Below are 60,948 nucleotides of genomic sequence, written 5' to 3'. Positions count from 1 at the left end.
TGCATGCAAGATGAATTTGAACAAGGACGAGGAAGAAAAATGTAAATGAATATAAATGTGAATTTTGTTCGAGTAGTATCAGTTCTTATAATTTTTTATTCAACTTCAAAAAAATTCAAAAGTTAACAAGTAAAGTGACATCATTATTACATTGAACTAATAAGCACAAATCATCCAACATGTTGCCCATTAATCAAATCACCAAACATCCATCATCGACCAGAAAATCAATACTTAAAGGGTCATGTTCATAACCCGCTAAAAAAATCTTGGGAGATAAGAATGTCACGGTCCATAAAAACTTTATAAGCCGAAATGAAAAACTGGTAAATTACCATTGATATGCTTTATTCCTACACCAAGCTTTTACCAACAGAATCCCCCTACTTCAGTGATGAGCCTTTGCTTCAGCTTTCCTTTGAGATCTTGCCTTAGCCTGCAGGTAAAAGTAAAATCGATAGGTAAGCACATCTCTAAAACAAAGGCACCATGGTATTGTCAAAACATCTCAGAAAAACAGGAAGCCAAAGATCATGAAACATGTGATCAAGCCTTTACACATTGAGATGATCTCATGCCCTTTACTGATCGATGGGCTTGGTCCGCTTGGTCATGTAAAACCACAAATCAATACCTATCAATATATTTCCAAAATCGACAGGTCTAAACTGAGATAGGGCGTCTAATAATCTTGATCAAAAAATGAAATACAAAATTGTCGTTCTAATAATCTTGAAACATCAAACAAATGAAAACAAAGACCGTCATAACAATGATTCTTAGCAGCAGCTACCAACACCCTTTCTTACCACATGAAAAAAAAAACAGATCAAAATTAAAAATTCCCATCAAAATATAAATCCAATTGGTAGCAGCGTGATAGTCATTCCCATATAAAAAAATTACAATCATACAAACAGAAAAACGAAATTGAAGAAAAATAAAATAAATCGAAAATAACGCAGTAAATTAAAATACCTTGAGGTACTTGAGCTTAATGCTGCCATAAACGAGTCCAAAAGAGAAAGCAGATGCACGAGCCACCTATTACAGTAATAATTGCAATATGAATCAATTTAAAAAAAAGGAGATTAAAGTTTTTTTTTTGGAAAGAAGGCAACTGGGATCCATTATATAAGCATGTATGAATATATTTATTTGTTTTTCATTTTTTCTGCATTTGATCTGACCAAAAAACAAAGAAAAAATAAAGAAAATAAATTACAAGAGCGAGAGTGCTGGTGCCGGAGTAAGGTCCAGGAGGAGGCGCCATCGATTCGCTTTGTTTGAGAAATTTGGGCGACGGAGTTTCAGATCAGCACAAACAGTCTTGAGCTTGCCCTAGAAATTTTATCAATCTCTCGTGAGTTGGGAGGGGTTTTAAGCGCGTGTAAGAACTTATCCAAAACTACAGCGTTCCGTGTTTCTAAAGGGTAAACTACGAAAAAGTCACTAATTTATTGGCTTGGTTCTAGTTTGATCACTGAATTAAACATTTTGTCAATTCAGTTACTGAACTTTCAATTTGATTTCAACCAAGTCGTATAATTTTAACTATTAACTGATGTTTCTCTCTACATCGCTTTAATCTTTGTTTTGCTGCCGACTATTTATACAAATTGAATCAACGTTTACACGTGTATATACTTCTCATATATAAATATTTCATCTACATGAACTATAGGTATGTAAAATGAAAATCCTTCGACTTGGCATTCCAATTAGAAGGTTGAATTCGGAGTCAAGAAAGCGAATTGAGTACCCTTTTATGGAGTTGGAAGTTTGGCAAGCAATCAAATCCGCGAATGGTAATCGTGCCCCGAGTCCTGACGGGTTTAACCTCGAGTTTTAAAAACTTCTGGGAATACTTGAAATCGGAGGTAATGGATTTTTATGAGAAGTTCCACAACGGAAATATAAACGATATCACTTTCACAAGTCCTTCATAGCTCTCATTCCGAAGAAATGAGGGGCAGAGTGCTTTGAGGATTTTGGCTAAAGTGCTTTCGAGAAGATTAGCAGCTGTAATTAATGATGTAATGAGGGAATGTTAGTTCATTTTTATAGTTGGTAAGCACAGATTGCAGACTGCTCATTAATAGCGAATGAAGTGATAGATGGCCTGAAGAAAAGCAAGAAGGAAGTCAAAGCGGATTTCAGCAAGGCTTATGATACTATGGATTGGTTTTTCTTGACATTCGTAATGAAAAAGATGGGGTTCGGTAAAAGATAGAGAAAATGGATCAATGTTTGCATTTCTTCTCCCTCAATTACGGTCTTAGTTAATGGTGCGCAGACCGAATGTTTTAAAATCAAGAAGGGATTACGACAAGGTTGCCCACTATCCCCGCTTGTCTTTAATCTGGTGGGCGAAGCTCTAAGTGGCCTGATAAACAAAGTTGCTGCTGTAGGAATAATAAATGGTGTGCAAGTGTGGTCCATTGGTTTTCCTATTTCACACATTCAATTTTCCGATGACTTGGTAGTTTTCTCGGACGCCAATCTTGAGGTGGTGAGGAATGTGAAAAGAATACTCAATTTATTTGAGATTACGACAGGTTTAAAACTAAATATAAAAAAGACCAAGATTTTTTGCATCAATATTGAGTCTACTCGAGTTAAAGAATGGACAGGGGTATAGGTACAGTTGGGACATATTTCCTTCAACATACTTGGGGCTTCCACTGGGTCATACCAGAAATTCCAAGGAGCTATGGAGGACTATAGTGGATAAAGTCTAATCTCGTTTAGATGGTTGAAAAGGAAATTGTTTGTCGTCGAGAGGGCGCATAACTCTTGCTCGTTTAGTTCTTTCAAACCTCTCGGTTTTCTATTTACCTTTATTCTCAATGCCTGTTGAAGTAGAAGAAAAGATCAACAACCTTATAGCAAAATTTAGATGGGATGCAAAGGGAGGAAGATCAATCCATTGGGTAAGTTGGAGTAACATGTGCAAGCTAAGAATGTGCGGGGGCTTGGACTTTTTTGACATTAAAACAAAGAACCATTTGCTGCTCAATAAGTGGATTTAGAGATACACTAGAGAAGAGGGGAGTCTATAGAAGAAAGTGATAGTTGCAAAGTACGAGCTGGAAGGAAATTTGATTATCCCAAAATCGGTAAACAAGGAAAAACCATCCTGGTTATGAAGAGGTATTGTGTACCCATTGTTAGACGGAATATATTCACCAGAATCGTTTTGTTTGTCAGTTCAAGGTGCAGGTTTGAATTAGAAGTTTTTGGAAATCGGTTTGGGCTAATTTTGTTCCTCTTAAAGTAGTTGCTTTTGCGTGGAAGGTTGTTTTGCACAAAATCCCAACTCGTGTAGAATTGTCGAAACAATGAATAGTAGAGGTGGATACTTTACTATGCATAGTTTGTAATAATATGCCTGAATCGTCTATTAGTCTTTTATGTCATTGTGAGCATGTTTGGAGAGAGTGACAATGTTGGTGTAATACGTGGAAAGTAGTGTGTTGAACCATTCTTTGAGATTTTGATCTACCAAACGTAAAAAAGTTTAAATTTTTTTTAAGGTTATTCTTAATTCGGTTTTTAAACTTATATTCAATTCAACCATTCGAATATAGAAACTTTTTCAAAGTTAAAACCTTTATAATTACTTCTTACTCTTTTAAAAAATTCAATTCATATACTGGAAATATTTTTCAAACATTTTTACAAATGGTTTCGGATCTTAATCGAGTCAAAAATCAATTTTTAACATTGTAGTATCGATACTGTAAAAACGATAATGGTACTGTTCAAGTGGTACCGATACAGGTATTGATACCAATGTGTAAAAATACACTGCAATACTGATACTAGTGTGTAAAAATACACTGAAGTACCGATACTCCTATTAAGTTTTTGGCAAACACGATTCCAATAGGTTACTTCCATACTGATACTCTGTTAGTATTGATACGGGTATTGATACTCTATATGGAGTATTGATAATCCCCTATTCTCAACGGTTAGTTTTTTGTAATTAATATAGAAAGTATCGATACTCCAAGCCCAAGTACTGGTAGTCAAGGCGTCTGGGCAGCATTTATAGCGAGAAAAATTTATCCTAACGGCTAGAATTGAATGAAGGGTTATGAAAACAAGATTTCAAGTCATATGTGAAGACAAAAAATCATAAAGAAAACCAAAAGCAATCAAATTGAGCCAAAAATCAAGTCAACATTCTTCAATATTATTTTTGCTTTTAAAGAACACTTTTGTACTCATTTGTTTCCCTTACCCCATTGCATATGGGAATAGGGTTTTGTTGTTGTTGTTGTTTTGTACTCATTTGTTTCATTTTTGTTGAGTGTTCTTATTTGTTCTTGAATTGTGCAAACACATCCTAGTGAGGTTTTCTAAGTTTGCTATTTGTAATTTCTTCTTAGGAAGACGTGTACACTTGAGACTTTGGGGTATAAGTCTAAGTGGGTTGTAAGGTTACACTTGTCCTAAAAGATTTGAACAAATTAGTGAATTTTTTGAAATCCTTAGTATGGAAGATAAGGTAGTGGATGTAAACTTCATTGAGGAAGTTGAACCACTCTAAAATTGCTTGTGTCCAATTTTTCATTTTCTTACAAAAAGCTTCCATAAATTTTTATTTGCCAATTCACCCCCTCTTGGCTATTTCATTGGTTCGATTGAGTTAACAATTGGAATCAGAGCTAATTGGAAGGTTTAACATCCACTTGAGAAGATCCTTGGAAGAAATCAATCAATTCATCTACAATGGTCACCCCATCTACTTTCAACATTTTTTGTGAGTCTCAATCTATTTCGAAGCCTCCATATTTTAATGGTGCAAATTACTCTTATTGGAATAATAGAATGATGATATTCATTCAAGCTATGGATTATTCAGTTTGGGATGTTATCACCGACGGAGCTTCAATTCCTTCCAAGAAGTAAAGAGAGCTTATTGTTTTGAAGGTCAAGTCATAATGGACCGATGAAGATCGAAGACTCGTCCAACTCAATGCAAAGGCCATGCAAATCATATTTAAGGAACTTGGCCCCAAGTCATATAGTAGGGTGTCTTCTTGCTCAAATGCAAAAGAGATTTGAGATAAGCTTGAAGTCATGCATGAGGGTACAACTCAAGTGAAAAAGTCCAAAATATGAATTCTTACTCTCAATTATTTCAAAATGAAGGTCGATAATGACATCAAAATAATGTTGAATTATTTTACCATCATCAGCAATGATTTAAAGAACTTTGGGCAGGTCTATCCAAATAAAATTAGTAAGAAAGATGATTGTATCATTACCTTCATCTTGGGAAGGCAAAGCAACCACTATTAAAGAAGCCAAAGATTTGGAGTTGTAAACCCTTGATGAACCTATTGGATCTTTACTCACTCACGAAGTAAAACTTCAAAAGAATAATGAAGTAGAAGAGAAGAAGAAGAAAGTTGGGATTGCTCTCAAGTCAACCAAGGAAGAGAGTTATTCTAGTGAAGATAAAGATGAAGAAATTACAATATTTTCCAAAAGATTTAGAAGATTCATGAGGTCCAACAAAGGAAGACGATTTTAAAGAAATGAGGGCTTCAAGAATGAATATAAGGAGAAAGGCCCAGTCATTTTCTATGAGTGTAAGAAATTGGGACATATCAAGTTTGAGTGTCCTCAATTTAAGAAGAAGGGGTCAACCAAGAAGGCACAAAAGGCACATGTAGCTATATGGAGCGATGAAGAATGCTCTAATGAAGAAGAAGAAGAATGCTCTGATGAAGAAGAAGAAGTAGCCAACTTGTGTCTTATGGACATCGAGGGAGAAACTAAGGTAACCTCTAGTTCATTAAATTTTAATGAATATTCTTTTGATAAAATACAAGAGACCTATGATGAATTGGCCTTAGAATTTGATATCATGATTTCAAAGAATAAGAAAAACATTTCAAAAATGAAAAATACAAATGATATATTATCTAAGGCCAATGATGAACTTGAAAGTAAGATATACAAGTCAAACTTGATGAGTTTGAAAAGAAAAACCAAGATTTGCATAACTTACTTTCTAAAGTTTATGATGATCATCAAAAGGAGCTTGATGATCTTAAAGATTCTTTTAACAAAGTTAGATCGACACGATTTCATAAAGGTTAAACTTCAAAATCCAACTATATTAAAAATAGCTTTGGACAATACAAACACAGAGGTCCCCAAAGAACCTCAAATGGAAAAATTGTTAAGAGCATACCAAATGTCTCATTGCTACCAAGGACAAGGATATCCTAGAGAAATGGATTCTTAAGTGTATTATATTATTAGGAACTATACTTATGGACCCAAAAGAATTAGGGTGCCAAAAATAAAAAAATTAATCTATGTTTGTAGGTGGAGGAACATTGCTACAACGCCCAAAACGTAAGTGCAAATTCATGATACCTTGATAATGGATGCTCAAGACAAATGACCTATGATAAGAGACGGTTCTTGGAGCTTAAAGTTAAAAGTAGATAAGGTAGTAACCTTTGGTGACAACTTAAAAGGTCATATTGAAAGAATTGGTTCTATTGGTAACAACTCTTCCATTCTTATTCAAAATGTTTTGTATGTTAATGGGTTGAAACATAATATACTTAGTATTAGTCAGTTATGTGATAAGTGATATAATGTTTGAGTCTAATGTTTGTAAATTTTTTTGACATTGCATCTAATAGGATTATGATTGTTGGTCATAGAATAGGAAACATTTATATGGTGCATTTAGATGATATTGTTTCCTTAAATGTATGCTTAGTAGCTAAAGATTGAAATGATTCATGGTTATGGCATAGAAAACTTGGACATGCTAACATGAACATATTGGATAAATGTGTTAAAGGTGGTCTAATAAGAGGCTTACCAAAGCTAAAATTTAATTTAGACAAAATTTGTGATGCATGTGTAAAGGGTAAACATAAAAGAGTTTCATTTAAATCCATTAATGATGTTTCCTTTAGTAAAGTATTGCAAATGATTCACGTGGATTTATTTGGGCCTATTAGGACTACTAGCTTGGGTGAAAAATAATATGCTTTTGTGTTTGTTGATGATTACTCTAAATTCACATGGGTTCTATTTTTAAGTTCTAAGGATGAAGTTTTAGATAAATTCATCACATTTTCTAAAATAAATCAAAATGAAAAAGGTTACTCAATTTCTAGTGTTAGGAGTGACCATGGAACCAAATTTTAAAATCTTGATTTTGATGAATATTGCAACTCTTGTGGTATTAGCCATTGTGATGTATGTGTAAAGGGTAAGCATAAAATAGTTTCATTTAAATTCATTAATTATGTTTCCTTTAGTAAAGTATTGCAAATGATTCACATGGATTTATTTGGGCTTATTAGGACTATTAGCTTGGGTGGAAAATAATATGGTTTTTTTTTTGTTGATGATTACTCTAGATTCATGTGGGTTCTCCTTTTAAGTTCTAAGGATGAAGCTTTAGATAAATTCATCACAGTTTCTAAAATAAACCAAAATGAAAAAGGTTATTCAATTTCTAGTGTTAGGAGTGACCATGGAACCGAATTTCAAAATCTTGATGAATATTGCAACTCTTGTAGTATTAGCCATAATTTTTCAACTCCTAGAACCCCTCAACAAAATGAAGTTGCTGAGAGGAAAAATTGAACTTTAATTGAAATGGCTAGAACCATGCTTTGTGAAAATAATTTGCCAAAATATTTTTGGGCAGAGCCACTAACACCGCTTTCTATATTATAAAGAGAGTAATTATTAGGCCTATTTTAAAGAAAACTCCATACGAACTATTTAAAAATAAAAAGTCTAACATTAGTTATTTTCATCATTTTTGGATGTAAGTGTTTTGTTTTAAATAATAGAAAAGACAATATTGGAAAATTTTGTAACATCCTCAATACCGGGTTAGTGACTAAATTGTAAAACTTCAGAATTTGGTGATTTAAGTAGGATAATTGAATGGTTCAATTACTTATTTGAAAATATTTTATGAAGGATTTTAGTAATTGTTAAAGGAATTAAAGGGTAAAATGGTCAATATACAAGGAAGATTTTTATCTCCTTTTTATAAGATAAGGAAAATCACGTGGGAAGAGGGAAAGAGAGTTCCAGATTTTTCTTCTTCTCCTTTTTTCTTCACGCGTTGAAGCCAAGAGTCAAAGGTGTGTTTCTGGTTAATGGATTTCTTGTTAAATTTAAGGTTGAGTTTTGATTATTATGTAATAATTAAGCTTCAGGAGAGCTTAAATTGTCTTGAAACAATAAGATGAAGAGAATAGAGGGAATTAAAGAAAAGTGGGGAATAAGTGAAATCTTGAAAGATGATTCTTTAATGAAGTTTGAGATTAAATTTCACTTGTCATCAGTCTAATTAACATGTATGAAGTGTTAGAATTGGATTTGAAACATGTTAAATTTGGGTATGATTCTTGGATTTCATATGGATGATAAGATTTTGAGGTTTAAGAGATAATAAATGAGTAGTAATGGATTTAAGTATATCAATTAGAATATTGATATATATCAATGTATAATTATGTAGATATTGAACGTGACTGTGTTCTAGAGCAATCGAGGAATTAGAATCGATTCAATTCAAACAAGGTTAAGGTGAGTGCATCTTATTTTATAGGATTATAAGGAAATTAGACTTGTGATAAGTCTATTTTCGATAGTTAAGTGCATGAAGTATTGAATATAAGTATGTGAATGACATGAAATATATGTATGCTTGATTATATGAGCTGATATGTTCTTGTATGTGCTATGTGATTTATGTGAGTATAAAAGATAAGTCATATGATAAGATCTATGTGATATATGGAAATGAAAATATATGTTTATGAAGAGTCATAAAAGAATAAATATAAGTCATATGATAATGAAATATAAAACTATGGGAATATATGATTATGAGATAAAATATGTAATAATAGGAGAATATGATGAAAGTGAATTCATTAGAAACGATAGAAACTAGGTAAACATGTGGAAAAATTATATGAATAATAGAAACATGAGTTGGACAAGTACATAGTGGTATGATTAATTATGAGAATTAGTATAATAGAGTTATTTGATTTAATGTGAATTGAAGAAAACTAAATAAGATTGAGTTATAGAATGAAATGAGAATAGTATATCAATTAGGAAACTTGAATATAAAGTGATGAAACGAACATATAAGATAAGTTATATGATGGAGATCTATAGAGCTATATGAGAATACATGCTTATATGATACATGTTAAGTGTCAAATGATATTGAAGTATGTGAATATAGTATATGTGATATGCAATATGTGACAATAAGATATGAACTATAGGAAATGATTATATGAGTTATATGAAAATACGATTCAAAGTTATGTGATTTCATGATCACAAAAGATAAGCTATGCGATGTCAATGATATGATAAAAGCTATGAGCATATGAGATATGACTATATGAAACGATATAAAAGAAAATGCCCATGTAAGTGTCAGGAGAGCTAGAGGTATAGTTGGCATGCCAAGAATTGAGGGTTACTTATGTCTTTCGAGACATATGAATAGTTTACCTATGTCCTTCGGGACAAATGGACAGTTACCTATGTTCTTCGGAACATATGGATAGTGGTCTTTCGGGACATATGCATAGGTCCTTAGGGACATATTTCACATGCCACTTAGTAGGACTTATACGAGCTGTGGTGACAACATATGTTCACAACCTCAATGTACTCGCATATCTTTAGTTCTCACATGTGTACATGGGCTAACAAAGAGATAACAATAAGTATATTACATGTGATGTACATGCTTTTGTGATATGAATTGTATTATATGATTTATATGATGATGTGTGTATGGCTTGGGTTAATTGAGTCATATGTTGATTAAAAAGGTTAGGTATAAGAGGATATGATTATAAGATATAAGTAATAATAATATTGATAGTGGAATAAGGTTAATGATGGAAATAATGTGTGATATGCATATGTGTACATTATATTATATATCATTTTATAGTGTTTTATGTGGCATCATGAGATGATATGTTCATACAAGTTTAAACAGTAAAAGTTTCTTTTATAAGTTTAATGCCTTACTAAGTCATAGACTTAGCGTGTGAGTGTTTCACACGTAGATTTTGGAAAACTAAAAGAGAAGCGAAGAGGAGCAAGACATGTCAGATTCTTCTTTCCACATATCAGATCAGAATTGTAATTAAGTACATGTACTTTGTTATATAGAGTGTAGTTGGCATGTAATTTAAAGATATAAATTGTATAAGCTCTGATATATTTTGTAAAAACAAAATTGATTTTAAATTAATGAAAATGAATCATTTTCTTGAAATATGAAATTAATTTTAGTCATTTTGTAAAGAAAAATGTTTGAAAAAGTCAATGTGACACCTCAGACTCGGATCCGGGTCAGATATGGGTTGGGGTGTTATATTTAATGGTATTAGAGCTAAGGTTTAGTCGATTCTAGGCTTAAACCGAAGGTAAAAGAGTTTTAAAATGTGTACATGCCAATATAGAGTAAAATTTTTTGATCTGATAGTGTAAGGAGTATGTTGTCTTGCTAATAGAATTAGATTGTTAAGTTATAATAGAAGTATGATTATGATGATTTCGAAATGAAGTGAGAAGCAATATTCCTGATTGTAATAGCAATTCACCTACCCTGGCCAGGCAGGATGAAGAGCGGACACCTCAGGAAGTGTCTCGTAAGATCAAAGGTTGATTTCAGAAAGTTGAAATCATATCAGAATAGTGATAGAAGATCTTCACTGTTTTGAATCAGAAAAGTGATGTAGAGTATTTTTGTTATTTCATGAAGAAGATAGAATATGGTGAACAAGTGTCACCATTAGAAAGTTAAAAGATTAAAAGATGTGGTTAGAATTTGTAGAAGAGTTCAAGATACATCAGTGACAAGTTTATAAGATCAATGAAACCAGAGTTATGAATTTGCAACGAAGGGATAGTATTGTGTATAATCAAGAGTGTGGATATGATAAGGATTTGCATTTAAGATGGAAAAAGTTAGCATTGGCTAACAAGAGTACGTGATGAAATGTATTGGAAATTATGAGATTTCAAGATATTGTCAGGTTAAGATAACCAAATATGAAGTGGATCTATATACAGTTGTATATTTAGATCATAGTAATATGGTATAGTGAAGGAAGTAAGGATTTGTATGTTTGAGTAAAGCTAAGGATTGATAAGAAGAGTTTAAGAATGAATACATCAGTGATCAGTTTATAAGACAAAGGAAGTCAGAATGTTAAGTTTGAATAATGGAAACTACATGGTGTATTAGAATAAATATGGATTTGAAAAGTTAAGTAAGCTATGGTTGGGATAATTTCGATTGGAAATGATGTATATGGTTGGTTGATCAGTGCTTCTGCCTAGATTTAACAGTTGATATTAACTAACTATAATAGTAAAGGTGATAGAGTTATAATATTTGAAGGAAAGATAAAGTTAAGTTAATCAAGTATGATATGAATCTGGATGTGGTTGTGTATTATGATCGTATAGATATGATGTAGGCAAGGAAATAAGTATTTGTATGTTTTAAAAGGGGGCTTTAAAGAATGAAATACAAGTATAAGAGATGATAAAGAATGAGGTTCTGTATAAGTGAAGTTGATTATCAAAGTTATGAAGAAGTGATAAAGATCGGTAATCAGAGATGAATATAAGTAATAAGAAAAGAATATGTGAGCAGGAAAGAAAATATATGATTTGTGTATAAGGAGATTTCGATGTTGAATGGATAAAGGAATAAAGAAATAAAGAAATCAAAAGGAATGAGTTTAAAGGATCAGATATGATAAAGATTATATGGAAGTGTAGACGATAAGTTCGATATAGAAGTAAGCAAAATGTGCACGGTGATGTGAAAAGATTGTTTGATTCCGTAAAGTATATGTTTAATCACATTTGAAGAAGATTTAAAGTTGTGTTTTTGGTCAAATGATGATGGAATAAAAGTTTGGTATTGTTATAAGGTAATTAGAGATTAATGAAGAAATAGATTGATTTAGGATATGGAGTGATGAGAATGGAGGTTACTGTCTATATAATGAGTTACATTATATGGATTTTAGAAAGGTCAAAGAAAATGTAAGATCAAATGAGAGAAAAGATAAAAATGGATTGGGTTCTTTGGAAGTTGAAGGCGAATTATTGATTATAAATTGCAAAGGGATAAAGAAGAGATAGCAACATTAGAACATTAAAAGATATGTTCTTAGTGGTATGTGAAATGAAAATCCGAGGATGAATTTTCTTAAAAGTAGGGGAGATTTGTAACATCCTCAATACCAGGTTAGTGACTAAATTGTAAAACTTCAAAATTTGGTGATTTAAGTAGGATAATTGAATAGTTCAATGACTTATTTGAAAATATTTTATGAAGTATTTTAGTAATTGTTAAATGAATTAAAGGGTAAAATGGTCAATTGACAATGAAGATTTTTATCTCTCTTTTATAAAATAAGGAAAATCACGTGGAAGAGGGAAAGAGAGTTCTAGAGTTCTCTTCTTCTCTTTTCTTCTTCACACGTGGAAGCCAAGAGTCAAAGGTGAGTTTCTGGTTAATAAATTTCTTGTTAAATTTAAGGTTGAGTTTTGATTATTATGTAATAATTAAGCTTCAGGATAGCTTAAATTGTCTTGAAACAATAAGATGAAGAGAATAGAGGGAATTAAAGAAAAGAGGGGAATAAGTGAAATCTTAAAAGATGATTCTTTAATAAAGTTTGAGATTGAATTTGACTTGTCATCAATCTAATTAGCATGTATGAAGTGTTAGAATTGGATTTGAAACATGTTAAAATTTGGGTATGATTCTTGGATTTCATATGGATTATAAGATTTTGAGGTTTAAGAGATGACAAATGAGTAGTAATGGATTTAAGTATATGGATGTGAGTTAGGAATATGTAAAGGGATGAAATATGAAGTTTTTTAGCTGAGTTGAGTAATTTTCGTGCATAAAATGTGAATTCTGGGTTAGTGTGTATTGGTTAACATGTACCGATACATCAAGGATAAATTTCTAGAAATTATTCAGTGTGTATCGATGCGCAGGAAGTGTATCGATGCACCCCTTAAAATGAAAACATCAAATGCAATTTGTGTATCGATGTATAGTTAGTGTATCGATACACATGTTAAGGAATGTACCGATACACTACAGAGTGTACCGATGGCTACCTTAAATAAAAGATGGAATCAGCCTTTCTTTTAGTTTAAGGAATGAACGATTAGAATATATCAATTAGAATATTGATATGTATCATTGTATAATTATGTAGATATTGAATGTGACTGTGTTCTAGAGCAATCGAGGAATTAGAATAGATTTAATTCAAACAAGGCTAAGGTGAGTGCATCTTATTTTATAGGATTATAAGGAAATTGGACTTGTGATAAGTCTATTTCCGATAGTTATAGTGCATGAAGTATTGATTATAAGTATGTGAATGACATGAAATATATGTATGCTTGATTATATGAGCTGATATGTTCTTGTATGTGCTATGTGATTTATGTGAATATAAAAGATAAGTCATATGATAAGATCTATGTGATATATGGAAATGAAAATATATGTTTATGAAGAGTCATAAGAGAACAAATAGAAGTCATATGATAATGAAATATAAAACTATGAGAATATATGATTATGAGATAAAATATGTAATAATAGGAGAATATGATGAAAGTGAATTCATTAGAAATGATAAAAACTAGGTAAACATGTGGAAAAGTTATATGAATAATAGAAACATGAGTTGGACAAGTACATAGTGGTATTATTAATTATGAGAATTAGTATAATAGAATTATATGATTTAATGTGAATTGAAGAAAACTAAATATAAGATTGAGTTATAGAATGAAATGGGAATAGTATATCAATTAGAAAACTTGAATATAAAGTGATGAAACGAACATATAAGATAAGTTATATGCTGGAGATCTATAGAGCTATATGAGAATACATGTTTATATGATACATGTTAAGTGTCAAATGATATTGAAGTATGTGAATATAGTATATGTGATATGCAATATGTGACAAAAAGACATGAACTATAAGAAAGGATTATAAGAGTTATATAAAAATATGATTCAAAGTTGTGTGATTTCATGATCATAAAAGATAAGATATGCGATGTGAATGATATGATAAAAGCTATGAGCATATGAAATATGACTATGTGAAACGATATAATAGAAAATGCCCCTGTAAGTGTCATGAGAGCTAGAGGTATAGTTGGCATGTCAAGAATCGAGGGTTACCTATGTCTTTCGAGACATATGGATAGTTTACCTATGTCTTTCAGGACATATGACAGTTACTTGTGTTCTTCGGAACATATGGATAGTGGTCCTTCGGGACATATTTCACATGCCACTCAGTGGGACTTATACGAGCTGTGGTGATAGCATATGTGTACAACTTCAATGTACTCGCATATCTTTAGTTCTCACATGTGTAAATGGGCTAACAAAGTGATAACAACAAGTATATTACATGTGATGTACATGCTTTTGTGATATGAATTGTATTATATGATTTATATGATGATGTGTGTGTGACTTGGGTTAAATGAGTCATATGTTGATTAAAAAGGTTAGGTATAAGAGGATATGATTATAAGATATAAGTAATAATAATATTGATAGTGGAATAAGGTTAATGATGGAAATAATGTGCGATACGTATATGTGTACATTATATTATATTTAATTTTATAGTATTTTGTGTGGCATCATGAGATGATATATTCATACATGTTTAAAGAGTTAAAGTTTCTTTTATAAGTTTAAAGCCTCACTAAGTCATAGACTTAGCGTGTGAGTGTTTCACACAAAGGTTCTGAAAAGCTAAAAGAGAAGCGACGAGGAGCAAGACAAGTCAGATTCTCCTTTCCACAGATCAGATCAGAATTGTAGTTAAGTACATGTACTTTGTTATATACAGTGTAGTTGGCATGTAATTTAAAGATATAAATTTTATAAGCTCTTATATGTTTTGTAAAAACCAAATTGATTTTAAATGAATGAAAAGTAACCATTTTTCTTGAAATGTGAAATTAATTTTAGTCATTTTGTAAAGAAAAATGTTTGAAATAGTCAATGTGACACCTCAGACTCGAATCCGGGTCGGATACGGATTAGGGGTGTTACAAATTTTATACAAAGATTGATGAATGAATATTCCTTGAATTCTAAAGCTTTTCGAGTCTTTAACAAAAGAACTCTAGTGGTAGAAGAGTATATTCATGTTGTTTTTGATGATAACCTCCTTCTAAGGAAAGAGTCTTGTGTGGAAGATAATATAGGTATTATAACATCAAATGAAGTTGGTGAACCATTATCTAAAGAGGATATGAAAGAAAAAACACAAGATTCTCTTGATGAGCTTATTCAAGAGGAAAAGGAAATATCATGCCCAATGGAGTACAACTATGTTAAGGATGGTGAGATTTTGGGTGATTCGTCTAAAGAGGTTACCACTAGATCATCTCTTAGAAATATTTGTAATTTTGTCGTATATATATCATGCATAGAGCCTAAAAATATCAAAAAAACATTAAAAGATGAATCTTGGATATTGGCTATGCAAGATTAATTAAATCAATTTGAGAGGAGTTAAATATGGACATTAGTTGAAAGGCCTAGTGACAAATCTACTATAGCTATAAAATGGGTGTTTATGAACAAATTAGATAAAAGTGGCAACACAATGATGAACAAGACTAGACTTGTTGCTCAAGGGTATACTCAAGAAGAATGAATAAATTTTGATGAAACTTTTGCTCTCGTAACTAGGATGGAGACAATTAGGATGATATTAGCATTTGTATACTTTCATGGTTTTACTTTCTATCAAATGGATGTTAAAAGTGTTTTTCTAAACGGTTTTATAAAAGAAGAAGTGTATGTGGAATAACCTCCAGAGTTTGAATATTCAAAATTTTCAAATCATGGTTTTAAATTGAAAAAAGCTTTATATGGTTTAAAATAAGCTCCTAGAGCTTAGTATGAAAGGTTGTTAAATTTTCTTGTTGAAAAAAGTTTTTCAAATGAGAATGTTGGCACTACTTTATTTATAAAAAGAAAAGGTAATGATTTGTTAATAGTACAAGTTTATGTTGATGACATTATTTTTGGATATACTAATAATAATCTTTTCCAAGAATTTGCTAAGTTAATGCAATGTGAGTTTGATACGAGCATGATAGAGGAGCTCTCATTTTTCTTGGGACTCCAAATCAAGCAAAGGAAATATGGCATCTTCATCAATCAAGTAAAGTACATCAAAGATATGCTCAAGAAGTTTGGATTGGAGGATGTGAAACCAAGCCACTCCTATGAGCTCATCTACAAAACTTGAAAAGGATGGGAATGTAAGTGTGTAGATGTTAAATTTTATAGGTCAATGATTGGATAATTGCTTTATCTTACCACAAGTAGATTGTATACTATGTTTAGTGTTTTCTTATGTACTAGAATTTAATCATGTCCTAAGGAATCACATTTACAAGCCATTAAGAGAATCTTAAGATACCTTAGAGACACTCCTAGTATAGGACTTTGGTATCCTAGAGACTCTAACTTTAGCTTGTATGCCTTATCATATGCAGATTATCGAGGTTGTAAATTAGATAGGAAAAGCACATCTGGTACTTGCCAATTCTTAGGTAGTATGTTGATTTCATGGTTTTCAAAGAAACAAAATAGTGTAGCATTATCAACCACCGAGGCAGAATACATTTCGTCTGGTTGTTGTTGTGCTCAAGTTTTATGGATGAAACAACAACTAATATACTATGGAATTGATGTAGGTACTATTCCTATCAAGTGTGAATACTAATGCTATTTATCTCACCAAAAATCCCATCCAACATTTTAGAACTAAGCATATTGAAATTAGACATCATTTTATTTGAGATCATGTCTCAAATGAATATATAGTTCTAGAGTATGTAGACACTTTGCATCAAGTAGCGGATATCTTTACAAAACCTTTAGATAAGGAAAAATTTTGGGCACTTAGAAGAGAATAAGGTTTGTCAAATCTACATTGACTTTATGCTTAAATATTTTATGCACTTTTATGTTTTTATGAAAAAAACATGCTAAATGACTTCTTTGATGCCTACTATGCAATTAGTTATGGGAGTTTAGGATTTTTAATTAAAATTGATAAAATGTTCAAAGTATTCTTATATGTTTATTTGTTTGATTAAACATGTTTTCCTTGTTAATTTAGAGCTACCAATACCATTTTTAAAGCCCTAAAGTATGCATTATGACTTTTGACCATTTGGTGCACTTTAGCTTGAATTTCATGCAACTCTAGCATTCATAGGTGTTTTTTTTGTTAAATCATGTATGGGTGAATGAATGATTGTATCTTAGTCATAATTTTATGTCTCGTATGGTCATACATGTTGAATGTACTTGATTTGTGATAAAAATAACATCTTAGGACTTATTTGTCATATTTTTTGACCATTTTGTGCATTTAGTATAGCTATTGTTCCTACAGTACCGATATTGTTCTTCCCGGGTACCGATGTTGTTCATTTAGTATCAATATTGTTCTTATAGTGTCGTTAGGAGTATTGATACTTTATATCGATATCATATCATTCAGCGTAGGAGTACCGATACTTATTTTAATGAGTATCGATACTTGAGGTCTGGGACGCGTTAAAACCTTTAAATCTCCCAAAATTTTCAAATTTATAAAATCGTAACTCAGTTGGCTGACTAAATCTCTCGTCCCATCTCTCAAATCACCACCGTTTTTCGTCGATTTTGGGTCATTTTTGGTGGATTTTTATGCTTGTTGCCTGCACTTCATCTAAATCGAGCTACATTGCTTCATTTCCTCCTCAAATCAGGAATCAAGTTTTTTTTAAAAAAAAACCTAATTTATTTTATTTTTGAATTTAGACTAAATTATTGTTGGTTTAGGTTAAATTAGTGAATGAGTATTACTATTACATCATTTTCGCACCATAATATATCGATTTTCACTAAATTTTTTTAAATTTTCTAATTTCATATTATTTTCAAATTAAAAAAATATTATTTTAGTTTTTTTCTTGTTTATATGCTTTTATACATACATATATTTTTCTTATATAATTATACCCATTTATATATAAAAACATAAAACGCTAAGTCATTTGTTTTTCATTTTTTTAATCTTAAATACATTGCATATTGTGGACTCTTTTGAGTTTTGGGAATTGATGTTAGCGTAATTGTGCATATTGCTTCATTCTTTCGCATTTCCCTATCTCAATTTTATCCTCAAAATGTCTAAACGAGCATGTTCTTCCCGATATCATCCTCTTCCCCGAGCATCTTCTCCTCCAAATCCTAATCCTAACTCCATTCCTAATTCAAATGAGCTTACCATTCAAAATTTGTGATTTAATGAACTTGGTTGCCAAAACCTTTTGCATCGATACTTTGAGTTTTTCGAGACCTTTCCCTTAGAAGTGAGTGCATTCCCCTATTCTGCCATGACCGAGCTTAATTTCAAATACCTTCTATAACTCCGTTCTTGGAAGCTAGATAATACTTTAAGATCAAACAAGTTTTCTTTCAACAACGTGTTCGTATTTTTTAATCTAATGTTGTTTGTGTTGTTGACGACGCTCTAAATGCCACCATTAGTATTCTCTCTTATCTCATGGGGGTATACATCCATATTGAAATAGCTTATATAACCAAAGATTTAGGATTAGAGGTTAAGCGTATAGACAATGAAAACTATATTGTTGAATCCCCTTATAAGGTTGGTCATAGTGTCAATACCTTAGACATTCATGAGCAATTTTTACATCTCATTATTACTTGGTTTCTACCATCCGGGGGGAAATTCTCTACCCTTCACACTGTAGATATTTGGTGAATCCATTGATTTCAAAACTCTAATCAAATCAACTTTCCCCAAATCGTCTTTGGCGAGCTTGTCGACGTAATTAATAATTTCCAATCTAAGAAATTTGATACACTTATTTATGGTTGCATTCTTAGTTATATCTTTCTTAAAGCATGTATCAATGTCTCTCTAGATCCCGCTATTCCATTATCCTCATACATTGATATTAAATATTTTCAAAAATTGGGATGGGAAAAGAATGAGACCACGTGGACAAGGAAAGGGAAGCAACCCCTAGGCTCTACCTATGTTGCTCCTCCGCCTCTGGACAATGATTCGATTTAAGACATCAATGATCCCGTGAACTACATTCATGTTGATCTCCCTCGAGTCGGTGGTGACGATACTAGTGTGATTCCTCCTTACTTTCATACGTTCATGGAGACGATTGACATGAGGTTTGCCACCATAGAGTCTAACTTCTTAGCTTTGGGGACTCAGGTTTCTGAGATTGGTGCTAGATAGTTATATTTGGAGACGATGTATGTGGACTCTTGACGTGACTTTCATGCTAGATTCGACACAGTGATGGATAGGATAGGCGCTTTTTCTAGCGACTTTGCTTTCTTTCGCACTCCGTCTTTAGATCACGATCCTCTTCCGTTAGACACCTGGTCGTTTTTCCTTGTTTGATTGTTTTCTATTTGCTCATATTCGATCTTGCATTTTGATTATTTTGATGCCTTTATGCTTTTGGATATTATCCTTTGATACTTTGATGCTCGGTTATTTGGATTATTTTGGATTTGGATGTTATTTTACTTTACTTGTGGATTAGGATATTTCATGCACATGGATGCTTTTATTTAATATTTATGTTAGTTTGGATGCTTATTATGGTTTATAATGTGATGTTTGAGACATGTTTTACTTTATGACCATTATAATTGTTTAAGAATATTATTTTTGTTGACTAACCTCGTTTGGTTCATTATCTTTGTTGACCATTATCTTCATATTTCCTATTTATATATTGTTGACCATTATCTTCACATTTCCTATTTATATATTGTTTTTAACCTTTTTGATTTAACAAAAAAGGGGAATAAGGTGGAGTAGTTATTTTCAAGAAAATTTTAAAACAAAAATCTCAAAATTTTTCAAAAGATTTGCTATATATAAAAGGGGGAGATTGTTGAAACATGCTTTGAGATTTTGATATACCAAAAGTAAACTAGTTTAAAGAAATTCTAAGGTTATTCTTAATTCGTTTTTTAAACTTATATTCGATTCAACCATTCAAATATAGAATTTTTTTCAAAGTTAAAAGCTTCATAATTACTTCTTACTCTTTTAAAAATATTCAAGTCATATATTGGAAATATTTTTCAAACATTTTTACAAAGGGTTTCGGATCTTAATCGAGTCAAAAATCAATTTTAACACTATAGTACCAATACTGCAAGAAGTACCAGTATTGTTCAAGTGTTACCGATACAAGTATCGATACCAATGTGTAAATATACACTACAGTACCGATACTGGTACCACTTCTAGTATGTAAAAATACACTGAAGCACCTATATTGGTACCGATACTCGTATTAAGTTTTTGACAAACATAATTCCAGTAGGCTATTTTCGTATCGATACTCTTTTAGTATCGATACAGGTATCGATACTCTATATGGAGTATCGATACTCCCCTCTTCTCAATGGCTAGATTTTTGTAATTAATGCAGGAAGTACTGATACTCCAAACCCAAGTACTGGTACTCAAGGCGTCTAGGCAACATTTATTGCGGGAAAATTCATCTCAAAGCTCTATTAACTCCCACAACAACACACACGGTTAGAATTGAATGAAGGGGTATAAAAATAAAATTCCAAGTCATATGTGAAGACAAAAAATCATAAAGAAAACCAAAAGCAATCAAATTGAGCCAAAAATCAAGTCAACATTCTTCAATATTCTTTTTACTTTCAAAGAACACTTTTGTACTCATTCGTTTCATTTTGTTGAGTGTTCTTATTTGTTCTTGAATTGTGCAAACACATCATTTTCTAAGTTTGTTATTTGTAATTTCTTCTTAGGAAAGGTTGTACACTTGAGACTTTGGGGTATAAGTCTAAGTGTGTTGTAAGGTTATATCTTGTCCTAAAAGGTTTGAACAAATTAGTGAATTTTTTTGAAATCCTTACTATGGAAGCTAAGGTAGTGGATGTAAACTTCATTGAGGAAGTTGAACCACTATAAAATTTCTTATGTCCAAATTTTTATTTTCTTGCAAAAAGCTTCCATCAATTTTTTATTTGTCAATTCACCCTCATGGCTATTTCATTGGTTCGATTGACTCAACATAGTGTTAACCTTCCATGCTGATTTAAAATTTTCTTCTAGAGTGTTGAAATCTCCAACCACTTAGAAAAAGGTTGAAGCAGATCTGGTCATCGAGTTTTTTTGGGTTTTTGTAGGCAATATGGACTTGCAGTAATGAAGCTATATTCAAAGGCATTTCGTGCTCGGAAGACAGAATTTTCAAAGTTGCAATCATGTGGATAGGACTATAGGCGAACTACAGGGTGATGCCTTCAGTACAAGACTTTATACGCTGCCCTTGAGCATTTATTGGAAGCTAGGTGAGCGGTAGCTTCACTAAAAAAATGTGATGTCAAGATCTAAACGGTGGCGCTAGAGCAAAGTGTTGGTGGTAGACTAGGCCTAGGGATGGGTCACAGGTTATTGTCCGGGTTGAGGTCTTGGTTTACTACTCTAACGGAGGTCTTTTTATGATATATTCGGTTTGCTGGGCGGTGGTTGTGGATCGAAATTGAAAACTTTCACTGGGTTCTGACATTGAGGGGTTTCAACCAAGTTTTTGGGGGTGCTGAGTAGTATAAGAACTAATTGAGGCAGTTAGTTACAAATTACTAGAATTGCGTCTGCACAGGTGTTATCTAATGTGAATTTCTGGATGTTTTGGGTTTTATTAGCTTGGTCATCTTGGGTGGAACTCGTTGCGGAGGGGCCAGATACGTGAAGCTATTATACAGAAGCTATATTTGGAGTTGAATTCTCAAGAAGTGTTTCTGGTTTGATGGGTTTTGTTATTGTATTAAAACCTTTGTCGGGTCAGATGCTTAGCTATGGGAGTGAGAGGTTCAGAAGCGAGATTCTTAGAAAGCAATTTGATATTAGGCTCGAGCTATTTTCCTCTTCGATTGGTTATGGTATTGTTTTTGCTTATCTTCATGGATTGTAATGGAATGAGACTGGTGCATTTGTTCCCTCATTACGTACTCTTTTTCCTCTACATAGGATTAGTGAGGTTTTTTAACGAGGCACATGCTTATGAGTAGTTTTGTATGAATATCTTAATAAAACATACGAAACTTTCGGGAATTAGTTGTCCTCCAACAATATGCATAGACACTATTTTGTATCTCACAATAGTTCTTGGAATAAAAAATTTCATTTCTTTCAAAAGAACTAGCAACTCATTATAGGATTTATTTCAATCACCATACAATTAGGGGAGAGAATTCAATCAAGTCGAGTCGAGTCGAGTTGAAAAATTTTGAGTTATTCGAGTTGACGAGTCATATTTTACAACTCAAAATTGACTTGAATTTTTTTAGTCGAGTCGAGTTTAAGAAATTCGAGTCTGTTATTCCAGTTACTATATTAATTTTATTATAATTATTTATAGTATTATGACAAGGATTTATTTCAATTTTCGACTTTCTCTAATCATATGAGATAGAGATGCATATTTATATTCTTTTCACATTATAATGTTATTTAATATATCAAATACAATCTACAATTATAAAATATATTCATAATATATATTTTAAAGAGAGTATTTTGAGGGCAAAATATTAATGAGAGTATAAATGAGTCGATGATTTGACAAGAAGAAAGAATTTACAAACAATTATAGTCAAAAGACCAAATTGAGTAAAATGCAAAGTTAAGGAACTAAATAAAAGAGAGAGTACATTTTTAGTAAAAAAAAAGTGAGAATTAAAGTTAAATAAGTATTCTATTGTGGTATATGAACATGTGGTTCAAATTTGGTAAAAAACAGTCGGGAAATAAAGGATGAATAGAAAAAAATAAAAAAAATAATGAAAAATTGATGAACTAAATTGAAAAATAGAAAAATTGTTATCAAAAAGATGAATTGAAAGTATGCGTGTATTTTAAGAGGGTTTAGGAGCATATAGTTCAAATTTGATAAAAAATTAATTTAAAACAAAGGAGTAATTAAATGAATAACGAAATAAGATACTAAATCATAAAATTATCAAAATATTTATTTAAATTTTTGGTTTTCTAATTGAAATTTCAAAATTTTAACTCGACTTGAGCCCTAAACTAATTTGATAATTCAAATTAACTCGAATAAAAAAATAATTTTTCAAATCAAATTTTGTATATCCCGATATACAAGAGTATCGTTGTATTTTGTTTTATCATCCACACCTTGTAATAAGATGTATTAGAACTCTCAGGATGTATACTATTAACACTCAAATAATAATTTAACATAATTTTTTAAATTTATCAATCAATATTTTAATCTTAAAAAAACTATTTCATTGAATTTGATCATATAAAACAAAAGTTGAAGTTGGAGTATGCACTAGATTTAATCACATTAAATAAAAGTAAAATTGGAATTTGGAAGTAGTTTTAGATCTATTTAAGCACTTGAAATATAAATAAATATTTAATAATTATCATTTAAAATTTCTTAGGGTAATTACATCATATGTCCTCAAACTATTATCATTATTTCAAATTAGTCCTAAAACTTTTAAACATTCTAATTTCATCCCAAAATTATTACTCTCATTCAAAATTAATCGTTAAACTTTTTAAAATTTCAATTTCATCCTCAAACTATGAATATCATTCTAAATTAACCCCTAAACTTTTGCATCTTCAATTTTATCCCCAAATTCATCCAAATATTTAATCCATTTCAGCCATAGTTAAACCTAAATTTTATTTTATTTTCAAACACATAATAATATAACTTGGTCTAACGATTTTATTAATAAGAGATGTATTTAATATATACGTATACTTTAGGATTAAATTGAATTGTTCAAAAAATTTGGGGACTAATTTAGAATAAAGATCATAGTTTGGGGATGAAAATGAAATGTTAAAAGTTTAAGGACTAATTTAGAATGATAATTATAGTTTAAAGATGAAATTAAAATTTTTAAAAGTTTAGAAACTAATTTAAAATTAGCCATAGATTAGGGTGTATGATGCAATTAACTCAATTTCTTATTACACATAAAATCCTTAAAAAAATAATAACCATTATTTATAGTTAATATAGAATCCGAACAAAAATTTAAGAAGATCAGTCAAAAGCAAAAGTTTTTGGAACTCGAGTAAGTTGCGGGGGACAAAGCCACATTAATAGTCAAAAAGTCAAAACCCTAAGTTCAGCGGCCTAATTTGAGAGGGATACTGCTTTTCTAAAGCCACATTTGCAGTAACTCGCTCACTTTCTCCTCCAACAAAACTCCCAAAACTGAAGAGAAACCATCCATGGCGGCCACATATAATGTCCCTCCTTTGTCCTCTTCATCATCTCTCTCAAAAAACCATTCTTTTTCCCTGAAAACACCTCAAAAGAACCCCTTTTCTCTCCTCCCAAAAACCCTTCAAAAACCGTCTTCTTTCCCTTGCAACTATATCAATCATACCCAGAAACCTTACTTCGCCATCTCATCTAAAAACCCAATCTCTGACTTCTTTTCAACGAACAAAAATGAAGGCGGTTCTGCTTTTATTGATGATGACGAAAAGCCACGTGAGGAGTGTGGTGTTGTAGGTATCTTTGGTGATCCTGAAGCCTCACGTCTCTGCTACTTGGCCCTACACGCGCTTCAGCACCGTGGACAAGAAGGTGCAGGTATTGTAGCAGTGAATGACAATGTTCTTCAATCGGTTACTGGTGTTGGTTTAGTGTCTGAGGTGTTTAATGAATCTAAACTTGATCAATTGCCTGGTGAAATGGCTATCGGACATGTTAGGTATTCAACTGCTGGTTCTTCTATGTTGAAAAATGTCCAGCCTTTTGTTGCTGGGTACAGGTTTGGGTCTATTGGTGTTGCACACAATGGGAACTTGGTGAACTATGGAGCTTTGAGAGCTATGCTTGAAGATAATGGTTCCATTTTCAATACTAGTTCTGATACTGAAGTTGTGCTTCATTTGATTGCTATTTCAAAGGTCAGGCCTTTCTTTTTGAGGATTGTTGAAGCTTGTGAGAAGCTTGAAGGGGCTTATTCAATGGTGTTTGTGACTGAGGATAAGCTTGTTGCGGTTCGTGATCCTCATGGATTTAGGCCTTTGGTAATGGGAAGAAGGAGCAATGGTGCTGTTGTTTTCGCCTCTGAGACATGTGCTCTTGATTTGATCGAAGCAACATATGAAAGAGAGGTGTATCCTGGTGAAGTGTTGGTGGTGGATAAAAAAGATGGGGTCCAATCAGTTTTCTTGATGCCTCGCCCTGAACCAAAACAATGCATTTTCGAGCATATCTATTTTGCTTTGCCTAATTCTGTGGTTTTCGGAAGGTCTGTCTACGAGTCAAGGCATGTTTTCGGGGAAATACTTGCTACTGAGGCTCCTGTTGACTGTGATGTCGTGATTGCAGTGCCAGATTCAGGGGTTGTGGCTGCTCTTGGTTATGCAGCTAAAGCCAGGGTGCCTTTTCAGCAAGGCCTGATTAGGTCTCACTATGTTGGAAGAACTTTTATCGAGCCTTCACAAAAGATCAGGGACTTTGGAGTGAAGCTAAAGCTTTCACCAGTCCGTGGCGTGTTGGAAGGTAAGAGGGTTGTGGTGGTGGATGACTCAATCGTCAGAGGAACCACATCTTCAAAAATTGTTAGGTTGATCAAGGAGGCAGGAGCTAAGGAGGTTCACATGAGAATAGCAAGCCCACCGATCATCGCTTCTTGTTATTACGGAGTGGACACGCCAAGCTCCCAGGAGTTGATATCGAATAGAATGAGTGTGGAGGAGATCAGACAGTTTATAGGGTGTGATTCACTGGCTTTTCTTCCATTTGATAGCCTGAAGAAGATGTTGAGTAGTGATTCTCCAAAGTTTTGTTATGCCTGCTTCTCTGGTAACTACCCAGTGATGCCAAGGGAGGTTAAAGTGAAACGAGTTGGTGATTTCTTGGATGATGGGTTGAATGGACCTTTTGATTCCATTGATGGAGGCTGGATTCAAGGCCCTCGGAATCTGAACTCCGAGAAAGAAATCGATCCACTGCTTCAGGCATGAGTGAAATAGATATCAGTCTATTTATTTTCTTCCTTGAACAAAAGCTAGCTGGGCTTCTAAATTCTAAAGCTTATACAATTTTGCCCCAAGGTTTTGCTCTGCAAACTCATCTCTAATGAATGTGTTTGATCACGTTGCTAATAGACAATGGTGCTTTTGTTTCATAATGTATATCCCTGGGTTTCTTTTCTTTTCTGTCGGCTGTGATTTCACCCACCTGCGAGGTTTCCAGCCGCAAACAGTGTTTTGGTTATCTATTCTCATTGATGATTCATATTTCAGTATACTTTCCCGTGATAAATAAAACATGTGATTCTGAAACTAGAGCTTTCAATCAATAATTGCGTGATAGAAAAAAGCTGCCACCATTCAAATTAAACAAATTGTAGTCTATAGTATCTTGTCTTAATTACATTATATAGATCACTTATTTGGAGGCAGATGAGCATTCTTGTATAATGGAAGCTAGCTAGGCAGCACGAGAGGTGCCAGTTTGTGCAATTAAATGAATTGCGAAATAACTTTTATTCGGTTCTGCAATTAAATGAACCCCGGGAATGAAAAACATAATCTTTATGCAAACCAGCAGACTTAAATTCATAAAAATGCAGTAATGTTAAATAAACGGCACTCTATTTAGCCATTTTCCGCACGATCATAAGCATTGGATTTGTGCTTTGGTGCAAATGTGAAACCATCTGGAACCTTGCCAAGCAGCATTTCAGATATTCGGATCTGCACAAGTGGAAAAGAAACTAATAAGAACACGATTATCACTATTACCGTGGGGTGCATAGTAAGAAGCAACTACGTACCCAGTCAGCTGCAGAATCAGACGCCATTAGGGTCTCTAGGTCATCACGCCCATAGTAGGAGGGAGGACGCCAATTCAGCCGTTGGGGAATGACATCTAAAAGACCAACAGGTATATACCTACATGTGTAGCTAAGCCATTCCAACAAGAAATGCCTAGTTGTTTCCACGCCTGCAAATTCAGTCAAATGCCAGAGGCTTCAGAACATGATAGTTGTTCAATACAAAGGTATATATGTTCACAGCAGCAGGATCAAATAAATTAATAAATAATAATTCTATGAAACTTCTTACAAGATATTTTGGAATCTTCAAGCTTAATACAAAGAAAATCGCATAATTATGCACCAGTTTCTTCTGAACGGTTCAATCTAATACAACAAAAGGTGCTAAAATTTTGGGTAACAAAACCAACGTTTACCCAAGAGCAAAAGATTAACATAAATTTTATCAGAAAGGTTACACAACTCAAATCAGGAAGCTAAAACCTGAATGGGGCAATTTGACACAAATTAGAAATATGGCTACAATCAACAGTTTAAGCTAGGGTAGAAAGAAAATGTTTCTGCTTTATATCAACTCAATCACGCCATATTTGTTTTTACAAAAATTGAAGGTCTCATTACAATCACACCATATTGATCGATGTTTCTCATATCATAATGCCAGCACAAAGTTATCATTAACTATTCACTAAGCTAACATATGAGAATTCAAACAAAATTATATGTATTTCACTATGAATATAGTATTACTGCATACCCTTTTTGTCAGACCCCCAATGCTCTAGGCCAAAACGCACATAGTCCTTCAAAATATTCAACCGCTCCTGTGAACTGATATCCCAATGCCTCTGTTCCTTGATTTCAGTAAATAACCAAGGCTGCAAAGCGCCTTAGATGTTATAATATGCTAAAATTTTATACAGCACAGCAGTCTGATAAATATGGAAAATTTTCAGATAAAATCTAAATACATACCTTAATCAATGCCCCTCGAGCAATCATACACGAAGAGAGCTCAGGGCAATCAGATATATGCTCGTTCCAATCTAAATATGAGAAAACATCCCCATTCCCCAAAACCTGCAGTGCACTAGGGGCCTTCCGACCACATTGGTATACATAATCCCAATCAGCAAGTTTACTGTAGCGTTGCTGACGTGATCGACCATGTATTGTCACTGCAGTTGCACCCCAACTGCCAATATCTGCAATCAACGAATCAATCCGGTTTTTACCTTCAAAGTAACCCGTTCTCACCTGCCATAACAAAAGGTACAACTATATATCTTAAAACTGCTTGGTGATTAGTGCATTTAAAGAAAAAGGGAAAAGGAGCAACATTGACCATATTTTTTTTTGGGGGGGGGGGGGGGGGTTGAAGATAAACAGAAAAACAAGAGCAACTGAGTAAGCATGTAAAACAACATAGGCACGCTTATAATTTAACTAATAACCTAAATGGCAAGCACCTTAATGGTTATAGGTCTATCAACAGTGCTGGAAGCTGCTTGAATTATTCCTTTCATACGTGCTGGTCTTGTGAGAAGAGAAGATCCAGCCCCCTTATCAACAACAATATCAATTGGGCACCCCATATTAATGTCAATGAAGTCCACTGTACACTCCTTTTCTATGAGTTCAACAGTACGTGCTACAGTGTCAGGATGTGCCCCACATATCTGAACTCCAAACAAATCCTCAGATGAATGTCGCCTAAGCAGAGCCCATTCTGAAGCTTGACCCTGTTCAACAGGATAAGCACCACAGAAAAACTCACATATAAGCATAGAATGCGTTTTACAACAAAAAGAAAAGAAAAGGCCAAGAACCACCCAAAAAGAAATTTAACTATGAAATGTCGAAAGCCAGTTAATGCAAAGACATCACACTACTTTCTTATTTGTGATGCCTTGCTGAGAAAGGAAATTATACCTATTTGTTCCATTGGGTGTAATTAACCTGCACAGCCTATTATTCTAATTTCCAACACTTATGGAATGATAAAACTAGCAGTTTGCCCCGATGCAACTAGGAATATGTGATACACATACCTGCAAAAGATTGGTGCACATTGCCATTTCACCGCATGTCACATCAGCTCCTAATGTTTTGCAAACCCTACGAAAAGGAAGATTCCCAACAGTTGTTAGAGGAGCAAGATACAGCTTTTCTCTAAAATCAATAAGCATCTTTTCACGAGGGTGTATCTTGAGGCTCCTATCAGGTTCTGCAACTACATCATCGGCCATTTCAGTTTCTGCAGAATCCTTTTCACAATCCTTCTCCAAAACAGTTGCATCTGTCAAATTACCACCCTCCACTTCATCAGAGCATTTTTCATCAACCACACATTTTGCCTTCTTTGAGGGTCTTAACTCATCAGTTGCACGTACATCCTCAGCATTAACTGCTGCTGACAATGTTGAAGGACACTCAGAACAGTCCATTGAATCATCGGCCACTTTTTTGCATTCAATTCCATCAGCAGCATTAGAACCGCTTAAACCAACTTTATCTTCCTCCTTATCTACTAGCTGCTTTTTTTTCCAGTTAGGCCCCTGAAATATTGTATTGATACTATGTTAACAACAATAAATCATAATTATGTTACTACACAATGGAATGAACAAAAACTGAAGAAATAAGAACTAATAAAAGAATTCAGTCAGTTCATCATACCGTTAGTCCAAGAGATTTGAGTACAGCGTCTGCTTTAGTAAACCGCATTTTGTTCTTCCACAAAAGCTTCTGAACATCTTTGGTTAGTCCATTGACTTCAGAGCTTTTCTTCAACAAATTAGAAGTTGCTGCAGAAGCACCATCCTTATGGGTGCCGACAAATCTACAGGCTAAACCATAAGGGCATGGTGCACCAGCTTTCATAAATGGGCAGTCACCCTCCAAATCAGCAGGTTTCTACATTCAACCAAAAACAAGATACTTATTAGAAGCCTAATTAGATAAATTTGATCAAATTGTAAATTGCATGAAATTGGGAGCAAAATACCTGAGCCAAAAATGCTTCTATGTCATGGCTGAAACGGCATTTGTCTTTATAAGAACAAGCATTAACATCTCCCGTCTTTGCAATCTCAGGACATAGATTTGAAGCGGATTTTTGCTCCTGAAGGAGAAAAAAGATACAACAATTACTTTACATTCCACTACAAACAAAATAGAAAAACAAACTTGTTTCGGATAAGAAAATAAATTGGGTTGAACATTTTGCTACCTGACGACGCTCTCGCTTAATTTGCCGTTTCGATTTCTTTTCCTTGACTAAATTAGGCTGGGGTTGCTTGGCGTTGGCCTTGGCTTCGGAGGCGGCATCGTTTTGGGTGGTTCTGGAGGGTGGTGGAGGTCGAAGAAACTCTGGCTTTATAGGTGCAATGGCTCGGGCCACCAACTCTTCCGGTGTTCGTTGAGTAGTTCCATTCGAGTTCGAAGGCGGTAGTGAAACTGGGACCGACTCCGTCTTCGAATCTGTCACTACAGACAGATCTTTCGAAGAGTCTTCCATGGAAGGCGAGTTCACTCGGTGAGCGCAGTCAGTTCGCTGTTTGTCTCTAGCAGTTAGTGAAGTTGTGTTCCTAGTAAAATGGAGTGGGTAGCTGGTTTAGGGTTTATGTTTAGTGGGATTTCTGTTTAAGGCCGAAGTTGTGTTCCAACGCTAAGAACCGCTTTTTTGTCGCGAGGAGAACAAGTATAGAACGATGTCGTTTCTTTCGATGAGAGAGAAAAAAAAACATTAAACGGTGACGTTTTGGTAAAATTTATGTGTCAGAAGTGGGATTTGAACCCACGCCCTCTCACGAAGACCAGAACTTGAGTCTGGCGCCTTAGACCACTCGGCCATCCTGACTAACTGCTCCTTTAAGTTTTTTTAAATATAAAAGGATTTACTTTCTAACAGAATGTAAGAAGAAACATGACAGAAGTAGGATTTGAACCCAAACCCTATCACAAAGACCTGAAATTGAGCCTGGCGCCTTAGAACACTCTGCCATCCTAACTTAGGATGTGACTTACTAAAGATTCATTAAACAAAACTTTAGGTATACATTTTGGTACTTAACGTTCACTTCTGTCCAATTAAGTATTTGAACTTTATATTTTCATTCAAAGTGGGTTTTAATCGGTTTTAAGTCCAATTTAATACTTATATAGTAAATTATAATTTAAACCATGAATCTGTGTCGGGTATCAGTTTCAATAAAGAATCTAAGTTTAAGTGCCTAATTAGACCAAAATGGTTTATGAGCCAAATTGAACATTGAGATCAAATTTATGTGGTTAGTTGGACAAAAACAAATGCATAGGTGCCAAACTAGATAATATCACAAAATTCAGATACTGAAATGTACATTTTCCCTTCAACAAACTTACGAAACCTTTGTAGCTGTGAACTAGGGATGGAAAAGAAACTGAAACCGAAGGATTTTGATCCAAATTTATTTCATAAGATCAAGTTGTAAATAGAATTAATAAGAATGGAAATAGAATTTAAGATAAAATTATGCAAATCCGTCCATTATAATTGCACGTTTGGTCCTCATATATAATATATTAGGTTACTTAGATTTTAAAATTTTCCCAACTGATACGAACCAACTTACCTCAGTAGTTAAAATAATCGTTATTATTACTATAGATCACAGGTTCGAACACTAAACAACTACAATAAGATGATTAAGCGTTCATTATCAAATGAGTGAGAGTATTTAGAACAAATATTACTTTGTAATCATCTTTACTTAATAAAAGAAAATTCCCAAACTCTTTTCCCACCAGCAGACAGTAGCCAAGCTCCACACCATTTTATAATCTAAAACAATTATACAATTTTATATAAAAGCTACTGACTCGACTCGGTTTTTGAGATCGTGTTAGCGTTCTGTTGTTGCGGCTGCTGAGAAATGTTAAGCTGAAACATTCGTTGATTAACCGAAAGCTGCTCGGGAACCATGCCTTCTGGGGGGTTGGAATCACCACCTAGCTGTTGAGTAGCATGCTTTAATCGCTGGACCTCCGCCGTTAATGCTTCGTTTAGAGCTTTGCAAATGCAACACAAAATTAATAAAGGATGAGTTACCAGTTCATAAAATTAATCATCGGAGATAATGAAATGATCATACCATCACGGAGTTGCGCCTGTTGCTCCATGGCTTGAATACGAAACTTCAACTCGTTGTTCTGATTAGTGAGTCCAACAGAATCCCTCTACATCAATTAAAACTTTGATAATGAGAAAAGAGAAAACTAAAACTAGGAATTATTGATAATAACATGCTATGCTCTAAAATCTTCAACCTGTAAAAGTGTTAGTTGAGCAGACAAGTTGGTAGCTTCGGTCTGCAGAGTCTGAACCTTGTGCTCCAACTCCGAAATATATCGCATCTTCCGTTCTTTGGAGCGTGCTGCTGATTGACGATTTGCCAATATCCTTCAAAGAACAAACAACATCAATTAAGCAAAATGCTTTTGTATGATCCAAAAAGTTATAAAGCAACACACTTGAACAGCAGGATACCTCTTTGCACGCTTTGGATCAGTCATTGCAATCTCAGCAAGCTTCTCATTTGCCATAATCTTCTTCAATTCAGCCTCGGTGAACTCACCATTTCCGAACTCCAAACTAAAGGCAACCGAGTTCCCATCAATTGAATTTCTAGGCAAGAGTTGTCCAGGCCGATTCCCAGGTGGAGGAGGTAATTTTGGAGATTCATCGCCAAATTCTAACTTGCCGATAAAACTATCCATCGAAACACTTCTATAATGTCTGCCTGTCAACGCCATGTCCTCTGCTGCACTTCTTTTGTTCCCTTCCCTCTTCTCAGTCAAATTCATTCCACCTCGTCTACCAATCCCACATTCATTCACACTGCTCTCAGCTTCGTTATCACTGATATCGACCCCATTGGTCTTCGACTCACTCGCTCTGCTGTCCAAATCTTCATGATTCTCGTTACCATCATTGTTCTTATCGTCACAAGGATTCGTTGCATCCATGTTATCCAAATTCATATAAGCAGAAAACAAATCATCAACATATTCCCCTTCTGATTTCCTTTCACCCATTCCTTCACCATTGACATCAGCAACTTTCTCCCAACAGGTTTCCTTCTTCACCAGCTTAGGCACTCCCGAATTCTCTTTACTCGAAACTGATCCCCTTAACGGAATAAGAGGCGGCGAAGATTGCAAGATCGTATTAAACCCGAACGGAACATCACTATTGGACCGCCTATGCGATTTTCGTGGCAGCAAGCTTTCACCGACCCGGGGCGAATTCCCCCTGGAAAAAGGGGAGGGTGGTAACAATGAATGTGAAGCTCCGTCCCTTTCATCCATCCACAGATCGGTGGAAACTTGGTCCGAAACCGCCATTGATGAAGAATCACGATATGGAGAAGGGCTCAAAGGGGGCAATGAATCGAGTGAAAAGAACGAAGAAGGCTGAGACAAAGACCGGGAATGAGTTGATCCCGAGTTAAAACCCTGAGAACCCATTTGCTGGTTCGAAGGGCGGGACATGGGGATCTGAGAATAAGGTGAAATGGGAGGGATCTGGTTAGGGTGTGAAGGGGGGATACCAGCTCTTTTGCTAGTTGCATCACGGCCACCGGCGCCGTCGCGTCTAGCCGAACTGGTTTGATTGGGATTCAACTGAGGTATTTCAAGGTGTTTCATTGATAAAAGTTGTTTGGGGATTGAAGATGATGATGTCCCAAATGAAGATTGAATCCTTTGCATCACATCAGTGTTACCTTCTTCACCATCACCCATATTCTCTTTGCTCACACAAACAATAATCAGTTCAAAAATGAAGGAAAAAAAAGCTCAAAAGGATGAAAAGTTTGGACAATTCAAGCTAATCTCAGTTCAGTCCAAAACAAAACAGCAAATCAAACCATCAGAATCTGCAAAATGAGAGACAGAGAGAATTTGACAGTAGAGACAGAGTAAATACAAATAAAGTAGAATCAGCAGAGCTTAGAGCAAGGATATATATATCAAGTAGTGTTTTAAAGTACCTTGTAAACATTGGTCAAATCAAGGGTGGGAAAAAGGAGCAAAAAACAATGGCCGTCCGGCGTAGTTTAGCAAATAACAAAGTGGAGGAGGCGAAGGTAGCATCACCACCAAAATCTCCGCCGAATTTAGCGGCAGGCGCCTTCTCTCTCTTCGTTTTCTCTATTGAAAGAATCACTATATATATATTTTATCGGTCTATAAGCATTGATAAAAAAAAAGGAAAATGAAATATTTTCTTGTGAATGGAGAGTTTCAACGGAGACGACACGGATTTCATGACATGCACGTAAATCGACGCGTGAAATTAAGCATTTTCATTTGAATTTTGCATTTCAATTTCATTCCGACCTATTTTTCACAATTTATCTCGCCTTTATCTCCGCAGGTTATTTAGCAACCAATAAAATCCCATTCATATTTTGTTTTACTTTTTGCCCGTATGAGATTAGTGTGGTAGATGATTCAATTAAAGATTAATTAATATTTAAATTGAATGTATTTAATTTGAATTTGAATTCAACTTGAATTTTTAATAATTCAAATCGAGTTATTGATACCTAATTTTAAAAATTTACGAGTAACTCAAAAAAATGATAAAAAATGTATTAGAGGTCCCTGTATTTATAAAAAAAAAATAATATGGTTCTCATAATATTTTTCTTTTAATGTGTTCCTACTACTCAAAAGATAAACTCAATATGATCATTAGACCAACGTTTTTCGTCGTTGACATGACAGTTCACTGTATTGATGTGGTAGTTGATAAAATGATAGATAACATAATATATGGACTAAATTAGTACGTCAAATATGATAGGTGGATTGATATGTTATCATTGTAGACCGTCATGTCAGCACCGTAACAATTAATAATGAAAAAGCGTTGGTCAAAATATTACATTGGATTTATTTTCTAAGTTGGAATATCACATTAAGAGAAAAAAACTAATACGAGAACCATATTGATTTTTTTTCAAAAGTACAAGGATCTCCCATATACCTTTTTTGAAAAAAATAATATATTAAAATTTTAATTTATTAAATTATATTTGTAACACCCCAATTTAGGGGTAAATTTAAGAAATTATAAAGTGGTTCGAAATTCGAACCCGGTACGCTGTTTTTCACTAATTTATCACCCGATTCGATCCGTTTATCGTAATTAAGCTTCGTTTTTTATATAAATTATGTTAATATGTATCTGAGGAATTATTGGAAGTTGAATTGAAGATCAAAGGCGTTCGAATGGAATTTTTATGGTCGATCAGTATTGTACGAAAATCGATGTAATATTTTACTACCTCTTTATGCTTTATGGAACATGTTGATATTGGTAAATGCATGAATAAGATAATGTTGGTCACTTTTATGGAGTTGAATAATTATACACTCGATATGAATGTGGTAGAAATTCGATAACTGAATTCGGATCGAATGATTAATATAAGAGATTAAGGGGATGTTAGAATTAAATTACAAGTTGTGTGATTTGTGATAAAGAAATCAGCCATGAATTTGTAACTTATATTTTAAAGGTTAAATGTTAAAGGTACTTGGATGGGAAATTATGAGAATACTCCGGTAGGGTAAAATTACAAAAATACCCTTATATCTGTGGATGACAAGAATTGTCCCTGGAAGTTGGTTAATAACTCTGAAAAGACATATTGATCCGATATAATTACAGATGTGCATTAGAAATGCTAGTTTTGCTTAGAAAATTAGGATAATTGGTTTTTAACCCGAAAAGGGTTTGTATAAGATACTATAAGTCTGTTAAAGAATCATTTCGAGATCAAAGAATGTTCGGGAAAGCAATTAACCATTGGATCTCTAAATTATAATTATTTTCGTTAAGAGTTAAAACCAAAATTATCTGATTAAGAAATTATGAAAATGCCCTTGAGAGGTAAAAATAGTCCAAGTTGACTCTAAATGAGAAAGTAACATGAGAATTTATTTTTAAACCGATAAATTACTGATTTGGTTGTTGAGATCCTATTTTTGTACGGAAAATTCTGATAATCCGTTAGTAATATCTGAGAAGGCATTTAACTTGGAAATCTCCGACTTGAGTAAGTACGTGAAGAATAATAATTTATCGATGGTGATATTTTGTCATAATAGTTCAAAGGGACTGACATAAATGATAAGTTTGAATTAAATAATAAGACCGAACGGAAGGAAATGATTAAAATATTCTAGATTTATAAAATGACCAAAATACCCCTGGAATGAAAATGACTCAAGAATGTCACCAAGCTCAGGAATGAATGGATATACTCAAGCTTTGAAATGAATAGAAAAACGTTGAGCACCAAAATGACCAAAATACCCTATTGGCCTAGAATAAGTAAATATTTTGGATTAATTAAGGAATCCAAATAAACATGGATGCTGTACTGCTCTTAAAAGTTATGGAACGCAACTTAAGTGATCAACCAACGTTAGTGCTATATCATTACCTGAATGATATAAGTACCACTTGAATGTTTGTTCATCTTCTCAAATTTGGATCGATGATAATTCTGGAAGTACTTGGCTCAGCTCAACTCTAGAGCACATACAGTACTAATAAGTGGGTATTCGTGAGTCAAATCAACCACGAATACCAGAATGACTTTATTATATGAATAAATTGAACTGAAATGAAGTACAATGTGTATTTGAAATTCAGAAACTTCTGAATTATTCTAGAAACTTTAAAGTAATCGGGATAGACTTGCTTACTAAACGAACTAAGTAACATCAATAACTGAGGATTAAATAGGTGATTGGATGAGTTTGGAAACACTGTTGAACTTACATGATGAACTGTCCTTATGGGTTATGAGTCATGGATCAAGAACGTCTGTATTTCCTGATATTGTTGAAACGTGGAAATGAAATAAAGACCGTTGGAAGATTTTTTCAGTGATGATTATGAGGATGATCTATGGATCTGCATTATGATATTAAAGAGTAAATACACTAGAAGGATATTGAATTGACTTGTTGACATGCATCAGTTTAGGAGTTGTGTAACTCGAGTTGTTTGATAATATGATCGATAGTCATAGATTGTAAATGACTTGAATCTTCGATTCTATATTTTCATCTAAAATCACTTCGATCATGTTGGAAAACGCAAGTAACGCATAAGCAAAAGATTCTGAATTCCTCATTTGGTTCAATTGGGCTGAAATCCTATGAATTCAAAGTATATTCCTGAATACCCCTAATTGTTTGGGTAATGGAATCACTCGTAGTAAATCTGAATTTAGAATTATTCTATATAAAGGTTCTTGAACGTTTTCCTGATGCATATAGAAACTTAGTGGAATTCTAAAAGTATCAATCTGAAATGTCTAATTAGATCGGTTAGAAATCGATTCTCTTCAATAAGATCTTATTATTGGAATCCGATCAAATTGCAAAAGTTCATGTTATTCATATTGATAACTATAAAATGCATCTGAAAAATAATTGGATTCTTTAGTGTGTTCCTTATATTTTGAAAAATTGTTTTATTGTTTTAACATGTGGTACACTGAAATCTATGGTTACTATTTTATGGATGCATCGACTTAACGGTGATGGATGGATTTGTATCATTGTATAAACTATATCTTGGAGATACAGATTTGTAAAGTACAGCTCTGATCAAGCTGGACAAATTTTATGGATCTAATGTGACTCTTAGGTAGGCTCTGCGGCCCTAAGATCATTCTCGGGTAGGCCCTGCGGCCCTAAGATGTGTTCTTAGGTAGCCCCACGGCCCCGAAATCTATCTTGGGTAGGCTCTCAGGCCCTAAGATGTTCCCTTAGGTTAACTCTTTGTAAGATGGTTTTAAAATACGAGTTTAAAAAGCTCCACTACAATATGGTTTATGGGATTTTACAGAACTATCATTTGATTAGTGTACCTATTATGGTTTTATCATACTGATGGAACACACTAGGCATCCTATTCGACCTTATGAAAACGTGATAGTATGAAAGATTTCTTATGAACTGAGATTCATGGCTTCTACTCGATGAACTTCTAAGGGAACCCCAGATTATTCCGCCCACTAGTATACGTATGATTCAATAAGGAAATTATGGCATCCCATTTATCTGCATGTCATGTAGCATCATCTGGTAGTTATGTATTACTGAGCTTTTCGAAACTCACTCTATTACTCACCTTTTCAGGTTAAAAGAATTGTACCAGTGCATCTATCGACTTCAGTAAGGGAGTTCTTCCGGCGTTGTTTTCAGAGTATGATACATGTGATTAGGGGGCATGTAATTGTATTTTGTTTTAAATACGATTATAAAAATCTAGTTTATTTATGAATACTGATAAATGATTTTATGAGTTTACATATTCTGATAAAAAGTTTTAAATTTTCCGCCATTTTTACAGTGGGTCGCTCCGGTGGCCCTAATGTGACACTCCAGATCGGATCGGGTTATCCGCATCGGTCTGAGGGGGTTACATTAAGTGGTATCAGAGCTATAGTTTGAGTCAAAATTTTTCAAGATAGACCAGCCGGTCGAATGTCAAAATATGTCTGATCAGTACATGCCCCTAGACTATAATTGTACCTCTCTGAGCCGGAACTCTAGGGATGAGTCCCTATCTGTAGCGAGTAAACCAAAGTTTCTATCCGTTAAGGTTATACTTGTACAAAAAGGAACATCATTAACATATGTCTAAACGCTGTAAAATACCTTACGAGCTATGTGAGAGTTATTTATCAGATAAATTCTGACCCGGCTCCATAAATGAAATTGGGATATGCTGCTGCTCTATGAGTCTATTCACATAACCAAAGCTGAATTGATTTCACAATGATAAAGTTGTTTTGATTATTTACTTAAAATGAGAGAGATTTCTGATAAGAATGTATACTCAACTGGTTAAGGATTAGTGGGAGAGTTCCGAATTGAGGGGTGATGTTATGATCGGTTTGGCCGTTCTGAACCGGTTTGACCGGTCCGAACCGGGTTGATCGGCCTGACCCGACCCGACTCGTTGATCGACCCGACCCGTTGACCTGACTCGATCCAGTGACATTCTGAGAATTTTTATGAAAAAGGTGACATTCTGAGAATTTTTGTGAAAAATGTGACATTTTGTGAATTTTTGTAAAAAGTGATATTCTGGGAATTATTTTGAAAAAGGTGATATTCTGGGAATTATTTTGAAAAAGGTGACATTTTGGGAATTTTCGAATGTGGACTATTGACCCCCTTTGACCGGCTTTAAACGCCCATTAAACGATCTTTGATTTTGTTCGAGTATACATATTCTGACATTTTTCGACGTGCCGAATCCGTTTCCGAAGTCCGTTTCGCCAAATTCGAACCCAAAGGTCTCCAAATCATCAGTCAAACCCGTTGACTTTTATTTTGACAAAGAATTTGAATTTTTGAAAAGTCATACTTTATGTTTTTCGACGTCCTGATTCCGATTCCGCAATCTATTTGGCCAAATTCATACTCGAAATTTTCCAAATTGATAGTCAAACCCAAAAAATGCTTATATACTTAAGAATTTTAGCTTTGATCAATTAAGTAAGACTTGGGGTTAATAAATTATTATTATTTGAAGGTACAGGAGACTCTCCGGATCGTTCGACAGCTCGACCCAGCTCTTCTAGATCAGTTAAACCACGTGTGCCAGTATTCACCTGTAAGACCCGTAAATTTTATGATTTCATAAATTAATTTTGTTACCCATTAGTAATATAGTGTTATTATGGATTAGGTTCGAAAACAGTAGCAGAGCGTGGCGAGACCAGCAATCACTATATCTACTATTTGAACATATTGTCGAGGTGTGTTTCATGTGTACTACTTGATTGTTTTATATGTTTTGAAATATGGTACATTGAAAGCTATGGTTTAATGTTTTATTAATCCATCTATTTACTGGTGATGGTTTATGGAATATGATTGATATATGATTGGTTTTCATTGGTATATGATAATATTGATTATGAAATTATGGAAATTATGCTTACTGCATAAATAGTATTTTTGGAAATATTGATTTTGGGTTGGATTGCATTACGGAGGTACAGCTCTGATTAAGCTGGTAAATCTTATGGACCTAATGTGACTCTTGGTAGGCCCACGGGCCTCAAGATGCTTCATTAGGTTGGCTCCCTTTGCTGTGTGCTTAGGGTAAGCCCTACGAACTTACGGACTTAAGGATACAGGCCCGAAAGCCTATTCTTAGGTTGGCTTTCTTTTTGCTGAGTGCTTAAGGTAAGCCATATGGACGCAATTCTGGGGAATTGCGGATGGTGTACAGGAGAAGGGTTTTAAATTACGAGTTTCAAAAGTTAAACTTCATTATGGTTTGATGATGAATTTCTGAACTATTACTCATTTACTGTATCTACTATGATTTTATTGTACTATTGGGACACACTGAGCCTAGCTCACTTTTCGAAAATGTTTTCCCCTTTCAGATACGGTTGGTTAGATTCACCTGATTGAGCACTTGGAGGATCAACATATCTCTTGAAGTATATCGTATTGTAATGTTTTATCTTTTAAGTTGATACTATTTTGGTAACATGTGTCTTATTTTAAAGTATTAAATTTTATAATGATTACTCCTTTGCTATTTATATTTGGTTTATCGTAAATTTGGATTTTTAAGACATGTTAATTAATATTTAATACGATATTTATTTATTATTTTAAAATATAAAATAAATTATACGATATTAATCTATTAAGATTAAATATTAAATATAAAAAATATAACAATAATAATAATTACTTTTTAAAATTAAAAACATTTTAATAATTTATATCTTAATAGTGGATATAAGTAAAGAAAAAGCTTCGGCCCAAGGACTTAATTTGGGCTATATAGCCTATATACTGCAAAAGACAAACCTGAGCAAATATAAAATAAAATAAATAAAAAACTGTGCTTGATTTGTGTCCTTCCAAACTGGAGGAATAAATAAATAAACTCTCTCTGGAAACGAAGCAACTGTCAACAGCATTCTCCTCAGATCTAGACCGCCGCGCCTCAGATCGTCTAAATCCACCATGTCTTCCACTTTCAGCGGTGACGAAACGGCTCCTTTCTTCGGCTTCCTCGGTGCCGCCGCTGCTCTCGTCTTCTCCTGTAACGATTCCTTACCTTTCTTCCTCCTGATTTATTGTTATTCTTACTTTTTAGACTTAGATCTCTTGTAATTTCTATTTATTCGATTTTCTCATGGAAAATTGATAGATCACTATTGCTAGACTTTTAGCTTCATTGAACGATCTGATTGAGAATAGTTTATGGTTTTTATATTAAATTTATGTATAAATTTGTTAGTGTATTATAGGATTGATATGGATCTATGATGTTGAGATATAAACAATTCCGAAATAAAATTTTACTTGATCTAGCTGTGAAATTTTTATACTTTTAATGTTTTAGTTTTTATTGGAATTAAACGGCAGAATTCACCTATATTATAGTTATTTAGATGTGGATCTAATAAGAATTTTGCATTCAAATAATATCAGCAGGTTTAAATTGAAGTAAAATAAATTGTGAATTTAGGTTGGATTCCGTTCAAATAAACTCAGAAATGATTTAAATCGGAAAAATAGATAAATTTGGTTATGGATTGCTTTCAAGTTTACTCGTCATTTTTTGAATTGAAAAATGATAAATTAATGTTTGGAGATAGGTATGGGAGCTGCATATGGGACTGCTAAGAGCGGTGTTGGTGTTGCTTCAATGGGTGTGATGAGGCCTGAGTTGGTGATGAAATCTATTGTTCCAGTTGTTATGGCTGGTGTTTTGGGTATTTACGGGTTGATTATTGCTGTCATTATTAGTACTGGTATCAATCCTAAGGCGAAATCATATTACCTTTTTGATGGATATGCCCACCTTTCCTCTGGTCTTGCGTGTGGCCTTGCTGGCCTATCTGCAGGAATGGCAATTGGAATTGTTGGTGATGCTGGTGTCAGGTATGCTGATTTTAGCGCCATGTTTGAAACTTACATATGACACTGTTATTATTGATCGATACCAGAAGTATTTGACCTGTGAAAATGTTGATTTATACCTTTTCATAAAGTGAAAACAGGCCTCTAGGAAATTTTGGTGACAATGAGATCCGATCAAAGCTTTGGTTGCTGAGACCAAGTGTTTAAATTATACGAAAATTATCGATAGATTGATAATGTTTATCTGTCGCTTATTGTTGAAAATATTGTGAATGCTCAATGAAATCAAACATTTACTTTAAAAACCATTTCAAATGATATTTAAACGATATTGTGTTGCAGAGCTAATGCACAGCAGCCAAAACTGTTTGTTGGAATGATCCTTATCCTCATCTTTGCTGAAGCTTTGGCTCTTTATGGCCTTATCGTCGGCATCATCTTGTCTTCTCGAGCCGGCCAATCTAGAGCAGAATGAGATGGTTGCAGAGCTGTTCCGGTGATGTTTTATTGTTTATCGTATAATTTAACGAGGAAAGAGTATCGTGTATGGTCGGGTTAATGATGATTGGACATCGAATGCGGGGTTCACATTAATATTGATGAAAACAACAACTTGAGCAGTCATATGGTAGTTTCTCCTTCCTCTTTGTAGAAGTAGAATTGAGTTTATTCTCTTAACAAAACGTTGTGGAGCGTTTCCCTGTTTGATTTTTGTTTATCTTTGTATTGCAGAGTGTTGAACAATTTTAATGGAAGTTTAATTTGTTTACAGAGCAATAGTGAGATAGTTGTTCCCGAAGTTGGATTAAAACAACAACTAAGTTTAAACTAAAAACGCGTATGGTTATGTTCATTTATTTACCCTTAAGCTTATTTGTTTTCGATAATAAAATTATGTTGGTATTCATTAAAGGTGTAAATGTCCGTATTCATTTGTTTAATGTTCGTGAACATATGTATAAACGTTTTCTTAAACAATTAACAAACATATTCAAAACATTCAGTAGACTTACACATGAATATGTTTTTGAACATATAGTTGGACATTTTTGCTAGAGATGAGCATTTGATCGAATCGAGTAGAATTCAAAATTTTGAATTATTTGAGTTGACGAATTGTATTTTATGATTCGAACTTAACTTGAAAACTTTTTTTAGTTGAGTCAAGTATTTCGAGATTTTATTCAAATTTTATTATAATTATTTATCGTATTATGATATTGGATTGATTCTAATTTTTTGACTTTCTCTAATCATATATATATATATATATATTCTTTTTACATTATAATGTTATTTATTATATCAAATACAATCTAAAATTATAAAATATATTTTCAATATTATATTTTAAAGAAGGTATGTTAAGGATAAAGTACTGATGAGAGTATAAAGGAGTAAAAAATTTATGGAAAGAAAGAATTTGCAAGTAATTACAAAAGATCAAATTGAGTAAAATGCAAAGTTAAGAAATTAAATAAAAAAGAGAGAAATTTTTTAATAAAAAAATAGGAATTGAAGTTACATAGGTATTTTACAATGGTATAGCAGTGTATGGTTCAAATTTGATAAAAACGAACTTAAATGAAGAATGAATTGAAGAAATAACAAAATCATGAAAAGTTGATGGACTAAATTAAATAATAGAAAACTTGTTATCAAAAGAGGAATTGAGAATACATAGGTATTATATGAAGGTTTTGGAGCACGTGGTTCAAATTTGGTAAAAATTGACTTAATATGAAAAAGAAATTGAAGGAATAAGGAAATTAGGGACTAAATCGTAAAATTGTTTAAACACTCATTCAAATTTTTTATTTTTTGAGTGACTCAAAATTTTCAAATTTCAACTCGACTTGAACTCAAAAACCAAATTGACAATTCGAGTTGACTCGAATAACTCAAATAATTCAACTTAAATAACTCGAAATTTAAAAAAAAATGATTTTTCATGTCGAGCCGAGTTTTGCATACATATGGTTTTCAAAAACAATTAAAAATGTGTTCATAAATAATAAATTATAAATTAACACATTTATTTTGCTAAGTATAAAATGATTATATATTAATACCAAGTAATTATATTATAAATAAAATAAAGGTAAACTACACATTTAGTACATAAATTATTAATTTTGGTACATTTTAATACCTAAACTTTTGTTTTTTTTTAAATTATATCTAACTTTTAGTTTATGTTCATCTAAGAGATACTATGATTGATTATAGTGATAAGTACGAGCTTTTTATTATGATGGAGGCAACCAGTAGTGAAGAGACTACTAGAGAAACTATGTCGAAGGAGGTTATTAATTACTGATGTTTAATGAGATAGCTTCTACCATTTTCAGTATTGTTGAGACTGTAAATTCAAAAGATTCTTTAGGTCAGAACGTGCTTAAGGCATCTACTAGAGATGATGGTAGGCCTGCTAGAGACGCTGCAAAAGGAGTGATATATTTTTGAAAGAGTTAAAAGTTATCAATAATAATAATGGTAAAAAGAATGCTAAGTAGGGTAAGATAAGGAGAGACCTGTGGATTACTCCTTAAATGATAATGTTGTTTTTAGAATTCTAGGGTTTTAAATCACCCTAATAAACAAAAACTTATGGTAGATAGGATTTCTTTCTTAGATGTTGATATAGTTTATTTGGTTGAAACTCGGGTGAAGAATAATAAAGTTTAGGCCATTTGGGATATGATTTTTATTGGGTGGAGGGGTTTTCATACTATGATTTTGCTGAGAATGGAAGAATCTGGCTTCTTTGTAAGTCTAATGTTGGCATCTTAAACATTGCGAGGACTGATCAAAGTATTACTTGCTTGGTTCGTCTGGGTATGGTGGAGTTCTTTGTCACTGCTATCTATGTTGTGATTTTGGTTGTGATAGCTTATCTTTTTAGCAACATCTTAGAGGTCTGGGGATAAGCCTTGGATTTTTGGGAATGATTTCAATATTATTTACAGTTAAGTTGATAGATCTTAACCTGTTGGAAGCTATCTTTGGAAGGATATAGAGGATTTCAATTTGTGTATAGAGACCATTGGTCTATTTGCCTATGCTTTTGATGAGTCTCTTTTTACTTGGTCAAACCATCAGGAGGGGTCTTTCCTGGATAGAAAGTTTGATCGAGTCATGGTCTCTACTTCGTGGTTGGAGGCTTTCCCTCGTGCTCGAGTGAGTTTTCTTGCCCCTGGTTTGTCAGATCCCTTCCCTAGTCTTGTTTTGATGGATTTAGTTAAAAAATTATCCCTAAACCTTTTAAGTTCTTTAATTTTTGGGTGCAACACCCATATTTCCCGAGTATTATTTTGTAGTGTTAGCAGCAACCTCTTTTTGGCATCTTTAATACTACGAGTGTTCGTGTTCTGTAAAATGCTTGAAATCTGTTTTGAAGGAGTTTAATTTTGTACAATATGATGATTTTTCTGGGAATGTGAAAGAGAAAAGGCTATTCAATTTTTTTAGATGCTGCTTGGTACGAGGGAGAGTGAGGTTTCTGTACCTCCCGTGGATTTTCTATCTAATTTACTCGGTGTCTCCTTTATTGCTGAAGCTTGTGAAGTTTTTCAGCATGATGTTTCCCATGATGAGGTTAAAAGAGCTTTATTTGACCAATGCTCGGATAAGGCACCTGTGCTTGATGGTTTTTTCGCTTATTTCTTCAAGGTTGCTTGGAATGTCATTGGTGAAGACGTTTTACAAGTTGTTCTGTTTTTCTTCTAGAATGTCTCTCTTCTGCCTGGGTTCAATGCTACGACTCTTGTTTTGGTTCCCAAAATTTTGAATCCTAGTCATATAAAGGACTTTCTTGTTTCAACTTTATATACAAATGTATTACTCGGGTTATTGTTAATAGGCTAAAGTCTTATTTGTCCGAGGTTATTTCTTGTAGTCAGAGTGCTTTTGTTCCTGGAAGAGACATTATGGACAACACTCTAATGGTCCAAGAATTGGTCAGTGGCTATAGCAGATTCTCTTTCTCTTAGGTGCGTTCTAAAGTTGAATTTACAGAAGGCTTTTGATTCTATATATTAGAATTTTGTGTTGAAGGTTTTGGAAGCTCTCCATATGTTTGTTGTTACGATTCAATAGATTAGGGTGTGTATTACTGAAAAAATAGAAAACAAATTAACCCACAACTACTATACTTTTTTCAAGTGATTTTGTATTTCTTTTTTGTTTTATATAAATGAAATCAACAAGGTCCTTTATATAGGCACTAGGTACTACTCTTCCAAAAACAAAAAATAAATTCTATTAAAACTCATAAAAGATAATTAACTCCTATATCACCCATTGGCCTTTCACCTACTAAAACTCATAGACCTTTTATTTTCCCATTAACTTCTAAATTTAAAGAAAAACATTAAGGATTACATTTAAGTTTATTCAACAAAACTCCCCCTTAAACTTAAATGTTTCTACCATCCATCATGCCAATCATCTTCTTGCATTTGTCAAGAAGTACTTTCGGTAGCGGTTTTGTGAAGATATCCGCAACTTGATCCTGACTTGCCACATGCACCAATTCCACACTTCCTTCCTTCACATGATCTCGGATAAAGTGAAAACGAATATCGATGTGTTTGCTTCTTTCATGGTTCACTGGGTTCTTTGCCAACTCAATTGCTGATTTGTTGTCAACATGAATCACAGTTACACCTAGTTGCTTTAGCTCCATCTTGCTCAACAAATTTCTAAGCCATATCGCATGACATACACACCAAGATGCTGCCACATATTCTGCTTCACACGTCGAGAGCGTCACAATCGGCTGCTTCTTTGAAAGCCAAGTAAACGCAGTATCTCCTATAAAAAAAACACATATCCCGATGTGCTTTTCCGATCGTCTATGTCTCCGCACCAATCGCTGTCGGAGTACCCAACCAATTTGTAATCTTCTGCTTTCGAGTAGAACAACCCGAGTGACACTGTTCCTTGGATGTATCGTAGGATTCGCTTCAACGCCTTCCAATGTGAATAAACCGGCTCCTCCATGAACCGACTTACAATGCCGACACTTAACGAAAGATCCGGCCTTGTGCATGTGAGATATTGAAGGCTTCCTACCAAACTCCGGTATCTACTCGCATCGACACGTTTCCCTCCATTGAACTTTGATAATTTTGCACCTGGTTCCATTGGTGTTGATACCGGGTTGCAATTTTCCATATTGTATTTCTTCAAAATCTCTTTTGCATATGTCTCCTGCGATACAAAAATACCTGTCTCTACTTGTCTAAACTCCAAACCAAGAAAAAACTTCATTAAGCCCAAATCTGTCATCTCAAATTCCTGTGTCATTGTGCCCTTAAACTCTTCTATCATCTCATCATTGTTACCCATAAAAATGAGATCATCAACATAAAGAGCAACAAATAACACGTTACCTCCATTCTTCTTTGCGTAAAGGGCATGCTCGTAGGGACATTTCTTGAACCCGTTCTCCATGAAATATGTATCGATACGTGTATTCCATGCCCGTGGTGCTTGCTTCAACCCGTAAAGAGCCTTCTTCAATTTTAACACTTTTTTATCTTCTTCGACTTTTACGTACCCGGGTGGTTGTTCGATGTAGATATCTTCTTCAAGCACACCATTCAAGAATGCCGACTTGACATCCATTTGAAATATCGGCCATTTGAATTGAGCAGCTTGTGAAATGAGTAATCGAATTGTCTTCATTCTTGCAACAGGAGCAAACACCTCGTCATAGTCGATTCCTGCCTTTTGCTTGTATCCTTTCGCAACAAGTCGCGCTTTGTATCGTTCTATCTCGCCTTGAGCATTCATCTTTTTCTTGAACACCCACTTCACACCAATAGGCTGACTTCCTTTCGGCAATTCTGCTAGCTCCCATGTGTTGTTACGGTCAATCGCTTCAATCTCCTCGTTCATGGCAGTTCACCACTTCTTGTCTCGCAACGCCTCTTCAAAGCTGATATTTTCAACATCTGCCAAAAGACATACAAGGTTTACTTCATTTGTCGAATCATACAAATCTTATAAACTTCGTATTTTAGGTTGTCTTGGTTCATCTTCATCATCGGTAGTTTCAGAGTTTGTTGGTATGCTTTTTGGTAAAACGATTGAGGATTCTCCAACTTCGATGATAGCCTCTGTCGAATTGTTCCAGTCCCACTCGCTTGCTTCGTTTATTCGCACATCACGACTCACCATCACCTTCTTGCTTATCGGATCGAATAGCTTGTACCCTTTTGTCTTCTCATCATACCCAATAAAAATATACTTTTTACTTTTTTCTTCGAGCTTCGTTCTTCGTTGATCCGGTACATGTGCATAAGCAACACTACCGAACACTTTGAGATGAGAAACTGTCGGCTTTTGTCCGCTCCATGTCTCTTGTGGTGTTTGATCATCTAACTTTACATGTGGACATCGATTTTGTACATAGATGGCACATTGCATGGCTTCTGCCCAAAATTCCTTCGGCATCTTCTTGCTCTTAAGCATTGATCGAACCATGTCGAGAATGGTCCGGTTCTTCCTCTCGGCCACACCGTTTTGTTGAGGAGAGTATGGTGCAGTTAGAAATCTCCTTATGCCTTGCTCCTCGCAATACTCCATGAAAGCTGTCGAAGTATACTTGCCACCTCTATCGGATCGTACGGCTTTGATGTGTCTACCAGTTGCCTTCTCTACCATCACTTTGAACTTTTTGAACACCTCAAATGCCTCGGATTTTTCTTTCAAAAAATGAACCCAAGTTTTTCGTGAGAAATCATCGATAAAGGAAATGAAATACCTTTTACTGCTGAAAGATTCGGGGGTGATTGGTCCACATATATCGGTATGAATCAACTCGAGAGGGTGTTTAGCTCGATATTCTGCCTTCTTTTGAAACGAGGTTCTCGATTGCTTGCCAAGCACACATTCTTCACAAAATTTGCCCTCATAATCTATATCCGGCAGCCCGTGCACCATGTTCTTCTTTGCTAACTCTTTTAGACCACCATGATGTAAGTGACCAAAGCGAAGATGCCACAGTGATGCTTTGTCTTCTACGTCGATTTGCAAACATTTTTCTCGCACGCTTCTCAAATTTAGTTTGTACATCCGATTTTTGCCCATCTCGACTCGAGCAACTATACGCCCTTGCTTGTCCTTCAAGTGTAGTATTCGATCTTTCAAAAGTGCCGAGTAACCTTTCTCTGTGAGTTGCCCCATACTCAAAATGTTTGTCTTGAGATCTGGTACATAAAAAACATCTTGGATTGACCCTATCAAGCCATCCTTTTGTAAGTAACAAATCGTACCTCGGCCTTTGACCTCCACTTTTGATGCATCTCCAAAAGACACATGACCATCTTCAATCTTTTTCATCTCTTTGAATAGGTACTTGTGACCACACATATGGTTGCTTGCGCCCGAGTCGAGGTACCACAGAGTGTCATTGTTGATGTTGAATTCATTTTGAGCCATCAAGAGAAAGCCTTCATTCGCTTCATCTTCCAAGGCTAGGTTGATTGTTTTTTCCACCTTTTTATCGGCTCGACAATCTTTTGCAAAATGACCCACTTTACCACAGTTATAACATTTGTCAGAGTTGCAATCCTTCGCGTAGTGACCATACTTGTAACACTTGTAGCACTCGATATTGGAATAATTTAATCGGCCGCCTCTTCCTCGTCCGCGCCCTCTTCCGCGCCAATTTGGTTGGCTTGACTGTCCATTCTCCTTATAGTACCTTTCATGACTGTCGCCTTGACCACCGCGACCATATCCACGACCTCCACGGCCACGACCTTTACCTCAAAAATTTTGAGAATAAAATACCTTTTCGTCTTTGATTAACGCCTTGGTTTGAAGTGCTTGCTCAAGTGTCTCCTCCTTCTTTTTCTTTTTACGTTGTTCGTGTGCCTCGAGTGAACCAGTAAGCTCGTTGACTGTGAGTGTCGCAAGGTCTTTTGACTCTTCTATTGCGCACACAACATTCTCAAAATTGTCGGTTAATGATCTCAAAATCTTCTCCACAACTCGTGCCTCGGTTAACGCTTCGCCATTACGATTGAGTTGGTTCACCACGGTTTGTACACGTGTGATGTAGTCGGATACACTTTCCAACTCCTTCATCTTTATGCTTTCTAACTCGCCACGAAGAGTTTGGAGACGCACTTGCTTGACTCGGTCGGCTCCTTTGAACACTTTTCCTAAAATGTCCCACGCTTCTTTTGAAGTAGCTGCACCAGCAATCTTCTCAAAGCCCGACTCGTCAACAGCTCAGAATAACATGTATAGTGCCGCCTTATCCTTCGATCGCGCCTCTTTCAACGCCTTGGTTTGAGCCGCCGTATATCCCGTGGTTGTTGTTGGTTCTTCGAAACCTTCTTCGACCACCTCCCATGCATCTTGAGATCCGAGAAGAGCTTTCATTTGAATGCTCCAGTTCTCGTAGTTCGCCTTCGTTAGTCGTGGTAGCGACATTTGACCCGTCACATTTGCCATTGACTCTGATACCAATTTGAAAAAATAGAAAACAAATTAACCCACAACTACTATACTTTTTTCAAGTGATTTTGTATTTCTTTTTTGTTTTATATAAATGAAATCAACAAGGTCCTTTATATAGGCACTAGGTACTACTCTTCCAAAAACAAAAAATAAATTCTATTAAAACTCATAAAAGACAATTAACTCCTATATCACCCCTTGGCCTTTCACCTACTAAAACTCATAGACCTTTTATTTTCCCATTAACTTCTAAATTTAAAGAAAAACATTAAGGATTACATTTAAGTTTATTCAACAATTACCACATCTAGGTACTCTATTTCTTTAAATGGGCTTTGGTTGGGTTTTTCCATGGGGCTAAAAGCGCGAGACAAGGGGACCTATTGTCCCCTTATCTCTTTTTTTTTTACCATGAATGCCCTCTCTAAGATGCTGGATAGGGCTGTGAGCTTTTGTGTTTTTTCTTATCATTCTAAGTGCCATAGACCCAATCTTACAAACTTGTGCTTTACTAACGATATTATGGTTTTCACGAGGGGTTCTATTGATTTCATTTTGGGGGTTTGGAGGATTTTACGTTTGTTTCAATTGTTTTCTGGTTTTCATGTTAATTTTTCTAAATATGAGATTTTCCCTTTTGGTGTGGAAGATTCAGTTTTGAACTTTGTTGTGGAATGTACAGGGATTAGAATAGGGAGACCGTCTATTCGCTGCTTGGGGATTCCTTTCATCACTGGAAGACTCACTATGAATGTTGTAAGTCACTGTTAGACATGATCACTAATCGGCTTCAAGGGTGGTACGCAAGGCAATTATCTTATTTTTAGTATTCAATAGTTTTGGAGTAGGAAACTTTTGTTGCATGCAACTTTTATCAAAAGAATAAATCATCGTTGTTCTAGATTTTTTTTGGAAAGCCAAAGACAAAGCTGTAAAGGGTGCGAGGGTGATTTGGTCTCGTATTTGCATCCTGAGGTTTGAAAGAGGATTTGGGCTCAAGGACTTGGGTGATTGGAATGTGGCGAACTCCTTGCTGTTGATTCGGAAGGTGTTGCTCAAGGAAGGGTCTTTGTGGGTAGCTTGGATCCACGAATATGTGCTTAAAGAGAGCTCTTTCTGGCTGGTCTCAATTCCTCAATGATATAGCTGGACTTGGAGGAGTCTGTCGAGACTAAGAATGAGGGATCTCATGGTTCAGGTCTTGGTCTCCCTATTGCTCGTATGAACACTGTTTCTGAAATCTGGGAGGTTGTTCGTGAGAGGGGGATAAGGTTGGCTGGGATAGGGTGATTTGGCACTCAGGGCACATCCTATAGCATGTCGCGGTGGCTTGGATGTGGGTTCTTGATGAGCTCCCTACTAAAAGTAGGCTTTTGACATTTGGGATAACTATATATGGTTTTTGTGTTCTTTGTACAAGAATGTTTGAGAGAAGATATCACTTATTTTTTTATTCTGATTTCTCTAAGGAAGTTTAAATGAATCTTCTGTGTACGAGTTTCATATACAGGTCTGTTCGGGGGTGGCTACAAGAGCTCGAATGGATGTGCGACATGCCTCGAAGGAGATCTTTTTTGGTTATGGTGCTTAAGTTGACTTGGAATGATTGTATCTATCTCTTGTGGCGTGAGAAGAATCGTCGACTTTTTTCAAAATGTTGAAGCTACAGTTCAAGAGGTGACTCACCTAATTCGGGATTGTGTCAAGCTCAGGCCTCAGCTTTACGGGGAAGATGACGACTAGCCAGTGGCAAGTTCATAGAGACTTATGTGTGAGTTGGTTTCTTGCTATAGGTATTTGTTTGTTATTTATACATCTGTTTGCAAGCTACAGTTCTTATATTGTATAGTCCTATTTATTTTTTTATAATTAGGTTTGGTAGTTTTAATAAGAAATTGATTAATTTATTTTAATTTTTATCCAAATTATTTTTATAATATTTTTATATTTCTTCTATATTTAATAAAACTAATTTAAAAAAACATTTATATCCGATACTAATCATTATTCATTATCATCCTGACCCATTTTGGGGCTATTTGAGAATTATTTTAGAAAATCATTACTAAAAAAGAAGTTTGGGCTGGAGTGAATCATAATCTGGACATAGGTTTGATTAAAGCCCAAAGCTAATCAGATTAAAAGAAAAAAAAAGGAAGAAGCCCAATTCTCGAATTATTTCTAGGCTTCTATTGGCAGCCTCCGCCCCCGGCATGGTTCGAGAGATTGCGAGCAGAGGAAATGGCGATGATTCAGTGGTGCGGCGCGGTGGCTAGGAGAATAACGGTGAAGCAGTGGCCTCCTCTATCACAGGATTTGCCGAGTGGAGTAATGGCGGCGGAGGCGCCGATCCTTTGCGGCAGGGGCGACAAAAAGACGAAGAGAGGGAAGAGATTCAAAGGATCGTACGGGAACGCCAGACCCAAGAAGGAGAAGATGATCGAACGCATCAAAGACAAGGTCGAAGTTCCCAGGTCCACCCCTTGGCCTCTCCCCTTCAAGCTCATCTAAAACAAATTAATTATCTTTCCTCTCTTTTGCATTAGCTGTAGTAATAAATCTTAATTTTGCACAATTTTTTTCTGGATTTTCTGTTTGTTACTTTAATATTTGTGGGGTTTGAGTTTTAGGCATGGGTTTTTGTTTCTGGAAACTGTTGTTACGAAATTAGTAAATTCGAATGCTTGTTAAATTGGTGTCAAATGGTTGCGAATTAGCCCATGAAAATTTTAGAATATGAAAAGAGAAAACCCTAACTGTTATGCAACAATTATTATTTGGCACCATAGCTTGTAACACTGAACAAATAGGACATTGGGACATATTTTCTGTGAATGCCTTTGAATTCCAGCACAGTTGCTGCTCATGGTTCATGAGTTAAAAGGAAGAGCTGGGATTTATGAGTGAGATGGTGATTTTCATGGCTTGGTTAAATCCTTTGATTAGTACATGGTTTATGGTTTTAGGAAGAACAGGATTGTATATGGACATGAAAGATATGAACTTGAATGTTGAATGGATGTCCCTGGCATAATTGAAGGGCTTAGTCTTCATATAGTGTTAACATAAAGTATGCCATAACTGAATAGTGTTGACATAAATGTTATCAGAACTCAGAATGAGATAGAACCTGAAACATTCTAAACCTGAAATGACTTGATCTGATCTGCCCGAACCCGACAATTGCCCCCTCTGGTTACAGTTACAAGGGCCTTGCTTATATCAGCATTGGAGCTTGATTTTGTCACCTGCCCTGTTTCATTGGAGAGACAGACAGGGCAAGTAGGCACTTAAGCAATTACAGCAATTCCCACAGTATAGTGTTGCTTAGGAGCTTATTTTTTTTTAGGGAAAATCTGATTAAAAATCAAGTTCTCGAATTCGGAAGTTTCGGAAGTTAGTCAACTCAGTATCTTACAATCTTGAAGTTCAAATCTCAACATCTGAAAAACTTTCTATGTTAATATTTTACGACCACTTACCTCATTGTGGAGAGAGGAAAGGGTGTCATCTTCCTTGGTTAACTACCATAAACAGATTTCCCCTTGAAGACCGTGATCATGGAATACCTTATAGAATGCAGGTGTATGTTTCATCTTCCTAAATTACTCGACCTCCCTTGTTGTCTGCCCTTCCGGTTGTATGTTTGAATCAGGTCGATTTTGATTGGTATTTTTCTGGTTAATGCATAGAATATGAACTGTTACACAGTGATGATCAAACGACTTGCAAAGTTTTATTGTGATTGTTTTGCACTATTGCATTCAGCACTTGCGCCTGAGGCAATATAAGAAGTGCCTAAATGGTCAATCCATGAAAAGTCGTCACAATATGAAATCTTAATAAAAGCTCAATTTATAGCCTCAAATCCACCCAGTTAAGATTTTACATCATTTTACCCCACTAAATGAAAATTCAGCATAAATTCACAATCCTTTTAACAAAAGGAAAAATAAAAACAGATTTAATCACAAAAGGGATGCCATGCTGTTTTTCCAGCCATAGGTTCTTCGCCTTGGGTGCGGAGGAGTAAAACTAAGCCCGAACATTTCTTTCAGGGCCTTTCCTTGCTCCACGAACCTAATCAGTTTTGCAATAATGGCGACACTATCCTTTACATGGCTCATATCTTTGTTATTGCTCCACAACTGATTCACCAGCTGGAGCCTTCTCTGTTTCGAGTTCAACTCAATGCCCCATTTCTGATACAATTGCTCTCTTTCTTCTTCTGTAAATCTTTTACGCAACAGCTTGCTCAAGGTTTGTCTCTCACGGCGAAGACTTCTCACACTGCATCAACATATGAACATTTTTTAAGCAACTCAAAACATACATTTTTTTCTTCTAGATTTCCACTAATGGTTGGTTGTCCTCCAAATTACCATCTTTCCGAGTATGATAACACACAATATCCAACATTAGATATTGAAAACAACGAGAGGGAGAGAACCTTGAAGCCAATGTGAGGGTGAGGCCATCTTCGACGGCTTGATTTCCTCCAGAAAATGTTTCCTTGAGGAAGGTAAGTCTTCTAAGCTCTACCTCCATGTAAATGGAATCAGTTGGATCACCTTTAAAGAGCAGGAAGAAGTATGTTCTGTGAACCAAAGAAACATTGCAGGCTTGCCAAAGTTCAAGTATTGCTCTCCTCAACCTATCAAATTCCAGAGGCCAATACAGAGGGGTGCTTGATGCTGAATGCATTGGATCCAATCCTACATCTTTCATACTCCTTCCAGACTCGCCTACTTCCAGTCCTGTGCTCTGAACCTATGACAAATGTATGAAACATTTTCAACGAAATCAAATGACACATTGCTCAAGTGCAAATTTTAAAATTTTTCCAGACGCGGGAAGGAAAATGGTAGGCAATTCTCACCTGGCCATTAGCAAGTTGCTTCTTCAATCCTGCAACGAAAGTATGAATGCTAGTAATATCTTCATCTGCAGAAGTCTTGATGGAAGCACTCCCGAGAGAAGATTGAGAATTATTCCTGGCGAGCACGCCATTATTGGCACCAAAATTTAATAAAGGTAACCTCTTTTGATTACTTTGTGGTCTTCCAGGGAAGTTCTTCTCCAACCCATTTACCGGGGTGCTTTCGAAATGTTCACTGTCGGCATAAGAAGATGTACCGCGCATGACATCTGCTTTACAACTCCAGCTCCTACTCAATTTCAGGCTTCTAGAACTTGAAAAATCTGCTAGCCGAGCATCTGACGATGATTTATCAGGGCTTATATGGAGTCTCAGCTCCAATGAATCAAAAGCAAAACCATTTTGGTTATGATTTGCTTCTCTATCTCCATTTATCGGAGTAGACATTGTTTCCTGGCCGGTCCCATCTCCATCTCTATAAAGTGTCGGTGCCAATCTTCCTTCACTTTCACCATTTGGTAAGGCTTGAGATTGAGAATTATAATACCTCCCTGATTCTTCTGGCTCAATACATTGAACCTCTTTGCAGTATTCATCAGGGTCATCAGCAGGTTCACCTATAGTCTCAGCAAGACTCCGCCCAGAATCAGAGGTAGAATGGTCTTCATGATTGTTCAGAGGCTGATGATACGGCTCCTGAATATTACTCCCACTCTCTGTGTCATAACGATGGATTGAATTAAATTTCTGAACATGTACATCCAACCGATTAGAATCAGCCAAACATGATGACTCTGATGCCGAATAGTCACCTGCTAGTTGATTGGGATGGTAATCGATCCTTGCCTGATCAGAGAAATGAGAGAAGGGTTAGAGGCCAAAGATGGAACTGTTAACAAGAGATTAAGCAATTAAAAACTATTATAGCAGCTAGGACTATATTAAGTGAATAGCATAACATGTTAAGAATGAAAATACAGAATAAAGGCAATAATAAATACCGATTGTGCTGAACTTTGATCATTTCTAATCACCCTTAGCAAATCCTCGACCCGAGATTGAGCAAGATCACGTTGCTTAGTCAGTTCTTTGATATCCTTCTCCATCTGCATAGTGCAAAGTCTTGCAATCAGTGTTAGGCAACATGTAAATGTAGATGCCTAATCATTTTTACTATATTTTACATGCCAGCTGCACCAGATGTGATATTGAACAGAATTAGGCTTTTTATTCACAAGACAGAACGGTTTGCTACTTTGCTTGCAGCCTAATTTTTCACTTGCAAAAGAATCTATTGAGTAGGACTCTAGAGTAATGGAACTTAAAGGATAACACTGCAGGAAGCACTTCAGCAATAAATATGTGATTTGCAAGTATGTAACAGTTACTAATTTTCATTCAGGTAAACATGGTAGCAAGTCCAAGTATATCTGGCAAATGAGTTTCAAAAGCAAAGCATAACCTTTTGAATATGAAGGTCTTTCCTTCTCAGTAAAGCTGCATAGTCACTATTTGCTGAAGGAGGAGCAGGACACTTGAGTTCACTTTCTAGCCTGGCCAACTCTTTCTGCAAATGCTTAACCAAGGCCTGGTCGGACATGACCACATTAACCTGCGCTTTTGTAGTAACTTCTTTTGCACAACAAGCAAACAGAAGAGTGTTTCTGGTTTGTTCAACATGGGTTCGTGCGGGACTCAAAGTGCATATGATGGCAGTCCTGGCATTACCACCCAAACAAGGCTGCAGTATGCGTGTCAGCTTAGAATCTCTGTAATTGATATGTCCTTGCCTACCTTTACTGTATCCACCATACAACCACAATCATGTAGGTGAGAAAAATTTAACAAGAAATTACTTTTTGCAAAAATCATCAATATTCTCAAACAATTTTGTGCTAATTATTACAGAAAATAAAGCGAGGTACCGAACTGGATTGAAAGAACTAACACTATAAAAATAGTAATGCAGTAATCAGGTGATTTAAATATTTTAGTGCCAGTGGGAAAGAATCAGCTCTGAGCCTAAATATCTGTTTCAATTTAAATTGAAAAGGTAACAACCAATAGGAAAAGGGAATTCAATCAAAGTCAAAGTAATAAAATAGCGGCACACATCAACGAATTTAGATTATATTAAGTAGTCACTTGCAGATGGTTGAATCTAAAAAACTAAGAGCACTCAAAATTAAAATATGACCCAGCCAACCTTAGCTTGCGAACAACAGTTGACAGGGTCAGTAAACTACGATTTATGTGGCAACCCTCTTTCAGTCTTGCCCCGGTGGATAATGCCTGAGATGCTCGCTCACTTCCAGCCAGATCAACAAAATTCTGCACTCAAATACCACCATCTTTTCATGACTTAACCATTTCAGGAGAGCTACTTATTCAGTGAATTGCAAATGTGAAAGTAAACTCCATGAGCCATACCACACTAGCTGCAAGGGTTGTTGAATTTTCTTTTCCTAGGAACTCACGAGCAGAGCTTTCAATTGTCTACAAAAGTTAGAACTCACGTTACAGTATGCTATAAAGGAAAGGGGAAAAACTCAACATCGTTACACATAAGATTTTTTCAATTAATGATATGCTGAGACATTCAAACAAGCCAAATTAGGATTTAGGCAGGTCCCACAAGAGAGAAAGTTCGGTTGAAGTGAATGACTATTACAGCCGTATGCAATTCAGGGAAAATTAAGGGAGGAGCCTCAAGCAAAAGAAAGCAAGCATACCAATCTTATAATTTGATGAGATCTGGAGCTTCTCTCATTCAATGAGGTCTCTCCTATCTTTCTTTGAGCTGAAACAACGCAATACATTAAAAATTTAATGATAATACATGAAGGTGCAAGTGTGCAACATCACCCAGTAAACACAGGACTCTTTAAAATGCCTTACCTTCACAAATGGCTAGGAGTTCTTTCAAATGGTTCAAGTCCCTCAGCACTTCCTCTGTGACTTTTTCCACGGTGGTTCCTCTCTGATGAAAGGAACTCGTTAGATCAAACACAACTCGATAAACTGAAAGTAATATAGATGTTGGTATTCACCTCAGGATCTTCACGCAACCTAAGTTGTGTGTTCTCTGAATTTAGAAGGTCTCTAATTGCTTCATTGTATATCTCAATTGCTGAGAACTTCAAAACAAATGCTCTGTCCTCGTACTGCAATGATGATATCCGTATTATGTAAATAAAAGATTTAAAATAAAGATATGGGAAAAATGAAATAAACATGGAGGAACTCAGATGAGTTAAAATTTTCATTACTCTGTTTATGTAGTCAAATATATCTGCAACGGTATACTCAGTTATTCCAGTCATGGTGTATGTCTTCCCACTGCTAGTTTGCCCATATGCAAAAATAGTAGCTGTGGAAAAGGAAGAAAAATGTATCAGAAAAAACCCCTTTTCCTCCCTTACCAAGTAGCTTATCAAAGAGAGACACCAAGATGCCAAATTTTCAATACCCCTACTTACAATTAATACCACTAACAACTGAAAGAGCAACCTCCTTGGTTCCTTCCTCATATACTTGCTTTGTCAAGGCGTCACCCCTAAATACTCTATCTGTTCGCAACATAAGAAGGAAGAAAAAAGTGACAGCACCATAAGCCTCTTGTCGGAAATTTATCGATCAAAACTGCTTCCAAATCTCAAACAGATAACAGAAACGAATATTTTCAAGTTTGATGCTTTTAAAACTGATTTTAAAACTTAAGCCAAGAATGTATGTAATACAAAAAGAAATCAAGATCTCAATAATTGAGATGGCCTAGCCAATTAGTGAGTTAGAAATTGGGAGTTGGTTATAGTACCATAAGGAAACCGAAGATTGTTCGATCAGAACCAACATGAAAAACAGCAAGAATTTACTTACCAAATGTGTAGGCAGACGGAAATGTGGACCCTTCGCGGAGGGTGTTCCGATATAGGATAGTACTGTCATTGACGCACTCCCAATCAGCAACTTCATTTGCTATAATTTCCTTGTCACTCAAAGGCCTCAGCCTCACCACAACTAGGATCCTCTCCTCTCGCGCACCTGTCATTTGTGCCTTTTGCTCTTTCTCCAACTTCTTTAACTCTTCCCCACCAATTGCGCCCATTGTTTGCACTCCACTCTTCTAGTTACTCATCCTACTAAACGTTAAATCAACAAAAGACCCATGAATTTGCAGATTCTCATAAAGAGGAAAAAAAATCAAACTCAGAGATCAAATACACATCTCACACTTGCTTTCCAAGTTAACAGCAAGTTGTTGGGGTTGGCAAATATATATTAAGCTATATGCCCATGCGTTCACAACCGTAGTCTATCTGCTAAAAGAAGCTAATCGTGATTGTAAATCCAACTAACTATAGAAAACGATCAATGAGTATAAAGGCTAATTACTAATTATATCAGCAACAAAGAGCTAATTATAAGCTTTATCCAACCAACATGAAAATGATTTGATTTTATATCTGATATTTTATTTTTAAGGTTAAACATCAATTATATTAAACATTTTGTTTTAAGAAATGATCACAAAAACAAATGTCAATGAAGCTAGTAGTTAAGATGACAAATTTCATTCCTAACCCTAATGTTTCAGCCTCCCAATTTTATTTTATTTACAAAAAGGGGAAACTATTTATTTTTAATTCTTGACAGAGAAGAAACCTTTACCTAGTGGTCACCAACCATGCTTAAATGCCAAGCAACGAAAATCTTCTACTTTATAATAAAAATCTTTCCGTTCATTTTCTCATTTCCACCTCCCTTTTTCTTTTTCACCTCAGAACGAAGAATGGCGGTTCAGTTAAAAGAACAAATGAGAGTATCAACTTTAGTACCAAAACAGCGTCATCTTCCCTCCGTTATGCTCTAATTTGAATCCTTAATCGTACTTCCACCTAAAATATATGGATTTTTAAACGTTAGCTGTAGCAAAATCTTCAACGGATAATTTCTGAATTCAGATATCAAAATGACAGAAATCTCGCATACATAAACGAGATCCAGTACATTAAATTATTCTTTGAACTTAAATTTAAATTTAAACAAAGAAGATTCTAAGAAAATAAGAAATTCATGGTAGAGGAAGGGCAAACAATTGAAGCGAAATCGGAGGTGATATGACTTTAAAGCGTCGAATAAAGTTTAAAACGAAGGACAAAAATGAGAGTGTGAATTTACTTCAAGGGTAAAAATGTAGGGAAAAAGGACCGAACCGGAGATGTACGCTACTTGATGGAACAGTTAAAACCGGATATTCTACGTGAAGAAACACCGGAACAGCCGGACCGGGGAAGGGAGCGTCTTTTGAAGTTTTCTCACTTCGTTGCGCGCGGTGGAAATTTCAATTACGGTTTTGCCCTTGCCTTTTGCTAATGGATTTTGTCTCGCGCCACGTGGTCTTTGTGTTATTTAACAGTTAATGTTAACTTACCAAATCCAATCCCATCGCGCCGTTCAATCCGTATTTCACCATTTCACCCTACCACTATATTGTCGAAATATGATCTATTTATGGTTACAGTCCTTCGATTGTGTTAAATTTATAAGAATAT

At 34.8% G+C, this 60,948-nt stretch overlaps 7 protein-coding genes, 1 long non-coding RNA gene and 1 other non-coding gene across 10 annotated transcripts; 4 read left to right on the top strand and 5 right to left on the bottom strand.

The window, feature by feature from the left end:
- Window positions 1-270: 270 nt before the first annotated feature.
- On the bottom strand, window positions 271-1,382 carry LOC120211259. Its single transcript, XM_039209845.1, has 3 exons — window positions 1,226-1,382; window positions 979-1,044; window positions 271-436 (listed from the first exon to the last, which is right to left on the bottom strand). The coding sequence occupies exons 1-3, from the start codon at window positions 1,271-1,273 to the stop codon at window positions 389-391; spliced, it is 162 nt and encodes a 53-aa protein (XP_039065776.1). The 5' UTR covers window positions 1,274-1,382; the 3' UTR covers window positions 271-388.
- LOC120211260 lies at window positions 985-1,319 on the top strand. The gene is made up of 2 exons (XR_005524589.1): window positions 985-1,096; window positions 1,203-1,319. It is a non-coding gene; the product is annotated as an uncharacterized LOC120211260 (long non-coding RNA).
- Window positions 1,383-24,394: 23,012 nt separating the features above from the next.
- LOC120211375 (amidophosphoribosyltransferase, chloroplastic-like) lies at window positions 24,395-26,469 on the top strand. The gene has a single exon (XM_039209919.1). The coding sequence runs from the start codon at window positions 24,488-24,490 to the stop codon at window positions 26,237-26,239; it is 1,752 nt and encodes a 583-aa protein (XP_039065850.1). The 5' UTR covers window positions 24,395-24,487; the 3' UTR covers window positions 26,240-26,469.
- A 328-nt stretch (window positions 26,470-26,797) lies between these two features.
- Window positions 26,798-30,685, bottom strand: LOC120211374 (tRNA-dihydrouridine(47) synthase [NAD(P)(+)]-like). Its single transcript, XM_039209918.1, has 9 exons — window positions 30,290-30,685; window positions 30,065-30,181; window positions 29,737-29,973; window positions 29,109-29,615; window positions 28,527-28,799; window positions 28,033-28,314; window positions 27,815-27,935; window positions 27,055-27,224; window positions 26,798-26,974 (listed from the first exon to the last, which is right to left on the bottom strand). The coding sequence occupies exons 1-9, from the start codon at window positions 30,575-30,577 to the stop codon at window positions 26,876-26,878; spliced, it is 2,094 nt and encodes a 697-aa protein (XP_039065849.1). The 5' UTR covers window positions 30,578-30,685; the 3' UTR covers window positions 26,798-26,875.
- A 150-nt stretch (window positions 30,686-30,835) lies between these two features.
- TRNAL-CAA lies at window positions 30,836-30,919 on the bottom strand. The gene has a single exon. It is a non-coding gene; the product is annotated as a tRNA-Leu (tRNA).
- An 897-nt stretch (window positions 30,920-31,816) lies between these two features.
- Window positions 31,817-34,233, bottom strand: LOC120211373. The gene is made up of 5 exons (XM_039209917.1): window positions 34,092-34,233; window positions 32,588-33,977; window positions 32,368-32,500; window positions 32,193-32,277; window positions 31,817-32,109 (listed from the first exon to the last, which is right to left on the bottom strand). Exons 2-5 carry the CDS (start codon window positions 33,841-33,843, stop codon window positions 31,913-31,915), a joined length of 1,671 nt encoding a protein of 556 aa, XP_039065848.1. The 5' UTR covers window positions 33,844-33,977; window positions 34,092-34,233; the 3' UTR covers window positions 31,817-31,912.
- Window positions 34,234-41,050: 6,817 nt separating this feature from the next.
- On the top strand, window positions 41,051-42,747 carry LOC120211371 (V-type proton ATPase 16 kDa proteolipid subunit). The gene is made up of 3 exons (XM_039209916.1): window positions 41,051-41,212; window positions 41,772-42,057; window positions 42,379-42,747. The coding sequence occupies exons 1-3, from the start codon at window positions 41,134-41,136 to the stop codon at window positions 42,509-42,511; spliced, it is 498 nt and encodes a 165-aa protein (XP_039065847.1). The 5' UTR covers window positions 41,051-41,133; the 3' UTR covers window positions 42,512-42,747.
- Window positions 42,748-52,640: 9,893 nt separating this feature from the next.
- LOC120211370 (30S ribosomal protein S31, mitochondrial-like) lies at window positions 52,641-53,206 on the top strand. The gene has a single exon (XM_039209915.1). The coding sequence runs from the start codon at window positions 52,756-52,758 to the stop codon at window positions 53,023-53,025; it is 270 nt and encodes an 89-aa protein (XP_039065846.1). The 5' UTR covers window positions 52,641-52,755; the 3' UTR covers window positions 53,026-53,206.
- A 1,161-nt stretch (window positions 53,207-54,367) lies between these two features.
- Window positions 54,368-59,572, bottom strand: LOC120211369 (kinesin-like protein KIN-7E). 2 transcript variants are annotated; one of them, XM_039209914.1, is made up of 14 exons: window positions 59,273-59,572; window positions 58,873-58,962; window positions 58,663-58,763; window positions 58,444-58,557; window positions 58,292-58,373; window positions 58,126-58,193; window positions 57,824-57,889; window positions 57,600-57,724; window positions 56,856-57,192; window positions 56,395-56,499; window positions 56,118-56,239; window positions 55,394-56,021; window positions 54,965-55,284; window positions 54,368-54,804 (listed from the first exon to the last, which is right to left on the bottom strand). In XM_039209914.1, the coding sequence occupies exons 1-14, from the start codon at window positions 59,499-59,501 to the stop codon at window positions 54,483-54,485; spliced, it is 2,709 nt and encodes a 902-aa protein (XP_039065845.1). In that variant the 5' UTR covers window positions 59,502-59,572; the 3' UTR covers window positions 54,368-54,482. The 2 variants fall into 2 exon arrangements, with proteins under 2 accessions (XP_039065845.1, XP_039065844.1); XM_039209913.1 differs by having other exon boundaries at window positions 55,394-56,239.
- Window positions 59,573-60,948: the final 1,376 nt, after the last annotated feature.

The sequence above is a fragment of the Hibiscus syriacus genome, unplaced genomic scaffold (assembly GCF_006381635.1).
Source record: "Hibiscus syriacus cultivar Baekdansim isolate YM2019G1 unplaced genomic scaffold, ASM638163v2 tig00109972_pilon, whole genome shotgun sequence".
NCBI lineage: Eukaryota > Viridiplantae > Streptophyta > Magnoliopsida > Malvales > Malvaceae > Hibiscus > Hibiscus syriacus.
Note: the sequence above shows the minus strand (reverse complement) of the source record. Positions and strands in the feature narration are given on the sequence as shown.

Coding starts and splice junctions, on each gene's coding strand:
- LOC120211259 (XM_039209845.1), bottom strand. CDS start 1,273: ATGGCGCCTCCTCCTGGACCTTACTCCGGCACCAGCACTCTCGCTCTT. Junction 1,045..1,225: donor GCACCAGCACTCTCGCTCTT/GTAATTTATTTT, acceptor TTACTGTAATAG/GTGGCTCGTGCATCTGCTTT. Junction 437..978: donor TTAAGCTCAAGTACCTCAAG/GTATTTTAATTT, acceptor TTTTACCTGCAG/GCTAAGGCAAGATCTCAAAG.
- LOC120211375 (XM_039209919.1), top strand. CDS start 24,488: ATGGCGGCCACATATAATGTCCCTCCTTTGTCCTCTTCATCATCTCTC.
- LOC120211370 (XM_039209915.1), top strand. CDS start 52,756: ATGGCGATGATTCAGTGGTGCGGCGCGGTGGCTAGGAGAATAACGGTG.
- LOC120211371 (XM_039209916.1), top strand. CDS start 41,134: ATGTCTTCCACTTTCAGCGGTGACGAAACGGCTCCTTTCTTCGGCTTC. Junction 41,213..41,771: donor CGCTGCTCTCGTCTTCTCCT/GTAACGATTCCT, acceptor GTTTGGAGATAG/GTATGGGAGCTGCATATGGG. Junction 42,058..42,378: donor GTTGGTGATGCTGGTGTCAG/GTATGCTGATTT, acceptor ATTGTGTTGCAG/AGCTAATGCACAGCAGCCAA.
- LOC120211374 (XM_039209918.1), bottom strand. CDS start 30,577: ATGGAAGACTCTTCGAAAGATCTGTCTGTAGTGACAGATTCGAAGACG. Junction 28,800..29,108: donor TGTGCACCAATCTTTTGCAG/GTATGTGTATCA, acceptor CCTGTTGAACAG/GGTCAAGCTTCAGAATGGGC. Junction 27,225..27,814: donor TTGGGGGTCTGACAAAAAGG/GTATGCAGTAAT, acceptor CTGAATTTGCAG/GCGTGGAAACAACTAGGCAT.
- LOC120211369 (XM_039209913.1), bottom strand. CDS start 59,501: ATGGGCGCAATTGGTGGGGAAGAGTTAAAGAAGTTGGAGAAAGAGCAA. Junction 57,890..58,125: donor CTCATCAAATTATAAGATTG/GTATGCTTGCTT, acceptor TAACTTTTGTAG/ACAATTGAAAGCTCTGCTCG. Junction 56,500..56,855: donor AAGACCTTCATATTCAAAAG/GTTATGCTTTGC, acceptor TGCACTATGCAG/ATGGAGAAGGATATCAAAGA.
- LOC120211373 (XM_039209917.1), bottom strand. CDS start 33,843: ATGGGTGATGGTGAAGAAGGTAACACTGATGTGATGCAAAGGATTCAA. Junction 32,501..32,587: donor GATCCAAAGCGTGCAAAGAG/GTATCCTGCTGT, acceptor TGTTCTTTGAAG/GATATTGGCAAATCGTCAAT. Junction 32,110..32,192: donor ACAGGCGCAACTCCGTGATG/GTATGATCATTT, acceptor GCATTTGCAAAG/CTCTAAACGAAGCATTAACG.